Genomic DNA, 72,089 nt, shown 5'->3' with positions numbered 1-72,089 from the left:
TACACCGTAGCAATCCCAACCTTTGTTGACAGCCTAATGAGACCTTTATTCGAATTTCTTTATAGTTAAAAAAAAAAAATCGCCTTCTTCTGCGTATGACAAATATTATGAAATTATAAGTTGAAAAAGTCAGATTCTTTCAATATTAATCGAAGCCTCCCTAACTCAGCAAGTTATGCTCTCTCAAAACCATGTTGAAAGAATGACGCTAAGATTTCAATCGCGTTTGGATTTGGATGTAGGTTTTGAGTAGAATAGCCTAAATTTTCAGCGATAATTAACATGGAAATAACAGATGTCATTTTTTTGTACCATGAAACACCGGTAAATCTTCCCACGATTTCCTATACTTTTTTTCGTATTTGCCAAACTTCCCCATCGTATATCGTATGTGGAAAAACACCTCAGGAATCATGAACTAAGGCACGGTCCTCTCAGGATATATTTTATCCCGAATTAATATTTTTTTTAGATGTGCACTGTAGCTCGTAGCGGGTAACGAACTTCAAAAAGGAAAACGGAAGAACGGAAAGGATTGATGATGAATTTACGATTGACGAGAGCACGTGATAGCTGCGTTAGTGCATGCAAGAACACAACATAACCTAACTTTGTATTCCGTCACTTGCGTCTAAAAGAGCGCCAAAATGTACGGCAATAACCGGTACGAGTACCACTACAACGACAAGAAACTACAACCTAATCCAGCATTCCGGTGCACGGTGCACGTTTGACACCATAATAAATTTCGCAATTGGAAAAATTGACTATAGGGTGTGCTCAGCTCTATCATTTTTTTGTTTCGTTTTATTCATGAGGACCGCGCAGGAGATGGCGCTGGGAGCCCAAAATCGTCAAACTCAAATTTTAGGTAGCCCATTTGGGCGACAGGCGACTTCTCATATATTTGTATCGCCGTTTCGTCCGTGAAATAGCCCAAACGGTGATAAATCGCCCAATCTGGCAACCCTGCTCCCAAGCCGCCGCATAAGTAAACGACGTGAATTGAAAGTACGCTTAGATATCTTTTTGCACGATATTGCAACGTTTAAAGCAAGAATACGCGACATATCAGAACTCCGCGCTTTAACAGTGGCCATAAAAAAACTCGATCTGAACAATGGATTTCACGCTCGTCAATCAAACAGGCCTTTTGGAGTCCATCCGCCCCGTCAAAAAACTGACCGAGCTTGAACCCGGCAAAGATTACCGCATCACGTGTATTCGAACCGTCGAAACGAAATGGGGCAAGCGAATTGCCATGGACGTGGACAGCACATTTACATGCTTCCTACCGACAAGATTCGTCAAAGCTTTCGAAAATGCGAGCAGTTTATTCCAACAGATGTGCGAGGCAGCCTCAAACAAAAAATTAATCATGCTATACCACGGCACGAAATTCAACAGACTGCAGTTCAAACCTGCTGAAGAATAATCATAATCAGGTATGGGGCAAAAACTCATTTATCAACCATCTGAACACTCCCAAATGTACACGAACCTCTCTCACATTATGGTATCTCTATCGACCCAGTTACAGCATCGTCTGACCATCTAAGCAACACACCTCGTAAACCACCGCTCCATGGTCATCGACGCCGTCGTGAAAACGAACGAAAAAACCAAAAATATCCACCAAAAAATATCCACAAAAAATACCCCCCTACTACTATATGTATTGTGAATTATGTACCATATTATAACCAAAATTGTAAAATTAATAAGAGCTGAAATATATATACGGAGAAAAAAAAAAAAAGGTGGCACACTATGGTGACACGCTCATCCCCCGCCGGACACCCGCAAACCTCTCGCCCACAACGCCGGCCGCTCGGCCTAGTGGGGGAAAGGAGTGGGGGTAGGAGTGGGGATAGGAGTGGGGGTCGCCATAGTGTGCCACCTACTACTCATTGAATCTAGAGTTTTTCAGTTTGAGGCGTGTCACCAAATTAAAACAAAAGCGACAATTAGACTTTAATTTAAGAAGATTTTCTTTAATCATTTTTTGTACAATTTAAATTCCGAAAATTGAGAAATTAAAAATTATCTCAGACAGAGAATTTGCAACGTTTTCGGGTCTTTCGAGTCTTTTTCTCGCCAGATCCGATTAAACAAAGCAAGACAGTTTAAAACAAAAAACACAAAATTGTTTTTGAAATCAGTGAGCCAAAGCGCGAAATTTCTTTTATTTTGTTAGAATTCGGTAAATTATCTGAATAAAATTGATGATTTTATATTTTTACTAAAAAACACGGTGTCCGCGTTTCCTTCATACCTGCTCCTTATTATTAAGGTTGCTCGAACCGACGCGTTCAGGCCAGGTCGGCAAGAGCGTTTCGTTACAATATGTATTCATAGGGAAATGAATGAATACTTACCGATATTTGGAAAATAGCAGAGCGCAGAGTACCTGTTTATTATGTTCAATATTGAATTATTATTTTTAACAAACGGAACTTGGTTGGTTTTTGGAACAGTACGATCTCTTGACAAATATACGAGACACTCACTAGATATCAAATACTGAGAAAAAGGAGTTAACGGAAATTCATTTCATCATGGGATCAACTTTTAGCAAACGACCAATCACTGACAAACTATGCATATATCCTGTTTCTAATTGGTATGTTATCGTCATCGGCATACAAGTACACCGCGAGTCAAATCCGCTCTCGAAATTAAAAAAAAAAAATGTTCAATCAGAAATTATGAATACGGAATTTATGAGGAATACAAAAGAACGTATCGATCCAGTGAAAAAAATCGATTCTCAAAAAAATCGAACCGTGTAGAATTGATACAAAAAATCGATAATACGATGATCAATACAGTATCGCACATCACTATAATATGCTGGTGTATTACAAATGACACCCCTTGAATCGGCGATGACAGCAAAACGGAAACAGTTTTTATCTCGGCGACTTGATTGAAATTACATTTCACAGGGAAAACGTAAGGTTTTCAACATAACGTAACCATTTTTTGATAACTTTTTTTTCTTTTATAAACAATTTTGTACTGAGAAATCCACAAAAATTGTCATCTTTTTCTTCAAACGGTGGCAATTTTTTTTCTAAACAATATTTCGAAAGTCTTCTACGTCTTGCGATAGCTAATAACATATATTTTATACGAATCATTTTGGTTCTTTATACTCAGATGTTCCATTTTTAAACATTGTTATCATTTGAAATTTGCTGTCAACGCCGATTCAAGGGGTGCCATTTTTAATACACCATTTTACAGAAAAATACCATGAAAAAAAATTTTCCAGTACTTCTGAGTGTGTAAAAAATGTGAACAAGGTTTCATGTAAATCCATCCAACCAATTTTTATTTATAAAATAAACAAAAAACACTCAAATTTTCAATGTTATCATTGTTCATAGCTCCTAAGTGAAGCAAAAACGTTTCCAAAAACCAAATTGAAGATGAGGCTTCTACCTTTGAGTATTCGCTCGCGGAACTGAGGACAAAAAATTGAATCTAAAAATACCGGTCCAATTGAAACGGGAATCAAACGAATGAAAATATCAACGTTTTTCAAAAGAACGTAGTAACCGCAAAAAGGTCACAGTAACTTTTCGAATAATCCAAAGTAAAGCCGAATGTCTTCCCTTCAAAATAGGCCTTGTTGCATCCGAGATCTAAACCAGCGGCCCAGTAGAATACAAGAGAGCGTGGGAACTTTTTCGGACTTTTATCCACAAACTTTTTTGTGGTAATGTCACTGTAATATCACTGTAAAAACATAAAAAAAAAAGTAAAAAAGAGAGCGACAAACATTAAGGAAGTTGAGGCATTAGAATGAAAATGATGTCACCGCTTTTAAACCGATTGCATCTTATAAAGTGAAGTGTAAAAAAAAAATTAGTTAAATTTTCAAACAGTTTAGGAGCGTCGTTGCTGAGAAAAATCAATAACAATTTGGGCCAAATAACATGTAATCTTATGGTAGTCAAGACACATGCATCAGTGATATCTCCGTTAAAAATGATGCTAAACATATGAAATTTTTTGGGCAACATGAACAAGGCTTGCTGAATAATGTCAATTTTTTCAGATTTATTAGGAGATTTTCTGAGATTATATTAATAATAATCCGTTTCCCGTGCAGTTTTTTGAGGCTAGGATCGTCACTGTTCGTGTTTTCGACTGAGCTTTCACCAGTTTTTCGTCTTTTTTCCCCCAACTTTTCTTTAAAGTGTATGCAACATTGTTAAACTATAAACTGGCCTAACTTTTGAAAGGTACAGGTCATCACTTTTGGGTAAAAAAAAATGACTGTACAGCCTCAACTTTCTTAAAAGACCGCGACCTTAGTTATGAATGATTTTTACTATATTTTCAGTCAATTAAAAATTTCCACCTCCACTATTTATTGCTACGATGACACAATAGGATGATCATGACAGGAAAAAAATATGAGACTATTCTAGCATAGCCAAGAATAGTGAATGAATTTCTGCAGAGTATCGTGTTACGCCTCCAACGGTACTAGCTAGGAGAATTTTGTCATCCCAAGCGTTCTCAGCATGATTTTGCGATTAAAAGATTTTTATTCTGATTTTATACACAAATTCACTGTCAACATTACACAGAAGCTTCTCAAGTTTTCAAATAAAACACGGGTTGATGCAAAAAAAGTGTCTAGCAATATGAATAATAACGAAGATTGTCAATATTTGTTTTGCAGAAATTTGTATTCTTCATCCACATAATCATGAATTCAGTGTCAAAGTTGTGCGGAGATGGCATACGATTCTTGTGTAGGTCTGACCATACATGATGGTCCGCAAAAATAGGGGAGCTTGGAGCAAAGTGGACTTTTCTGAAATGAAAAATTTTGGGGCATAGTAGACTTCCTCTTGGAAAAAATGCTTTACCAACGATTCTAACTGATTGTCTCGAATATATGGTGAAATTGAATGAAATTTGATTTTTTTTTTTCGTAAAATTCAGATTTTATTCAATTTCACCTTCACAGAGTTTACTCAACCATTACAGAATTTGTTCCCATTCACAATGTTTATTCAACAAAAAAAAATTCAAGATTCAAGAAAAAACACGATGTTTTGTAAAAAACGGTTTTTGTTCATTTTTGGACAGCTATAAAAATTGAAAAAATAAAACAAAAAAATTTCCCAACTTTTTCGGGTATCCTGTTTTGCCCCGGTCTCTTGTGTGTATAATAAACCGTCACACGTATTTCGCTGTACATCAGTATAATTATTACACAATCAAGAGACGCGGTAGCGGCTCGACGCCAAGTATTAAAAAGAAAAACTGCAGTGCAAAAGAAAAGCCAGCGCGAGCCCTGCCGCTACTCTTATATACGCGAATATGCTGGTTTTATGACGTCACAGAATTTTCAAACGGCTCTCACAAACAAATCATTTCATGAAAGAACCTGAAAATTGCTGACGATTTTTTTTTTCGATTTTTCCCTTTCTATTGATCTTTGTTGCAAGTAAATTCGTCCAGTCGATCCTAAGATATGCAACGTTAGTGATTTAAAATCCATCGTTTCGGGAACTTTAATTTCTTAGAGACAGACGGACGTAAGTTCAGAGTGTTTACAATTGGACTTACACGTCCTTAGCGGGACTGGTATACATTTCTCGGCTCTCTTGTCACGCACTACCAGGGAGACTAAAGGGAAGGAGTGTACACACAGTACTCGGGAAGTTAACCCAAAATTCGGTAGAAAGTGTGAGGCGCTACGATCGCAAAATACGATTTTGTAATATATTTATATGCCATATCAACACCTCTTATAACTTCAATTCTAACGTGCTGTATAACCTCAATTTCCCAATTGATGATCATATCATAACCTCAATATTTTCAAATTAGGCTGCATAAATGAAACGAATCTTGCGCAACATTTGTATGGCTGGCTTAATCATGAAATAAAAAAAAAAAACAAAAAATATTAATAAATCGATATGTGAATATAAGCTATGTTATAGAATATAAATATCAATATTAAGGTCAATCTAATTTAGCTAAATGGTGAAGATCCCTCGATGTCAGTCATGGAGTGCAAAGATCAAAACCCCCAAGAAAATTTGTTTTTTTCCATAATTTTTTTCAGTATTAATAACTTTTTTTGGGGAGAAGATTAATAAAAAGATACAAAATGTATTGGAAATTTTTTTATTTTTGATCAGCTTTTACATTTATTCGATTGATGGTTTCGCATGTTCAGATTCATCGATGAATGTTTTTTTTTCATTAATTAATTAGAAATTCGTGTAAATAAATTGTCTCGATAAATGGCCAAACATATAATCTGCAAAACGAATTTTAACAACAAATTAGGATAACTAACATCGCGCAAACATAACTTCTCGCTATCATAAATCTTGAGAAAATTGGTGATTCATTCGTTGTAGAGTCAAAATGTTGGCCGCTCGGAAAGTAATCACGATCAGTCAATTCACGAGACGTTTCCTCATTCCCACTAGAAGAACGACCCCCGCATAATCTACAATTCAAATTTCGTTTCCTGTAAATAAAATTGAAAACATATTTTAGTTTTACGTTTCTTCCCATGCAAATATGGGAATGACATTATGTTTTTTGATAAAATTTTTAAATTTCTTTATAATCGGAAAATTTTTGCATAAATTCACACAAAGAATTCTTACCCTGAAGATGTATACTGCACGGAGCTTACGGCTTTGCATTCTTTTTGATTTTATCCTATTTTCGTTCTGATTTTGATTAAAAGATTTCATCAAGAAGTTAGCACGCATTATCACGTAGAAACACGGTCTTACATACAGGTCTAGAAACTTGAAGGGTGGGGAGTGACTCAGATATTGGGGCACAAGCGTAGTTCTTGTTCTCGGCACATGCAGCTCTGCCACCCCGGGGTGAGCCAATCCTAAATCAGATCCGAACAGCTGTGTTTTGATGCTAATTTTTCAGAATCAACATTTCTAAATATTACTTTCAATCAAAGCGATGTAAATTGAAAGGATACAATTAATGACTGCTGAGCCTATCGGGATAGTGATGATTATTTTTATTATGTTAAAAAACAATTCTTAAACTTTTTTACGAACAACACCTATAAATATCAAGCAACGCCATACAACTTTTGATATATTAAAATGCGAATATTTCATATTCCAACGCATAGCGTAATGGTAGAGGTTCTGCCTGTAACGAGAGTAACGCGCGTTCAAACCCTAGGTAAATTTTTTTTATTTTTACAATCATTCATGCTTTTTTATTTTCGATTCATTCATTTAGACTATACTTTTTCTTTTTTTCAGAAATTATAACTTTTTCGTTGATCTTTTTCTCTTTTTTTCATCAGTTTTTCGTTTAGCTCTTTCTTTTTTTTGTCAGGTTTTTGTTGATTTTTTTCTTTTTTCTTGTCAATTTTACGTTGTGAATTACACTACTTTGCTTATCTGTTAGTTCTTTGACTTTTTTTTATGCCTGCAGCACATTTGACCCTTTTTTTTATAATTTAATGTCGACCTGGAAAAAAAACAATGCAGGAAGATGAAAACGAAAATCAACGTACCGTGAATGTTTCAGAAACAAAGTGTTTTTTAATCTTTTTTTAAGGTAGTTTTAAGTATATATTTGCAGGGAAGTTGTAAAAACGTGTACTGGGTTATTGCATGATTTTTTGCTTCCTCATAGAGGAAGCTTTGTATCGATAAAAATTTTTTTTTTCCAGTTTGCAATGTCAATGTGCTCAAAATGTTCCAAAACATCGAAAAATCATATCTAGAAAAAATACCCGGATGTGTGTGTGTGTGTGTGTGTGTGTGTGTGTGTGTGTGTGTGTGTGTGTGTGTGTGTGTGTGCACACGCGTGCGTGCGTGCGTGCGTCCGTGCGTGTGGTATAGCACTGCAAAATTCAAACGTTTATAACTCGGAAACGGTTTGAGATACAGAGCTACCGTTTTGCACAGATGTTAATCTATACAAGCTTTTCATTCTCTGATAATTTTATCAGAATTAAAAAAAAAAAATACGAATATGATGGCGTTTTGAAATCTTCATAAGAATGGTGTGGACGCTCTAACTTTCGAAAATTTAGAGATTTATTAATAATTTTTTTTTTTTTATAAATAGACTATCATAATAAGAAGGTTGGTATTGAATTTGGGGAATATCGGTTTAGCGGTTTAAATTTTATGACATTTTGAATTTTACGAAAATATGAGTTTTTGAATAAATCGTCTAACCATTTCAATTTTTGGAAATTTTGTAAGATATTGTGTATAAGTCTGTACTTCCTCTATACTTTCCAGCAAAGTTGACGGAATTATTCAATTTCAATGTAAATTAAAAAACCATGAAAATTGAAAGTTGCAAACTGTTTTCTAATGGCTCGTCTTCAGTTTTTTTTATGGATTTAAACAAAGAGATAAATTAAAGTTCGTAAAAGAAGGTAGAGAAAATACATTATTTCCTTGTATACAAAACAAATGCTGCAAATTAAAATTTGCAAATTGCTTTCTTAAGATGGTCAAGATGCACGATGCTTACTCTATGAAGAAGCCAAAATGAAAAATATAGCACCTCATAGAGCAAGCTTTGAGCATCGTGCATCTTGACCATCTTGAGGAAGCAATTTGCAAATTTTAATTTGCAGCTTTTTTTTAAATTTTTTCAAGGCAGTTTCATGTTTGTATTGCCAGGGACGTTGTAAAAACGTGTACTGGGGTTGCATGTTTTTTTATTTTTTCAGGGATAGTTTTAGTCTAATATTCCCAGGAACGTTGTGACGTATACTCTTCTCTTCTGCAGCTCATTCATTCTTTTTTTATAATTGACTAGGGTCACCGCGCTCGCAAGCGCGCGCTTGTCTTTAATTGTTTTAACCACGCACTCTTACTAAATTACTCCATCACTTCACTCTTATGTCGCTAAATAAATTTATCTGACACGATAGCGATCGAATGTGTTGCAATTGTTTCTTCCTGTTTTCTACGATCTGAAATACGCACATGAACGAACTCCGAGCACAACATCAACAACCAATCAAAGTACGTCTATAGCAGCTTCAAAAATAACTCGCACTTCGAGATTTCGTGACAACTTTTTTTTTATGAAAGGATTGATGACCTGGAAAAAAAATAGAATACAGAAGGTTAAAAAAAAGAATAAATGCACCGTTCAAGTGGATTTGTTTTTATTGGTTCGTCAATTTGGCAAGTTTGTTTTTGACAACGAATCGTTTTTGCAATTTCTGGTTTTGTTGATACGTGAATTGACGCATTAAAGCATGCTGTATGCAAGGAAAGGTAAATGTATAAATAGCCAAAACCTCTTCCACGGTCAAGTCAAAAACATATTTTTCATGAGCGTGCTTGGCAAAACAGGACTCAACATGAGAAATTAATTTAAAAAAATGGGTATTGGCGTGGATCAAACGCCCGCGGGACTTCTCATCAACGAGCTTTGATGCCGGACACGAGTACTCGCTTCTTCTTCGCACAGCATTTTGGCACTCTTCACACTCACCATACCGTCGAAGAATTTGCTTGCACAAGTAGCCTGCAAGCGTGGTTAAAAATTGTTACAGAAAAACCATGCAAACACAACATGCGCCAACCCTGAGATGTAGCGGAAATGGGACACAAAGATGAAAATAGTAATGAAAATAAAGCATTATTTCTGTATCAATACCCCCTGTTGAACTGAGATTAAAGTTAGGCAGAAGTTAGAATAAACAACCCTAAACAAGTGGTCAAACATATGGAGAGTATGAGGAGAGTATGAAATCCGTCAAACCAGAATACGTGAGATTCTTGGCAGAAACTGAGACTGATTTTCGCAAATTAATTTCGTCACAAACCAGCATTCCATGGCGCTGCTTCGATTGGAATTTTAATTTCAGCAATTCAAAAAATTTATCGTCGAAGCCACATTTTGAATTGATGAATGAGAAATAATTCCGAACAGTCCTCGAACATGGCAGCGGAAGGATCTGATTTTTCCTCAAAAACTCGTAACAATTTGTTGATCTGATGTTCATCAACATGCACAACATAATCCAATCTTTGGTGTAACGTCTACCCCGGAGATCTTTCAGTTTTGCTGCTGCAAGAATTTCTTGTAGAAGAGTACTGTGAACGTACGGTACCTGAAATTTTGCGCACCGTTCTTCAAGTGCATGCTCCTGTATTGCTACTAATTCATCCTGCTTCTGTTTCAAAACCCCTCTGAATAATTTGATACGTTTTGTTCGACGATTTTTTGCTCGGTTCTCCCAATTAATTTTCAACCACAAACCCTTTAACTTTTTTTTGTCAATAAGATTCGAAAGTATAGAAAAACGTTTCATTCCAGTGCATTTTTTGTAACAAAAATCTTTTTGCCGTAATGTTTTTCTGAGGCGTGCACAAAAGTTACACGTCTTTTTACCTCCGATTAACGTACACATCGCTGACCGATACATCTCCATGGTGTCTTTGAAGATTGTACCAGCCTCAGCAATATTGACATTTAAATCTCCCAATCCATCACAAATTCGAAGAACATAAAAATCTTTAACAATTTTCGGCAGCAATTGAAGGTTAATTAGTTTCTGGGGAAGTTCTGCGTGATAATTTTCCCATTTTCATCGATGACTATTGACGATCCACACTACCGATGGCGGCGCTCGTGTCCCTCGGAAAAATGGCGCTTTTGGAGTGCAATTTTGACAGTTGTGTATGATTTAGCATTAGAAACATGGACCAGTCGTATTTAAAACTCCGACAAATTTATGAATACATACATTTTTGCTGATAACTGCTCCAAAAACCACTTAACGACATTAATATTACGTGACAGGTCGTCTGCTTTGCACTCCAACAGCAGTTCAAGAAAAATCTGCGAGGCATCGCATGCTTAGTGTGGGTCGCCAATACCTCTGTGAATTGCAGCGACATTTTTATTGAAGGCAATCTCAGACACCGACAGAAGGTTTTGTTCTGATGATGGTCCACTAATGCTCCATAAATTTGGCAAAGACACTGTACAGCCTCCGTTGATGGTTTTGATTTGTACTTGAGAATCATGCGATACAGAAAATTTGAAACGCAGACCTTCGCTTATGACATCCGCTTCATTTTGTGTGCTTGTCTCACACGCAGTACAATTGACCTCATCTGTTTCGTTCGTTGTCTGGGACTTGTTATGAAATTCGGGCTCTTCTTATGCATGGAGTAGCAGCAGGTCCATATCTTTTTTGGTGGATGACTGATTGGAGAATTTGTATGCAGCGTCTTGCAAGTTTTCGATTGATGTCAAAGGTGCTGTTTTTGACACCTCGCGGAATCCTTCACCAACAGCTACAGCAGCTTCGGTTACGTTGATAAATTTATCTGCAATGTCATAGCACTGAATATTAATGATAAACGTTTAATATCAGTTATTAGGATAGTTCTGTTTTCGCTCTACTTACTTTCTATGTTAGTGTCCTCATGATGCGTTGAAATGTCATCACCAAAGATTGATGGGACGGCATACTTATCGAGGCAAGGATACTTGTATGGAATCTGAAAGAAAACCAATAAGTAATATGTTAGAATAGGATAATATATACAATATTTGCTTTTGAAGAGGGTAGTTTTAGTCTACATATATTCCCAGGGACGTTGTGGCAACGTGTACTGGGATTCCATGTTTTTTTTCTTTTTTCAGGGTAGTTTTAGTCTAATATTCCCAGGGACGTTGTGATAACGTGTACTGGGATTGCATGTTTTTTTATTTTTTCAGGGTAGTCCCCTTATAAAAAGTTCTAAGTAACAATATATCTCGAAAGTTATTGTTGTCGTTTTATTCGTGCTGTGATTGGTCGGTTCGGTTATACGCCGTGTTTCAAGTCCCGCTGTTGGTTTGTTTGATAGTTGCAGTCTCGCTGTAATTTTGACAGTTGCGTGAATACATGCGCGGTTATATGTTCCTATCAGAACAACGCTTTTTTCATGTGCATGAGAGTATGTACTATTTTTTAGCTCGTAATGAGAAATGATTTTCCGTTTGAATACATTTCAGCTTGAAATGGAATATCATGCTTCTGATTCCATTCCCATAGAAATGAGAGTTTATTTTTATTACGTATTAGTTTCGGATAATAATAGATTTATTTATTTATCGTAGGACAATTCTGTACATACACAAATTTTACAAGGAATTGAATTGTGAATCGTTAGTATGGAGCATAAGAAAAACTATTATAATATAAAGTGCAAGACGAGATCCCAGGGTCCGAAATTTCGTGGTCCGGGTTGGTTTTTATCAAATTTCAGTGATTACATCGACAATTCTTAGTTGTCGAGATCCAGGTAAACTTTGTGATAATTTTTAATGTCCACATCGACGACTGCAAGGGTTTCGTTATCGGAACAAACTCTTCATCGTTTTCGATATCCAGGACAAGGTTCCCATAGTTTTTCTGGCTAATAAGTCGAAGGCTCCATAGTTTTCGGTGTCTAGGCATATTCCCCCATGGTTTCCGATGTCCAGGGATATTTCTCCATAGTTTTCGATGGCTAGGTATGTTTCTTCGTAGTTTTCACTACCCAGGTTGACGGCTCCATAACTTTCGATGTCTAGGTATATTTCTCTACGGTTTTCGATGTCTCGGTCAACGGCTTCATAGTTTTCGATGTCTCGGTATAATCCTCCATGGTTTCCGATGTCCAAGTATATTTCTCCATAGTTTTCGATGTCTAGGTATATTCCTCCATGGTTTCCGATATCCAAGTATAATTCTCCATAGCTTTCGATGTCTAGGTATGTTTCTACATAGTTTTTGATGTCTAGGTATGTTTCTTCGTAGTTTTCACTACCTTTACCTTATTTTAATTCATGAATAAACTTTTGGAGTAATGTGTTTTTCAAATTAGACTCGAAACGTACTGAAATATTGAACCACAATAATTCAAATAAACATTGGGATGTATAGATTTGTATATATGCGTACTTACGCGTTGCAAAATTAAAACTTCAAACATGGGAATAATAATCAAGTTTAAACACAAGTAAAACAAAATGCCCTATGATTAATTAATTTTTTATGCATGCTTACTTGATTTGGACTTGAAGCTGTTCCATTCGGTGATATCACTTATCCTACCGACTCAAATCACTTTCAGCCCCTTAAATATTCGCAATTTAATATTTATCTATTTATTTATTTTTAATTCCGTGGTCTTATACTATAACGAATAAGTGACGTTTACTGATTTGAAGTTTGAAGATTGTAGATTATTTGTATTTCGTTTCATTTGTTACTAACTAATACAGCGGTATTTAGCAAAATCAATCGATAATTGATTAGCCTGATTAGGTGTTGAATTACATGTTTAAATTTTCTTTTATGGCTGGACTCCAAAAAAAGTAAGGTGTATATAACACCGTGGAATTGAATACTTCTTCGCACTTTGAGACGTCTGCGACGATTTGGTGTCAATGACTCATTTCTGCATAATTATTAATGAAAATTGTACAGATTATTCTTTAAATGTCCTTTATTATATACTCCTGGCATGAATACATCAATTATTATCTTTATCGTCAAAAAAAAAATTATAGTAAGTATGTGTTTTATAGCGAAAATAAAAACGAATTTCAATATTGTCATTATTTAAGAAAAATTATTTATAAATACTTTTTGGGGAGTCGCAGTAATATTAATCATTTGTTCTGGCTGCATTGCCATTCCCGCCGATACTATAATTGCAGCCCCATTCGCGACTTACAGGTATGTATAGTTGTCACTTTTTAATATTCCGGTCATCTCAACTGCCTGCCCTTTCTTAAAATCTGAATTCATTTCAGTCCAGGCGGTGATGCGCACCTCCAGTTTTTCTTTTCCGTCAGTCACCGCTCCTATTCCGAATGTGGCTTGGCCACTTTTATGACGTGTTTATTCGAAAGTCGATTTAATCCAACCCTGAATTTCTGAAAAAAATTTCAAAAGTACATTAGTCACAAAAACAATATACTTTTATGTTATTCAATCAATAATAATCATTCTAATTATTTCAATGTTAATTAGCTTACTTATCTTTTTGCCCTCCATTTCCGCAATATTTTTCCATTCTGTTTCCACCGCTACCGCTTCGTCTTGTCCACCCTCATTGGTTTTGTACCACCCTTTCTCTATAATTTCCGTAGATTGTCTGATCGAGAGTTCGAAGTCAACATTCCCAAGATTGTACTTTGGTTCAATCTTTTTTGCCGCAACTCTGTCCAGGTGGATAATCTGAAAAATATATATTTGGAAATATGTAAACTTAATTTACATCACAATACTGTCATTCCATTGTCTTGTTTTAATTTTTACACCAACCTTATTTATGCCGATGACATCTACGACTTTTTTGACGTTGTCCTCCCATGCCAAGCATTGGATCCGTCTCCCGGCTCCATTGTTGATTACAAACTTCATGATTTTGTATTTTTTTGTTGATCCGACCGTTTTCGGACTCTCACACGCATCAATAAATCCAATAACTTCTCTGTAAATAAAAAATGCTAGAAAGAATTTGAAGTAGAATATATGTAGGAAAGCACGAGCAATTGTTGCGAACGCAATACCGTTAACAGAAAAATATAAAAATATCTATCATCAAATAAATAAAATTCTACAATCATTTTCTTTTATTTAAATAAGGAAAAGATTATGCAAATAAGTTGTCAACAAAAACTCACACGGTCGAATCAAACACATTTATTGCATCTATGGCTTCGTTCGACGAAAACAGAGGTTTTTTTTCACCTGCTTTAATCTCGCGATCCGTCCTTTCATCATTCTTATGCTCGTCGATCATATCTAAGAAGCATTTGCTTGATTTGATAATTCGTCAAAAATTCTTCGGGGAAACACAAGTATTTGTATACACAATTGAGTCGCAAAAGCGTGGTTTAATGCACATTCATCTGTTGATGACATTGAAACACAAATTCCTGACGCCAGAAATGGTTGATAAATGTATTTCTGCTGAGATTCCTGATCCGGAATTGAATCCAGATTTACAATGGAATAATTATGGGTAATATCCCTGCTCTTCAAGAAAAACCGCAACAACAAAATTCCGCTCTTCAATTTCAAGCCGCTGCTCTGCAACAACAAGAACAACAACAATTTCAGCCCATTTAAAAAAAAAATCACGACAATCAAAACAACAACACTTCGCTATAAACTATCAACTTCAATTTCAACAACAACAACAAGAACTACAACAACAACATGAACTACAACAACAACAGCGGAATGCTCTACAACAACTACAGCAACAACAGGAAGAAGAAAAAAAGAGTCACCCGCAGAATCTCCATATGCAACAGCAGTCAATTAAATCAGCCGGAAGATTACATTCAGCACCAACTTCAATTGAGTCACCCGGATGTCTCATATGCAGCTGCCACAGCGGCGGGCATTCCTGCAGTTATGAGCATTCCCGTAATAGGTGGAACTTTAACGGAGGAGCCTCAAAATTTATGCAACCAACAATTTTTTGAGCTGCACGCTCAAATAGCTGAATTGCAGCATGCATTGCAGCAAAAAGATTGGGAGCTAAAGCTTGTAAAAAAGGAAAATGAGGTTCTCAAAATTCAGGCCAACAAAAGACATTGGACGGGATATCAAAGACGAATTGCTCAGAAATTGCATAACTTAGAAAACCAAGAAAATCGTTTATACGGGAATGAAAGATCGATTAACAATATGAATAAAACAAACAGTAACGCAAACAGAAAGAACGATAACAATATAAATAACAACAATTGAAAACAATCTTTCTTCTATCTATATCCAGTACTACTCATAAACTTTGAAAAATCAACAATAACGAAAATAAAAAAACAACAAAAATCGGAAACAAGGATAACAAAAAAAATAACAACAATTAAAAACAATTTTTCTTCGATCAGTACTCAATACTACTATTAAACTTTGAATAATCTACAATAACAAAAATAAAATAACAACGAAAATCGGAAAAGACGATAAGAACAAAAATAACAACAATCACAAACATATTTTCTTCTATCTGTACCCAATACTACTCATAAAAACTGAATAAACAACAGTAAAAAAAATAAAAAAACAATAACAATCGGGAACAACGATAACAGTAAAAATAACAACAATTAACAATTTTTTTTTTTCATATGTACTGAAAACTCATCCCATTCATATGTACGCATTTCAATTGAATAAATACAAATTCTTGTTTATTTGTGTCTAATTCGGTCTCTATCGCTTGCCGTCACGGTTGTGTGTGTCCAGAATCATTCCAATTTATTTGGAAATTTGTGAAAAATAATTAATTGTCAATTAGTTTTGCAAGATTCCGAAAACAATTACTCGCATTCTTTGTATGATTACGAACGCTTTTTGTCCTATGAAATTTTATCGTAGAGTGAATAATTTTTGAAAAAAAAAGTTATGAAGCTATTAAAAACGCATAATTTTATTTATCGAAAAGTATTAACTCTACGATAAAATTTCATAGGACAAAAAGCGTTCATAATCATACACAGAATACGAGCAATTTTTTTCGGAATGATTCAAAACTAATCAACAATTTCTAATTTTTCACAAATATTAAAAAAATTTGAATGATTATGAAAAAACTGACCTGTATTCTGTGGATGATCCTCGATACTTTTGGAATTTTTTAGATAATAATTTTTTAATCTTTTAATTTTGAATATTTTTTGATTAAACTTTAAAAAATTCAAAAATTCAAAAATAGCTTAAACAATTCCACAAAAAATCACTCATACTCTTTAGATTATTCTCGATACTTCTTGCCCTACAAAATTTTATCGCCAAGTCAATATTTTTCGAGAAAAAAAATAAAGCGGCTCTAATAGAGTTTCATAATTTTTATCCTCGAAAATCGGCAACTTCACGATAAAACTCCGTAGAGCAAAAAGTGTTGATAATCATCTAAAGAATATGAGTGAATTTGTCTGGATTTTTTAAAGCTATTTTTGAAATTTTTCATTCTTCATATTTTCTGAAAAAATGTTGAAAATTGAAAAATTTAAAAATAGCTTGAAAAAATCCGAAAAAATTCACTCTTATTCTTTAGATGATTCTCGACACCTTTTGTTCTATGGAGTTTTATCGTAAAGTTGAAGATTTTCGAGAAAAAAGAATAAGCGGCTCTCATTGAGCTTCATAATTTTTTCTCTCGAAAATCGTCAACTTCACGATAAAACTCCATAGGACAAAAAATGTTGAGAATCGTCTAAATAATATGTGTGATTTTTTTCGCAATTTTTAGAGATACTTTTGAATTTTTTAATTTTCTCAAAAAATATGAAAAATTAAAAAACTCGAAAGTATCTTTAAAAATTCCGAAAAAAATCACTCATATTATTTAGACGATTCTCAACACTTTTCGTCCTACAAAATTTTATCGTCAAGTCAATGTTTTTCGAGAAAAAAAATAAGCGGCTCTCATTGAGCTTCATAATTTTTTCTCTCGAAAATCATCAACTTCACGATAAAACTCCATAGGACAAAAAATGTTGAGAATCGTCTAAATAATATGAGTGATTTTAAAAAATTCAAAAGTATCTTTAAAAATTCCGAAAAAAATCACTCATATTATTTCTCAACACTTTTCGTCCTACAAAATTTTATCGTCAAGTCATGTTTTTCGAGAAAAAAAATAAGCGGTTTTTATAGAGGTTCATAATTTTTTCCCTCGAAAATCATCAACTTCACGATAAAACTCCGTAGAGCAAAAAGTGTTTAGAATCATCTAAAGAATATGAGCCAATTTCTCCGGATTTTTTAAAGCTATTTTAGAAATTGTTCATTTTTTATATTTTCTTGAAAAATGTTAAAATCGAAAAATTTCAAAATAGCTTGAAAAATTCCGAAAAAATTCACTCTTTTTCTTTAGATGATTCTCAACACTTTTTGCCTTACAAAATTTTACCATAAAGTCAATATTTCTCGAGAAAAAAAGTTATGCGACCCTCGTAGAGGTTAGTAATTCTTTTTTCCTCGAAAATAATCAACTTTACGATAAAACTTTATAGGGCAAAAAGTGTTTAGAATAATCTAAGAAATAAAAGAGGTTTTTTTTTAGTTTTTAAATATTTTTGAAATATTTTTAAATATTTCAAAGTTTTTAAGTACCTTAAATAATTTCAAAATAATCAACTCGTATTCTGTGGATGATCCTCAACACTTTTTGTTGTATGACGTTTTCTCGTTAAGTCAATGATTTTCGAGAAAAGAAATTATGAACCTCTATGAGAATCGCTTTTTTTTCTCGAAAAGTATTGACTTGACGATAAAATTTTGTAGAGCAAAAAGTGTTAAGAATCATTCGGAAAAGCCGTGTGCGTTTTTTCGGAATATTCTTAGCTATTTTTAAACTTTCGAATTTTCTAAATTTTTTGGAAAAATTTCCAAAAAAATACTCATTCGTTTTTTGGATGTTCTGAAAACTTTCCGTTTTACAAAACTTCATGGTAATATTGATATTGTTGAGGGAAAAAATTATGAACCTATTTAGAGTCGCATAATTTTTTTTCTCGAAAAATATCGATTTTACGATGAAACTTTGCAGAACAAAAAATGTTTAGGATCATCCAATGAATTTTGTAAATTTTTCAAAAAAAATTGTAAGAATACATAAATATAAAAATAGCTAAAGAAATTTTGAAAAAAATCACCCTTATTTTCTGAATGATTCTAAACACTTTTTATTCCACATAATTTTATTGTACAATTCATACGGAGAGTTCAAAATGTATTGAACCCTCTTGCAGAGAAGACTGCCCGGTCCTCGCTTGAAAAAGCGGTACAAGTGAATTAACAATTCATATTGTTTATATGAAAGAACGATTGTCGTTCCAGTAATCTCCAACGATATTCATCACTGGGTAGTTCAACGTGAATTGAACTCCTCCAGTAGTGAAACCTGCTGGGTTCTTGCTTGAAAAAGCGGTACAAGTGAATAAACAATTCACATTGTTTATATGAAAGAACGATTGTCGTTCCAGTAATCTCCAACGATTTTCATCGCTGGGTAGTTCAACGTGAATGTAACTCTCCAGCAGTGAAACTGCTGGGTTCTCGCTTGAAAAAGCAGTACAAGTGAGTAAACAGTATATTTGTTTATACGAATGATTGATTGTCGTTCCATAAATCTCCAACGATTTTCATCGCCGGGTAGTTCAACGTGAATAACTCTCCAGCAGTGAAGACTGCTGAAAAAAGCGGTAAAAATAAACAATTTATATTGTTTATATCAAAGAACGAATTCTCGTTTTGTATATTTTTACTTAATTTAATTACTGGTTGGTTTGAGTATGAATTATACTCTCCAGCAGTAAACACTGCTGGGTTCTCGCCAGAAAAAGCAGCAAATCTAAAAAAACAATGAATATTGTTTATTAAGAAGAACCATAGTTCCTCCGTTTGTTTCCAATGATTTCTAGTGGTCGGGGTTACCTCAATGTAGATTGAACTTTTCAGCAGTGGAAACTGCGGGGTACTCGCTTGACAAAGCGGTGAATGTTAATAAACAATAAAACCTGAGTTTGAGTACTTTCCTACTGTCAACCAGGGAGACTGCCTGAAAACATACTGTCAGAAAATAAGGAGCTAGCTTATAAGAATCACGGCATTTTTTGAATGCCAAGGAAACGCCCACCCGCACTTACCCACTTATACCTAAGTATAAGTACGTTCCCTCTGCTGTTAGTTTGATCGGACAACGGAAAAAAATGAGTTCGACCTCAAATCCTGAAAGTACTCGAGTACCTCGGTAGTAAGCAGCAAACAACATACTTTTATTAGTTAAAGCATTTTGTGGATGCCAAGGAAACGCCCACCCGCACTTACCCACTTATACTCGAGTATAAGTATGTTCCTTCTGCTGCCAGTTTGATCGGACAACGGAAATGTGTTCGACCTCAAATCTTTTAAGTATTCGAGTACCGCGGTAGTGTACGCTAGAGTGGTTAGCACGACACATACTGCTACAGAAACAAGCAGCAAACTACATACTTTTATTAGTTGAGGCATTTTTTGGATGCCAAGGAAACGTCCACCCGCACTTACCCACTTATACTCGAGTATAAGTACGTTCCTTCTGCTGTCAGTTTGATCGGACAACGGAAATGTGTTCGACCTCAAATCTTTAAAGTATTCGAGTACCTCGGTAGTGTACGCTAGAGTGGTTAGCACGACACATACTGCTACAGAAACAAGCAGCAAACAACATACTTTTATTAGTTGAGGCATTTTTTGGATGCCAAGGAAACGCCCACCCGCACTTACCCACTTATACTCGAGTATAAGTACGTTCCTTCTGCTGTCAGTTTGATCGGACAACGGAAATGTGTTCGACCTCAAATCTTTAAAGTATTCGAGTACCTCGGTAGTGTACGCTAGAGTGGTTAGCACGACACATACTGCTACAGAAACAAGCAGCAAACAACATACTTTTATTAGGTGAGGCATTTGTCGGATGCCAAGGAAACGCCCACCCGCACTTACCCACTTATACTCAAGTATAAGTACGTTCCCTCTGCTGTCAGTTTGATCGGACAACGGAAATATGTGTTCGACCTCAAATCTTTAAAGTACTTGAGTACGTTGGTAGAGTTCGCCAGAATGGCTAGCACAACATATACTGCTACAGAAACAAGCAGCAAACAAGGAGCGGCATTTTTAAATGCCAAACAAACCCTCACCTTTTTCAGTATAAGTACATTAACTATTACTGCTATTGTAATTTATTCCAAAGGGAACGATGTTAGTTCACGAGATCTCAATATTTGCGCCAAACGTGTTCTCATTTGTATCGCATCTCGGGAATAATTCCTACCCATAGGTTCTTCTTCTAGTGCAATACTGGTAGAAAAAGCAGCTGCATATACGCCACAAGAAAAAGAATCTGGCTGCCGCGTATAACGGGCTGCATGATTACATTGTCATCATGCACATGAGGATAGCGCTTAGAAATATAACGCTTAACTTCTTGGTTCAAGAGCACATATTCCGAACAATTCAGACTGTCATACACAAAAATATCTAAACCGTCATAGTAAAGACAGATCCAATGTATGCTTTGGTTACCACCGACTATATGAATATCCTGTTGTCCCGGAGGACAAGGCTTTATATAGTTGTGATACGCCGTGTATGAAGCGGGATTACATTGGAATGAACTGTTTTCCTGCAACACGTTTTGGAACAAGTCTATGCTTATGTCATCGAGCAAACTGGTTGGCGATAGAACCAATGTCACGACATCGTCGGTAGAAATATTTTTCCGAAGAGTATCGAGCAATTTTACATGGTCGTCTGAAACTTGCAATTCTTCATCACTCGAAATTGAAACCCAATCTACACTTGCAACCTGGTCATAACTTTGAGACAAGGTGATTCAAAATTTTCGACCTGGTCCAGTGCGCGATCTACGATTTCAACACATGTTGTACTAGTCGTTTTCATTGATAAAACGTGAGTAGCGCGTTTTGCACCTTTTTTGAGCAGTGCTTTCCGGCGAGCATCTATAATGTACTGCGGATCCCGAATTGGCATTGATCTACGTCGTCTACTGTCAACAATCTCCGGGAGCAAACAAAATGTATAGAACCGGCAAAGTAAAGGTTTCATTTTCGAAATCCAGAATTCATCGTCTCTTCGTACAGTGACGATTTTTAAATCTGCTGAAGTCCACAGCACAAATAGGCAGTAACTTCGTTTAGTTACATGCAATTGCCCTTGTACTTGATAATAGTACGCGTGAGACTTGCTCAATGAGTTAACTTCCTTCTTGTCGAAAATGTTTCTCAGGCTAGGCTTTTGTTGTATAGCCTGTGTCAAATCAGCGTCTTCGGCCGAAAATGGACATTTTATTTCAACAATGCCGTCATCGTCGATCAGACCATCTGGAGATGCTCCCAGATAAGGGATCTCTTGATCAATAAAAAGGCCGCAGGAAACGACTTTTTTTCCTATCTGACGTTCAATCTCTTTCCTGGCCTCATTTTCGTGGTCGCGGCCAAATTTGGTCGCTGCCGTATCCACCATCTTTGGATAAAGGATCCGCGAAACCATGTTTGCGCATGAAGTTTTCGGCAACATTCGACATATAGGACCGAATCTTGATGCCGTGATAATTTTTGTATGCAGTCGATGCCAAAGCTCCGAGGAATCCTGCAATACAGTTTCTCGTTCAATCTGCTGCCAATCATTTTGATAAGCTTTCAATTGTTTTAAATGTTCTTCGACGAGAACATCGAACACATCCTTTTCAAGATCGGGTTTTCGAGCCGATGGACCATAGTCTTTATCGGTACTTCTAAACTTTCGAAACTTGCGAAGACGTCTTGGTTGATTGCGAATGCGGCAGTTGCATTCGTTCTTTCGATGTCTTCATGCTTCCAATTTAGTTATGGTCGCGGGTACTTTGGAACCCTTTTGCGAACGCAGTTGCGACAACACCGATTGCGTGTTGTATTGTAACGTCGCAGCGATGCATCTCATTTGATATGAGTTACCAGGGCAATAATTAATTCTTTTGCCTGAATTGCATTTGTTGACAATCGAATTGCATGCTTCCGCCATGTTGTTGGTTACTTTTTTCAACAAACTTTTGACGTGGCAGCTTAGATATCTCACCGCTTCGTAAACGGCTGGATAAATACCAGTTATGTGGAGTTCAATCATAACATTCTTTTCATTCTCTTTGGGTTCGCAAGAGAATGAAAGAGTTCGACAATTTGTGTGTTCACCGTATACGTGACTAAATACATTGAAAATGTCTTTGCACAATCGTGTTGCTTTCTCCTCTTCAGAGACATCTTCCATCTTGCGGAGATCTCTTGCGTGCTCAACAAACTTACGTATTTGTAAGCCGCTAGAATGCACGAATCGTCGAAATTCTGTGACATTCAATTTTCCTTTCGTGGGAATCATTTCCAACTTCTTTGTGGAAGCGATGCGAATTTTTCCGCACAAGTTCCGAAACAAGTGATTATTGCATTCAACTTTTTCCACAATAACCCCATGCTCACCATATGGGTCAGCATCTCGAATAGCTTGAAATACGCTACTGTCACCATCGGAAATCAACGTCTTGTAAATAAGACCGTTCTGCTCGACACTCGTTTTGAAACCTTCCAAAATGATGTCGCTTTCCATTGCCGTTGAACTGTGATCTCGACGCCAGTTCTTATAGCATGTATGAGGACGGGGCTCAACATTTAGTCGCTCGGCTCTTTCGTGAATTGCACAATATTTATTGCGCACACCGACGAACAAGGCTAACTTGCTGTCGCGACCAAAAATCATGGCTGCACCGAATAGTGCATCGTGCTTCCCACTCGCGTAGGATCGCTTTGACCAACATCCATCTGCAATTACCTGAATGTACGGAAGCCATTAACAACGTGGCCTTTCTTAATCGCTATTGCCCTTTCTATAGCTGCTGCCTTTGTTCTTTCTTCTTCGGCAAGACTGTGAAATATATCGTATAGATTGTTCCGATACTTGATATAAGTATTCACTGCCATAGGTGGAATAGACATTCCGGCAAGAGTTTCTTGCAATGTACTATGGCCGATGCCCGCAGTCAGCGATACATCTACAGCACTGTTACATCCAACTCCTATTAGATTTAACTAATTAATAATAACTACTTAGTCTAGTCATAAATAATAATCATAATAACAAGAAAAATCAGAGTATTGATCGGAACCTCTCGAAGGGATTCCGAGGGCCATAAAACTCAAACCAGCTATGGGAACTGCCATGAAAATTAGCCCCAAATCTGTAACCAAGGGGGACAATAGGTGATTCTCTACTACCCCATATATCAGAAGAATCGGGCTACTGTGACTCACAAGGAACATCACTTTGGTGTCCCCCTCCGATTTTCTTGAAACTGCTGTATGTGAAAGAGCATTCGAAAGTAAGAGACACGTATTTTTTTTTATCGGCGGAAAAACGGTTTTAAGGGGTGAAACCACCCTTGAAAGTAAGGCATGTCAGGGGGTGATTTTGCAGTTTCACCAGCAAGCACTCAACAGATTTTGATAAAACCAAAACCAAAATGTTTCTTATCTGAAGTGATGAAAAGTTCACCCTGTGCACGAAAAAAAAAAAAAAAAACAGGGGGTTAACCACCCTTACATTCTTATATTTCTCACGCCACAATGAAAAGGAACGAATATGATGGAATGAAACGGGTTCTATTTCCATGAAAACATGAAAATAAAGTTCACATGTTTTTGCATTTTTGCAAAATAGCAGTCTTAAGGGGGTAAACTACCCCTTTTTTGAATTTTCGTACTGTATGTGGCTTATTTCTGTTTTACATGTTTTTGCTGATTCGAAATATTATAATAATTTCGAATCAAGATTTTCTGAGGTATCAAAGTCAATACAAGACTCTGAAAGTGTGAATCTCCCCCACTCGATTTTCCTCTTTATTCGCTATTTCAAAATTTCTCCCTGCATTTCGTTCAATTTGGTTGCTCTGCATCGAAATTACGAATTCAATAATTTTAGGAACGTATAATGATCGTATTGACCTCAATCTTGGCGGGCAAGGGAAGGAGGAGGGGAGCCATTTGATATTTACTACGATTCAACTTTGAAGTCTGAATAAGTCTATGCTGTTGATCTTGTTTACTAACGAACATTTTTTAAATGAAACTTCAATACACATTAACAATTCATTAACCGTCTCATAGTATAGAATCGGATTTTATTAGATAAGTACATATATCGAAATAAAATATAATAAAACCTATCATTTCCAGCAATTATGGCTCATACGTTGTACAATAATGATATTCATCAAAAAAATGTTTCAAACACAAAGATTTTTTGCACCATGCACATTTTATAATCGCTATATTATTGCAACCAGGTATTTCACAGTGTGTTTTTGATTGACCGAACCCAAAATCAACAGGATTTTCGAAATATTCCGGTTTTTCCGTAATATAATTACTTTTAAACCATGAATATTTGAAAAGATTGATATAGCGTGGAGATGACAATTGATTGTGGGCCAAAGATTGCAGTTTGATTATATTATTCCTCAAATGTAAATTTATATCAGCATCCACTAATAGAACACTATCTGAAAAATGTCGTACAAAATTTTTCCATATCCTGAATCCAAATACATCAAGCGGTTGAATTTTTCCAGTTGTACCTTTTGGGATAATCATTGTGATGATTTTTTTATCATGAGGGGTGGCTTCACGTACAACTTTGGGGCAGTGTCCACTCCAGGAATCAATCAGTAATACATTGTCACTTCCAACATTCGGAAAAAAAACTTTTTCCATCCAAATTTTAAAATGATCTGTAAACATATAACAAATTATATATTTATAACTATATTTTGGAAAAAGTTGATGCACCCTTAACGATAATACGCACCGGAAGTAAGTTTCCCAGATTTCGATGCTGTTACTATGACGTTATCTGGCTTAAACAATTCGTTCGTTACTCTCGGTCCAAATTCACCTTTTGCCTCCTTTAATACTATGAAAAGTGGAGAAAGTAGTTTCCCGTTGGCATTTATTGTTGGCTGAATCGTGTAGCTATGGGTCGTTGAAGACACTGATTGTACAACGCATTCAACTTTTTTCGATCCTTCCATCGCTAAAGTTCGTGCTGAATGGATTTCCAGTTGAAAACCGCTTTGGTCCGAATTATATACATTACTTGACCCATACTTTTCTATTAGTAATTTAACATCTTGAACAAATTTGTCCGCATTTGTTTGCAGAAGCGCTTCTTCCTCCACAGTTTTTCTCGTTATAAATTTATTAATTTTTCTGGAAACAATGCGATGCGATTTCTTAAATTTCCATAGCCAGTTATGAGAAGCTTTGAATCGTATATCTTCATGGCCTATTTCTTTCTGTGCCTGTAGAGCCCACTTTCGAAGGTCAATATCATGAACAATGACACCCGCGTCTACAGCAGTTTTCATATTCCGTAATGTGTATTCAGAAATTCGAGCAAGTTTTTCTTTATATGTACCACCCTTGTTCAGTTGTTGTGCCCAGCGTCGTAACTGCCGTATGGATTTTACAGATTTGTATTTTTGTTTGACGGTTTCAACACTGTAATTCTTTTTTTTACCAGATCTCCAATATTCAACAGCTTTTTTTTTATAATCATAGCTCAGCTCATCGTCACCAGAACAAGCGTCGGAATCGACATCATCATCCTTTTGCCATATCATATCTTCAACAGCAATTGCTTCGAACTCTTTAAATGGTTCTTGAAAATCAAGAGTTTCTTCCTGTATCATCTCAATCCCGTTGTAATCTTGCATAGAATCGATTAAAATTTTTTCGAAATTCTCCTTCATCTCTATTTCTGCATTATTAACAGGAGTTTGTGCAATGTTCATAGCTTCAAATGTAGCCAGTAACAATTTGATAACGTTGATTGGGTTGACTTTCATGCTGGTAAAAGTAGTAGGCACAATACACCAAAAGCACAGAAAAAGCACGCACGATTTGGAGCTCACTCAAAAATGCACTAGTACAATGCTAATGGTTACCGCCTTCGAAAATAAGTATCGAAAGAAAAAAATATTTATTAATCTCACGATGCCTGATAACGTTTTTATCTGATGCATGACTCAAGAATATTCGGAATGACTAATGTTATTCGGTGTGTGAGAATGCCAAAAATATCAGGTGATCATAACTACTTGATAACATTTTTATCTAGCACAAACACCGGGATCATATGTCTACGCCTCTATTTTTCCGCCAAAGTTATGAAAGTGTTTTATAGAGGCATTTTTATCTGTAGCATGGTACCTATTCATTTACGTGCAGTTTACAAGCTTTCTATGATCACCGAAAAAGTAGTTGTGAGAACTTCCCCCCCCCCCCCCCCGCCAAACCGACACCATCCAGGTCAATACGAGTTTTATATGTTCCTAAAATTATTAAATTTGTAATTTCGATGCAGAGCAACCAAATTGAACGAAATGCAGGGAGAAATTTTGAAATAGCGAATAAAGAGGAAAATCGAGTGGGGGAGATTCACCCATTCAGAGTCTTGTATTGACTTCGATACGTCAGAAAATCTTGATTCGAAACTATTATAATATTTCGAATCAGCAAAAACATGTAAAACAGAAATAAACCACCTACGGTACGAAAATTCAAAAAAGGGGTAGTTCACCCCCTTAAGACTGCTATTTTGCAAAAATGCAAAAACACGTGAACTTTATTTTCATGTTTTCATGGAAATAGAACCCGTTTCATTCCTTCATATTCGTTCCTTTTTATTGTGGCGTGAGATATATAAGAATGTAAGGGTGGTTAACCCCCTGTTTTTTTTTTTTTTTTTCGTGCACAGGGTGAACTTTTCATCACTTCAGATAAGAAACATTTTGGTTTTGGTTTTATCAAAATCAGTTGAGTGCTTGCTGGTGAAACTGCAAAATCACCCCCTGACATGCCTTACTTTCAAGGGTGGTTTCACCCCTTAAAACCGTTTTTCCGCCGATAAAAAAAAATACGTGTCTCTTACTTTCGAATGCTCTTTCACATACAGCAGTTTCAAGAAAATCGGAGGGGGACACCAAAGTGATGTTCCTTGTCAGTCATCACTCCAACGCAACACGATCATTAAAAGGCAGGCGACACACAGGCGTGACAGGACTAGAGCAAAGAGATGACGTGATCCGCTATTTCCCTTAAACATTATTTTCCTTAACAAACTATTTTCCTTAACACGCCATTAACTTTTTCCACTCCAATAACTACAAGTGAACAAATTCCTTGTTGGGGGATGAGAACTCTGGACGATGCGCACCGCTGAGAACGCAGCTTTATAACTAATTCACAAATCAGTGGACAAAGCCATCTCCCACTCCGAGGACGAAGGACCAACGTCAGAAATGAGCCAGATCGCGACTCGATTTAACGACTTATCAGCAAACCAAGAATCAAAAAACCCCTCCTTACACCAGAGAGAAAGGGATAGAAACAAAACTAGTCACAACAGGGCTTGATCCGCGCATCCGCGGACAGGAGCCTTCTCCTCCACCAAAGGAAAAATGGGCTGTACCAGAAATTAGTCATATCACGCAACTCAATCCGCAAATCTACGTTTAGGAATCTTTTCCCACCACCGAAGAACCAAAAAAGGAGTAGGAATCTTCAGAGGCACCCTTGGAAGGGATTTCAAGTATAAAACTGACCACCCTGGACCACCGGGGCGTCTTCTACTTCAAGTCAGCGTATCTGCCGGAGGCTCTGCTCCACCGGTACCCGGTTCACTATACTTCAAAATCTTCCAGTTCGGACTTTGTCATTTTCGCGAAACATCCCAGTTCGGACTTTGTCATTTTCAGAGGTCGGCGTGACTGGTTTTTTCAGGACTCATATCGGTAAATAGTATTGAATCCTAGAGGAATTAAGAATTGATCACAGAGGAGTCACGAATATCCGATTATTCGTGATTTGACAGGAGAAAAGTCTTAAGTACTGAAGGAATTGGGAATTCGTTGGCCAAAAGTCACGAATATTCGGTGATTCGTGATTTGATCGGATAAAAGTCTCAAGTACTGAAGGAATTGGGAATTCGTCGGCCAAAAGTCACGAATATTCGGTGATTCGTGATTTGATCGGATAAAAGTCTCCAGTACTGAACGATTCAGTAATTCATTGGTGAAAAGTCACGATTATTCGATTATTCGTGATTTTAATGCATATGAGTCTTCAGTACTAAACGATTTTGGAATTCGTTGGCGAAGAGTCACGAATTTTCGATGATTCATGATTTGATTCGATAAAAGTCTCCAGTACTGAGCGATTTGAGAATTCATCGGCGAAAAGTCACGAATATTCGATTATTCGTGATTTAATGATTTCATAAAATATGACCGAAAAATTTGTAACCTCTTAGGTGGCATTCACGCCACTTGGCGTCATAATTTTTCCTGGCCCAGAAAAAGTGTCTTTTGGGCCATATAGGTTTATTTCGAGATTGGCTCAATCGATTTCTATGAAAATTAGTGCTCCGGGAGTTGCGAGACGCTGATTACGAATCTGCACTCAAAATGCACAATTGCAAAATGGCGGATCCAAAATGGCGGAACAAAATGCAAAAATTGATTTGAATCGAATGAAACTTTGTACTCGAGGGTTTTCGAGGTCGCTGATTACGAATCTGCACTCAAAATGCACAATTTCAAAATGGCGGACTAAAATGCAAAAATTGATTGGAATCGAATGAAACTTTGTACTCGAGGGTTTTCGAGGTCGCTGATTACGAATCTGCACTCAAAATGCACGATTTCAAAATGGCGGACCAAAATGCAAAAATTCATTGGAATCGAATGAAACTTTGTACTCGAGGGTTTTTGAGATCGCTGATTACGAATCTGCACTCAAAATGCACAATTTCAAAATGGCGGACCAAAATGCAAAAATTGATTTGAATCGAATGAAACTTTGTACTCGAGGGTTTTCGAGGTCGCTGATTACGAATCTGCACTCAAAATGCACAATTTCAAAATGTCGGACCAAAATGCAAAAATTGATTGGAATCGAATGAAACTTTGAACTCGAGGGTTTTTGAGGTCGCTTTGATTGGACAAAAGTCTCCAGTACAGAGCGATTTGAGAATCCATCAGCGAAAAGTCATGAATACTCTATCGCTGAATTTTCAAACGTTGGACTTCAACGATTTTGAAATAAATAAAATTTTTGATTCTAATTTTTTTTTGTACGAATCGCTTTTCGTGCTCGAAAAAAGAAGACTTGCCAAGTTTGAGCGAAAAATTCTTCCCGGAACACCCCCGTCATAGGGGTTGAAATATCGAAAATTTCGTAAAATTTTTCGTATCAGCATTCTCATCTTGTTTATTTCACGAATCGATTCGTGAGGTCAAAAAAGAGAGACGTGCCATGTATGATCGAAAAATTCTTCCCGGAACACCCCTATCTCAAGGGTTGACATTTTCGGAAATTTCGGATAATTTTTCCGGACGCCATTCATATATTTTTTATTTCACGAATCACTTCGTGAGGTCAAATAAGGGAAACGTGCCAAGTTTCGTCGAAAAATTTATTCCGGAACACCCCCATCGACGTGGGTTGGAATTTTACGAAAACTTCGTATAATTTTTCCTATCAGTATTCATATATTTTTCATTTCACGAATCACTTGGTGAGGTCAAAAAAAAAGACGTGCCCAGTTTGGTCCAAAAGTTCGTTCCGGAACATCCCCATCTCAGGGGTTAAAATCTTGGGAAACTTTCGAAAATTTTTGAACCCTGGAATTTTTTCAAAGTCTACTGCCTGAGAAAAATAATTCTCTTTGGTCATTACAACTGTGTCTCATTCGACTCAGAATCACGTGAAACATGTTTCGAACCCATCGGTAGTGGTCAATTTTTCAATTAGTGGAATTTTGGAATATTAAAAAAATTTGGAACCCTGGAATTTTTCCGAAGTCTTGGAAAAGGTTTTTTTTCGGTTCTTACAACTTCGTCTCATTCGACTCAGAGTCGCGTAAAAAATGTTTCAAACTTATCATTGCAGGTCATTTTTACAATTTTCAGAATTTTCGAAATTTTTCCAAATTTTCGAAGTCTATTGCGTTGGAAAAATTTGTTTTTTTTTCGGTCATTACAACTTTGTCTCCTTGGACGCCGGATGACGCGAAACGTCTTTCAAACCCATCGTGGGAGGTCATATTTTCAATTTTTGAAATTTTCGAAATTTTGGAACCCTGGAATTTTTCGAAGTTTATTGCCTTGGAAAAATTCGATTTTTTTCGGTCATTGCATCTTCGTCTCATTCGACGTAGAATCGAATGGAACGTGTTTCAAACCTGACGTTGGAGGTCATATTTTCAAATTTTCGAAATTTTCGAAGTCTATTGCCTTGGAAAAATTTGTTTTTGTTCGGTCATCAAAACTTCGTCTCACTGGACTGAGAATCGCGTGGAATATAATTCAAACCCATCGTTGGAGATCATATTTTGAAACTTTGAGATTGTCGAAATTTTTCGAAATTTTCAAAGTCTATTGCCTTGGAAAAATTTGATTTTTTTTGGTCATTACAACTTCTCCTCATTCGACTCAGAATCGCGTAAAACATGTTTCAAACCCATCGTTGGAGGTCATTTTATCATTTTTTGAGATTTTTGGAATTTTTGAAATTTTCGAATTTTTTCGAAGCCTATAGCCCTCGAAAATTTTTTTTTTGGTCATTACAACTTCGTCTCAATCGACTTAGAATCGCGTGAAACATGTTTCAAACCCATCGTTGGAGGTCATTTTTTATTTTTGAAATTTTCCGAATTTTTCGAAGCTTATAGCCTTCGAAATTTTTTTTTTTTCGGTCATTACAACTTTGTCTCATTCGACTCAGAATCGCGTGAAACATGTTTCACGCGATTCTGGTTGGAGGTCATTTTCACGATGTTGGAGGTCATTTTATAATTTTTTCGAAGGCTATAAAAATTTTCGAAGGCTATATGCTTCGAAAAAATTTGTAAATTTCAAAAATTCCAAAAATCTCAAAGAATGATAAAATGACCTCCAACGATGGGTTCGAAATATGTTTCACGCGATTCTGAGTCGAATGAGGAGAAGTTGTAATGACCGAAAAAAATCAAATTTTTCCAAGGCAATAGACTTTGAAAATTTCGAAAAATTTCGACAATTTCAAAGTTTCAAAATATGATCTCCAACGATGGGTTTGAATTATATTCCACGCGATTCTCAGTCCAGTGAGACGAAGTTTTGATGACCGAACAAAAACAAATTTTTCCAAGGCAATAGACTTCGAAAATTTCGAAAATTTGAAAATATGACCTCCAACGTCAGGTTTGAAACACGTTCCATTCGATTCTACGTCGAATGAGACGAAGATGCAATGACCGAAAAAAATCGAATTTTTCCAAGGCAATAAACTTCGAAAAATTCCAGGGTTCCAAAATTTCGAAAATTTCAAAAATTGAAAATATGACCTCTCACGATGGGTTTGAAAGACGTTTCGCGTCATCCGGCGTCCAAGGAGACAAAGTTGTAATGACCGAAAAAAAAACAAATTTTTCCAACGCAATAGACTTCGAAAATTTGGAAAAATTTCGAAAATTCTGAAAATTGTAAAAATGACCTGCAATGATAAGTTTGAAACATTTTTTACGCGACTCTGAGTCGAATGAGACGAAGTTGTAAGAACCGAAAAAAAACCTTTTCCAAGACTTCGGAAAAATTCCAGGGTTCCAAATTTTTTTAATATTCCAAAATTCCACTAATTGAAAAATTGACCACTACCGATGGGTTCGAAACATGTTTCACGTGATTCTGAGTCGAATGAGACACAGTTGTAATGACCAAAGAGAATTATTTTTCTCAGGCAGTAGACTTTGAAAAAATTCCAGGGTTCAAAAATTTTCGAAAGTTTCCCAAGATTTTAATCCCTGAGATGGGGATGTTCCGGAACGAACTTTTGGACCAAACTAGGCACGTCTTTTTTTTTGACCTCACCAAGTGATTCGTGAAATGAAAAATATATGAATGGCGTCCGGAAAAATTATCCGAAATTTCCGAAAATGTCAACCCTCGAGATGGGGGTGTTCCGGGAAGAATTTTTCGATCATACATGGCAAGTTTCTCTTTTTTGACCTCACAAAACGATTCGTGAAATAAAAAAGATGAGAATGCTGAAACGAAAAGTTTTACGAAATTTTCGATATTTCAACCCCCATCACGGGGGTGTTCCGGGAAGAATTTTTCGATCAAACTTGGCACGTCTCTCTTTTTTGACCTCACGAATCGATTCGTGAAATAAAAAAGATGAGAATGCTGATACGAAAAATTTTACAAAATTTTCGATATTTCAACCCCTATGACGGGGGGGTTTCGGGAAGAATTTTTCGCTCAAACTTGGCAAGTCTCTTTTTTCGAGCACTAAAAGCGATCGTACAAAAAAAAATGAGAATCAAAAATTTTTTTTATTTCAAAATCGTTGAAGTCCAACGTTGGAAACTTCAGCGATATAGTATTCATGACTTTTCGCCGATGGATTCTCAAATCGCTCTGTACTAGAGACTTTTATCGAATCAAAGCGACCTCAAAAACCCTCGAGTACAAAGTTTCATTCGATTCCCATCAATTTTTGCATTTTGGTCCGCCATTTTGAAATTGTGCATTTTGAGTGCAGATTCGCAATCAGCGACCCCGAAAACCCTCGAGTACAAAGTTTCATTCGATTCCAATCAATTTTTGCATTTTGGTCCGCCATTTTTAAATTGTGCATTTTGAGTGCAGATTCGTAATCGGCGACCTCGAAAACCCTCGAGTACAAAGTTTCATTCGATTCCAATCAATTTTTGCATTTTGGTCCGCCATTTTGAAATTGTGCATTTTGAGTGCAGATTCGTAATCAGCGACCTCGAAACCCCTCGAGTACAAAGTTTCATTCGATTCCAATGAATTTTTGCATTTTGGTCCGCCATTTTTAAATTGTGCATTTTGAGTGCAGATTCGTAATCAGCGACCTCGAAAACCCTCGAGTACAAAGTTTCATTCGATTCAAATCAATTTTTGCATTTTGTTCCGCCATTTTGGATCCGCCATTTTGCAATTGTGCATTTTGAGTGCAGATTCGTAATCAGCGTCTCGCAACTCCCGGAGTACTAATTTTCATAGAAATCGATTGAGCCAATCTCGAAATAAACCTATATGGCCCAAACGACACTTTTTCTGGGCCAGGAAAAATTATGACGCCAAGTGGCGTGAATAATTTTTATTATTCACGCCACTTTTTTTTTCACGCAACAAAATTAGTCCACAAGTGGCCTGTGGACTAATTTTACACCGAATTAATCCGAGACATCAGAGTTAAAAAATTCTGTCATAAAGTTTAAATACCAAGGAACAATTTCTTTTAATTTCAAGTCTATGTTTTTTCTCGCCGCGAAAAAATCACGAAAAAACCCCAAAAAATGCGCTTGCCACACGGGGTGACCCTCTCAAGCCGAATCAGTTTTTTTGAAAATAAAAATCGTTTCATTACACATCCAAGTTGTTTCAGGTATTTAAATACACACACATACACACACGCGGACATATTTTATTTCGAACTCAAATTTTACTTTGTTGGAATTGAAATGAAAATTCTCCGTGATTATCAATTTTGTCTTTTTTATGAATAAAAAAAAAATTCCACCAAAAAACGAAAAAAATACGGATTTCCTCAGTTTCGATTTACCAATAAAAATTTTGTAATCAAGCATTTTCGAATAGTCTGTCATGCGTTTACAGGCAATGCGATTATACTTCTCTTTTGGGTTATTTTATTATATATTTTCCAATAACAAACATCGACAAGTTTGATAATACAATCAGAGAAAGAGAGAGAGAGAGAGAGAGCTGATGAGAAAGAGCGGAGGCATGGATGTTTTTTCTAATGTTTCAGAATCCGGTTTACATCTCAAGATATATATAGAAAAAGTCTGTAACCTTTCTAAATATTTTATACCATCAATCCGTACGTTGTTGACAATTTTCGGTTTATTTTCCATCACATAACACTCTTGGATTCCTCGGCTTTTATTTCTCTTTTATTCTTCTTCCTGTTTTTCTCATCACATTCACTAAAATATTGTCCTGTTTTTATCTATTTTCTACAGAACCGGAAAAAATTGGAAGTGTCGGTGAATTGTCACTTTCGCGATCTTTATAACCTCATCTAGTTAGCATTTAAACAACTCGCCATACGTCATATTATAACGAAAATATATAGGTATATTAGGGTGGTCCTTAAAAGGGGTGTTTTCGAATTTCTTTGCTCCCAGGGGCTCAAATGCTTCCAAATTAATTAAAAATAATTCCCTGAAAATTTGAGCTTTTAATATTAACTCTAAGATAGTCCGCATTCCAACCTAAGATTCTTATCTAAATAACATGAGAAAAATTCCTTTCGTTCTTTAGTATTTCATAACTCTGGGACAAATAAATTAAAAATTTCGAGACATACATATTTTCATAGAGAATTTGACGCTCTACAAAAAAGGTCTGTTATGATTTCTAGCTAAGTCTATTGGTTTAAGAGTTATTTGAGCTCATAGTTTAATTTTTTTTCTCATTATCAATATTATCAAGGATATTCATCAAACCCTTAGGGAAAAAACGGTTGGGACAAGTACATTGATGCTTCCGTGTTTCCTGATCATATCACGAAAAATGTAATAAAAATTCCTTAAAAAAATTATGTGGCCAACTGTAAATAATTTCAACAGAACAATTGGAAAAAAATTTCACAAATTTTGAAAAAACATTACATTAAAAAAAATACAAATCTGTAATTCGTTTGTAAAGTGAAAAAAATTCAAATAAAACATGAGAAATAAAAAACCGAAATATCGCGCTTGAAAACATTTCGAAAAACGATGCCCCATTTTTTTAATCTTATTCTAACAACTAAATCAATTAAAAAAAAAAATGGCATCAAGAGACGCGGTAGCGGCTCGACGCCAAGTATTAAAAGGAAAAACTGCAGCGCAAAAGAAAAGCCAGCGCGAGCCCTGCCGCTACTCTTATATACGCGAATATGCCGGTTTTATGACGTCACAGAATTTTCAAATGGTTCTCACAAATAAACCATTTCATAAAAGAACTTGAAAATTTGTGACGATTTTTTTTCGATTTTTCTCTTTCCATTGGTCTTTGTTGCAAGTAAATCCGTCCAGTAGATCCTGAGATATGTAACGTTAGTGATTTAAAATCCATCATTTCGGGATTTTCATTTTCTTAGAGACAGAGGGGCGTAAGTTACGCTTGTTTACATTTGGACTTACGTCCTTTGCACGATTTCTTACTTTTGTCACACTCTACGTCACGCACTGCGCTGAACGCGGCTAGCCCCTCTCCTTCTGCGTCGCCGAGCGAGAGAGACAGAGAATGGGCGCACAGCGGGGGCAATACCAGTTCCTGGTTTGCGCATAAAATATGTATATAATTAAATATATATTTTATTTATTAATATTAATTAATAATAAAATATTATTATATTAAATATTTTATTATAATTAATATGTAATATAATATATATATTATATTATACAATATATAATATAAAATGATAATAATATAATAAAATAAAAAAATTGAATAATACGAATAACATTAAATAATAAATAATATAAATAAAAAAATATAAAATTCTGGTCGACGCCGCTGGATTTTTCGAGGATGTCTAGGGCGATAGCTCATGGGTTTTGGAGGACTAGGTTTAGGTACATTCTATCGCGATTTTCGATTTCTAGGTGGACGACTCCATAGTTTTTTATGTCCAGATATATTCCTCCATGGCTTTCGTCGTCTAGGTATGTTTTTTCATGGTTACCGAGGTCTGGGTCGACGGCTCCTTAGTTTTCGATGTCCAGGTATGTTTCTTCATGGTTTTCATTGTTTCGGATAATTCCTCCATGGATTTCGATGTCTAGGTATATTCCTCCATGGTTTCTGATGTGCGAGTGTATTTCTCCATAGTTTTTCATGTCCACGTGTATTTCTCTATAGTTCTTGATGTCTAGGTATATTCCTCCATGGTTTTCGCGATCGAGGTTGACGGCTCCACAGGTTTCGATGTCCAGGTATGTTTCTCCATGGTTTTCGTGGTCTCGGATAATTCCTCTATGGGTTTCGATGTCTAGGTATATTCCTCTATGGTTTCTGATGTGCAGGTGTATTTCTCCATAGTTCTTGATGTCTAAGGTATATTCCTCCATGGTTTTCGTGGTCTAAGTATGTCTCTTGATGGTTTTCGCGGTCGAGGTCGACGGTTCCACAGTTTTCGATGTCTAGGTATGTTTCTCCATGATTTTCGTGGTCTAGGATAATTTCTCCATGGGTTTTGATGTCTAGGTATTTTCCTTCATGGTTTTCAATGTCTAGACGTTTTCCTTCATGGTTTTCGTGGTCCAGGTATATTCCTCCATGGTTTTCGTGGTCTAGGTACAATCCTCCATGGTTTTCGTGGTCTAGGTACGTTTGTTCATGGTTTCAATGTCTAGGCATGTTCCTTCATGGTTTTCGTCATCCAGGTATATTCCTCCATGGTTATCTCGGTATAGGTAGATTCCTCCATGGTTTTCGTGGTCTAGGTATGTTTCTTCATGGTGTTCGTAGTCGAGGTCGACGGCTCCACAGTTTTCGATGTCCAGGTATGTTTCTCTCGGGTTTTCGTGGTCGAGGATAATTCCTCCATGGGTTTCGATGTCTAGGTATATTCCTCCATGATTTTCAATGTCTAGGCATGTTTAATCATGGTTTTCGCGGTCGAGGTCGACGGCTCCTCAGTTTTCGATGTCCAAGTATGCTTCTCCATGGTTTTCGTGGTCTAGGATAATTCCTCCATGGGTTTTGATGTCTAGGTATATTCTTTCATGGTTTTGAATGTCTGGACATGTTCCTTCATGGTTTTCGTGGTCCAGGTATATTCCTCCATGGTTTTCGATGTATGGATATGTTTGTCCATGGTTTTCGTGGTCTAGGTACATTGCTCCATGGTTTTCGTGGTCTAGGTAGATTCCTCCATAGTTTTCGTGGTCTAGGTAGATTCCTCCATGGTTTTCGTGGTTCAGGTATATTCCTCCAGGGTTTTCGATGTCTGGATATGTTTTTCTATGGTTTTCGTGGTCCAGGTATATTCCTCCATGGTTTTCAATGTCTAGGCATGTTTCATCATGGTTTTCGTGGTTCAGGTATATTCCTCCATGGTTTTCGATGTCTGGGTATGTTTCTCCATGGTTTTCGTGGTCTAAGTTGATGGTTCCACAGTTTTCGATGGCTAGGTCTGAGTTTCCATAGTTATTGTTCTCTAGGTATATTTCTTCATCATTTCCGCGATCTAGGTCGATAACTCCATACTTTTCGATGTCTAGGTATGTGTCTACATATTTTTCAATGTCTAGGTATATTCCTCCATGGTTTTGGATGTCCAGGTATATTTCTTCATAGTTTTAAATGTCTACGTATGTTCCTTCATGGTTTTCGTGGTCCAGGTATATTCCATCATGGCTTTTGATGCTAGGTCAACATTTCCATAGTTTTCGACGTTTGGTTATGGTTCTCCATGGTTTTCATGGTCTAGGTCGACGGTTCCATTGTTTTCGATGTCTACGTCGACAGCTCCATGGTTTTCGATGGCTAGGTATATTTCTCCATGGCTTTCGTCGTGCTGGTATGTTTTTTCATGCTTTTCGAGGTCTAGATCAACGGCTCCGTAGTTTTCAATGTCCAGGTATGTTTTCCCATTGTTTTCGTGGACTAGGTTGACGACTTCATAGTTTTCACTATTCCGGTCCATAGCTCCATAGTTTCCGATGTTAAGGTGAATTTGTCCATGGTACCCGATATGAAAGTCAATGACTCCATAGTTTCCGATAGTGTGGTGAGTTTTTCTAAGGTTTTCGATATCTAGGTCGTCGGCTCTATAGTTTTCGAAGTCTAGTTTGGCGACTATAGAGTTTTCGATGTCTAGGTGGATGCCTTCGTATTTTTCAATATATATTCGACAATTTTATATTTCCCGATATTTAGGTAAACGGTGCAATGGTTTACGATATATTTCCTCATAGTTATCGATATCTAGATCTGCGATTTAATAGTTTACATTGACGAGGCAGGTTCAGACGTTACAGAAGACCATGAAAAAATATCACTGGACACCAATAACCATAAAGCTGTGGTCTTAGACATTGAATACCATGGAAACATCTCCTTGGACATTGCAAACCATTGACAGTATCCATGTCAACATGGAATCCATGAATGAGATGAAGATAGTTTCAAAAATCATTTTTCCAAGTAAACAAGTGGAGCTTTTCAAAAAAAGGAATAGAAAATGAAAATATCATCCCATTGCATAGGAATTTCCCAATCTTTCATTGGAAAATTCGATTTGCTGAATGGATAATCAAAATCGTCACCATTATTGCTTGTAAAAGGTTTCAACTCACATGAACATAACCGCACAGTTTTCGTCCGTCTACATAGAAAAATTGGCTGTGTCGATTGCTTTTGGTACATAGAGAAAAGCACTCAACTTGAAACAAATCGTTTTAAAAATTTTCGTCGAAGACGAGGAATGTATTTTTTCTCTTAAGTAAATATTGTCACGCCTCTAAAAAATCAGCTAAGTTAGAAAAAAAATAATTGACAAAGTAAAAAAAGAACGCCAATTATTAAAAGGTCGCGACCGTAGTTTCCAATAATTTTCTATATTTGCATTATCAATAAAAAACTTCAAAATATAAAAAAAAAATGAGATCGTTTTCTGAAGTTGACAAATATAGTGAATGAAATACGATTCCTATATAGTTGTCACGTCTCGCAAAAAGAAGTGAAATCAGTAAATATTAAAACTTCAAAAAGTAAAAAAGGCACGCCAAGTATTAAAAGGTCGTGACCGTCGTTTTAAATGATTTTCTATATTCGCATTGTCAATAAATAAATTTAAAAAAATGTTTAACTGTGAAAAAATATGAGATCTATTGTAACATATACAGTGAATGAATTACGTTTCCTGTAGGAATTCTGAATTTTGGAAATAAAAAAAAATGAGATCATTTTCTAACGTAGCCAAGTACAGTGAATGAATTAAGGTTCTTGTGGAATTCATTCGTGTACACTTTTAGCCCTAATCCCTCACTTATTCATAAAAATTTTCCAGCAAACGTCACAGAGCAACAAAGGTTTCTCGAATGATTCTGCAATTATTAAGAGATTATCATCTGTTTTTATGCTAGCACGGGTTATAAACTTAAAACAGTTTACGCGTACAAGTGCATGCATTGTATCTATACGATGAACTGCACAAATTCATTTTCAACATTACACACAAGCTTGGCGTGCATGGTTTTCAATCGGAAGCTCGGCGAAGGAATGCCTCATCCGTCCATATATTTGAAGAAAACTTGATGATCCTCTCATGTAATTGTTTTTTAATTTGCCATCCCTTTTCCATCCAACTATTTTATTGAGTAGTTCGACGTAAGATCTCGCGCTGTGTACACAAAGAAAAATATCTATTCTTGACCAGTTTGACTGATAAATTCATTACTCCAAAAGTTTCGTATTCAACGCGTTTTCTTTTCTCAAATCAATGTTTACACAGCTTACTTCTTTGTTCATCCATTTCAATACTTGTGTAATTCATCCAATCATCTGCCCATTTGGTAAAAAAAAGAGTGTACGGACAAACGAGTGAAAGTGACGCGTCGATAAATTAAAATGCGTATGGGCATGAAAGAATGGCCGTATCTATCCGTACAAGATAAAGGCATATAAAGGGATTGATTGATTTCATTTCTTTATCCGTTCGTTTAATTGTTCAATTTTATCCACAAATTTCACCCATCTGTATTGTTTACCAAATCATTATATAACAGGGCCCCTCTTATTTTATTGGGGGATCGGTTTTTTTCACACTCGTTCATACAATTCTAATTAATTATTATTTTCATAGTAAATTTAAACAATTGTCTCTTCCCGAGCTTCCGATTGAAAACCATGCACGCCAAGCTTGTGTGTAATGTTGAAAATGAATTTGTGCAGTTCATCGTATAGATACAATGCATGCACTTGTACGCGTAAACTGTTTTAAGTTTATAACCCGTGCTAGCATAAAAACAGATGATAATCTCTTAATAATTGCAGAATCATTCGAGAAACCTTTGTTGCTCTGTGACGTTTGCTGGAAAATTTTTATGAATAAGTGAGGGATTAGGGCTAAAAGTGTACACGAATGAATTCCACAAGAACCTTAATTCATTCACTGTACTTGGCTACGTTAGAAAATGATCTCATTTTTTTTTATTTCCAAAATTCAGAATTCCTACAGGAAACGTAATTCATTCACTGTATATGTTACAATAGATCTCATATTTTTTCACAGTTAAACATTTTTTTAAATTTATTTATTGACAATGCGAATATAGAAAATCATTTAAAACGACGGTCACGACCTTTTAATACTTGGCGTGCCTTTTCTGAGTTACTTACAGCATTAAAATTAATAATATCAATTTGAGGCCAAGTGTTTTCTAATAAATTGAAAAAAGTTACCACTCGAGTTACGTGCAGCACTAAAATTTATGATATCCAATCGCAGGACAAGTAATTTAAGTAATCCAAAAAAATCACATGCAAGCTAGTCATTTCTTACTCTATGGTGGCAGAAACTTATAAGAAAATCGATTCAGACTTTCAGGATCTTCTGGTATTATTCATTATTCACAATATTCGACGTTGATTGGACCCATACAAATTATGTTTAAATATGAGTTAAAAGTAGTTGTCCGGCTATAAGAAATGACTAGCTTGCATGTGATTTTTTTGGATTTAAAAGCTTCTTAGAACAATTTCATAATGGTGATATTTGGAGTTACTCATAAATTACTTGTCCTTCGATTGATATCATAAATTTTAGTGCTGCACGTAACTCAAATGGTAACTTTTTTCAATTTATTATAAAATATTTGGCCTCGAATTGATATTATTAATTTTAATGCTGTAAGTAACTTAGATGGAATTTTTTTAAAATTGATTTAGTTGTTAGAATAAGATAAGAAAAATGGGGCATCGTTTTTCAAAATGTTTTCAAGCGTGATATTTCGGTTTTTTATTTCTCATGTTTTATTTGAATTTTTTTCACTTTACAAACGAATTACAGATTTGTATTTTTTTTAATGTAATGTTTTTTCAAAATTTGTGTAATTTTTTTCCAATTGTTCTGTTGAAATTATTTACAGTTGGTCACATAATTTTTTTAAGGAATTTTTATTACATTTTTCGTGATATGATCAGGAAACACGGAAGCATCAATGTACTTGTCCCAACCGTTTTTTCCCTAAGGGTTTGATGAATATCCTTGATAATATTGATAATGAGAAAAAAAAATTAAACTTTGAGCTCGAATAACTCTTAAACCAATAGACTTAGCTAGAAATCATAAAAGACCTTTTTTGTAGAGCGTCAAATTCTCTATGAAAATATGTGTGTCTCGAAATTTTTAATTTATTTGTCTCACAAGGAACATCACTTTGGTGTCCCCCTCCGATTTTCTTGAAACTGCTGTATGTGAAAGAGCATTCGAAAGTAAGAGACACGTATTTTTTTTTATCGGCGGAAAAACGGTTTTAAGGGGTGAAACCACCCTTAAAAGTAAGGCATGTCAGGGGGTGATTTTGCAGTTTCACCAGCAAGCACTCAACTGATTTTGATAAAACCAAAACCAAAATGTTTCTTATCTGAAGTGATGAAAAGTTCACCCTGTGCACGAAAAAAAAAAAAAAAAACAGGGGGTTAACCACCCTTACATTCTTATATATCTCACGCCACAATAAAAAGGAACGAATATGAAGGAATGAAACGGGTTCTATTTCCATGAAAACATGAAAATAAAGTTCACGTGTTTTTGCATTTTTGCAAAATAGCAGTCTTAAGGGGGTGAACTACCCCTTTTTTGAATTTTCGTACCGTAGGTGGTTTATTTCTGTTTTACATGTTTTTGCTGATTCGAAATATTATAATAGTTTCGAATCAAGATTTTCTGACGTATCGAAGTCAATACAAGACTCTGAATGGGTGAATCTCCCCCACTCGATTTTCCTCTTTATTCGCTATTTCAAAATTTCTCCCTGCATTTCGTTCAATTTGGTTGCTCTGCATCGAAATTACAAATTTAATAATTTTAGGAACATATAAAACTCGTATTGACCTGGATGGTGTCGGTTTGGCGGGGGGGGGGGGGGGGGGGGGGGGGGGAAGTTCTCACAACTACTTTTTCGGTGATCATAGAAAGCTTGTAAACTGCACGTAAATGAATAGGTACCATGCTACAGATAAAAATGCCTCTATAAAACACTTTCATAACTTTGGCGGAAAAATAGAGGCGTAGACATATGATCCCGGTGTTTGTGCTAGATAAAAATGTTATCAAGTAGTTATGATCACCTGATATTTTTGGCATTCTCACACACCGAATAACATTAGTCATTCCGAATATTCTTGAGTCATGCATCAGATAAAAACGTTATCAGGCATCGTGAGATTAATAAATATTTTTTTCTTTCGATACTTATTTTCGAAGGCGGTAACCATTAGCATTGTACTAGTGCATTTTTGAGTGAGCTCCAAATCGTGCGTGCTTTTTCTGTGCTTTTGGTGTATTGTGCCTACTACTTTTACCAGCATGAAAGTCAACCCAATCAACGTTATCAAATTGTTACTGGCTACATTTGAAGCTATGAACATTGCACAAACTCCTGTTAATAATGCAGAAATAGAGATGAAGGAGAATTTCGAAAAAATTTTAATCGATTCTATGCAAGATTACAACGGGATTGAGATGATACAGGAAGAAACTCTTGATTTTCAAGAACCATTTAAAGAGTTCGAAGCAATTGCTGTTGAAGATATGATATGGCAAAAGGATGATGATGTCGATTCCGACGCTTGTTCTGGTGACGATGAGCTGAGCTATGATTATAAAAAAAAAGCTGTTGAATATTGGAGATCTGGTAAAAAAAAGAATTACAGTGTTGAAACCGTCAAACAAAAATACAAATCTGTAAAATCCATACGGCAGTTACGACGCTGGGCACAACAACTGAACAAGGGTGGTACATATAAAGAAAAACTTGCTCGAATTTCTGAATACACATTACGGAATATGAAAACTGCTGTAGACGCGGGTGTCATTGTTCATGATATTGACCTTCGAAAGTGGGCTCTACAGGCACAGAAAGAAATAGGCCATGAAGATATACGATTCAAAGCTTCTCATAACTGGCTATGGAAATTTAAGAAATCGCATCGCATTGTTTCCAGAAAAATTAATAAATTTATAACGAGAAAAACTGTGGAGGAAGAAGCGCTTCTGCAAACAAATGCGGACAAATTTGTTCAAGATGTTAAATTACTAATAGAAAAGTATGGGTCAAGTAATGTATATAATTCGGACCAAAGCGGTTTTCAACTGGAAATCCATTCAGCACGAACTTTAGCGATGGAAGGATCGAAAAAAGTTGAATGCGTTGTACAATCAGTGTCTTCAACGACCCATAGCTACACGATTCAGCCAACAATAAATGCCAACGGGAAACTACTTTCTCCACTTTTCATAGTATTAAAGGAGGCAAAAGGTGAATTTGGACCGAGAGTAACGAACGAATTGTTTAAGCCAGATAACGTCATAGTAACAGCATCGAAATCTGGGAAACTTACTTCCGGTGCGTATTATCGTTAAGGGTGCATCAACTTTTTCCAAAATATAGTTATAAATATATAATTTGTTATATGTTTACAGATCATTTTAAAATTTGGATGGAAAAAGTTTTTTTTCCGAATGTTGGAAGTGACAATGTATTACTGATTGATTCCTGGAGTGGACACTGCCCCAAAGTTGTACGTGAAGCCACCCCTCATGATAAAAAAATCATCACAATGATTATCCCAAAAGGTACAACTGGAAAAATTCAACCGCTTGATGTATTTGGATTCAGGATATGGAAAAATTTTGTACGACATTTTTCAGATAGTGTTCTATTAGTGGATGCTGATATAAATTTACATTTGAGGAATAATATAATCAAACTGCAATCTTTGGCCCACAATCAATTGTCATCTCCACGCTATATCAATCTTTTCAAATATTCATGGTTTAAAAGTAATTATATTACGGAAAAACCGGAATATTTCGAAAATCCTGTTGATTTTGGGTTCGGTCAATCAAAAACACACTGTGAAATACCTGGTTGCAATAATATAGCGATTATAAAATGTGCATGGTGCAAAAAATCTTTGTGTTTGAAACATTTTTTTGATGAATATCATTATTGTACAACGTATGAGCCATAATTGCTGGAAATGATAGGTTTTATTATATTTTATTTCGATATATGTACTTATCTAATAAAATCCGATTCTATACTATGAGACGGTTAATGAATTGTTAATGTGTATTGAAGTTTCATTTAAAAAATGTTCGTTAGTAAACAAGATCAACAGCATAGACTTATTCAGACTTCAAAGTTGAATCGTAGTAAATATCAAATGGCTCCCCTCCTCCTTCCCTTGCCCGCCAAGATTGAGGTCAATACGATCATTATACGTTCCTAAAATTATTGAATTCGTAATTTCGATGCAGAGCAACCAAATTGAACGAAATGCAGGGAGAAATTTTGAAATAGCGAATAAAGAGGAAAATCGAGTGGGGGAGATTCACACTTTCAGAGTCTTGTATTGACTTTGATACCTCAGAAAATCTTGATTCGAAATTATTATAATATTTCGAATCAGCAAAAACATGTAAAACAGAAATAAGCCACATACAGTACGAAAATTCAAAAAAGGGGTAGTTTACCCCCTTAAGACTGCTATTTTGCAAAAATGCAAAAACACGTGAACTTTATTTTCATGTTTTCATGGAAATAGAACCCGTTTCATTCCTTCATATTCGTTCCTTTTTATTGTGGCGTGAGATATATAAGAATGTAAGGGTGGTTAACCCCCTGTTTTTTTTTTTTTTTTTCGTGCACAGGGTGAACTTTTCATCACTTCAGATAAGAAACATTTTGGTTTTGGTTTTATCAAAATCTGTTGAGTGCTTGCTGGTGAAACTGCAAAATCACCCCCTGACATGCCTTACTTTCAAGGGTGGTTTCACCCCTTAAAACCGTTTTTCCGCCGATAAAAAAAAATACGTGTCTCTTACTTTCGAATGCTCTTTCACATACAGCAGTTTCAAGAAAATCGGAGGGGGACACCAAAGTGATGTTCCTTGTCAGAGTTATGAAATACTAAAGAACGGAAGGAATTTTTCTCATGTTATTCCCATAAGAATCTTAGGTTGGAATGCGGACTATCTTAGAGTTAATATTAAGAGCTCAAATTTCCAGGGAATTATTTTTAATTAATTTGGAAGCATCTAAGCCCCTGGGAGCAAAGAAATTCGAAAACACATCTTTTAAGGACCACCCTAAGGTATATACTTGTATTATGGCACCAGAAAAACAATATATAGGTATATAAAATGTATTATGACACCAAATTTTTCACTAAATAAAAAACAAATAAACATCAAAAATGTGTGCGAAAATCCGACCCATTTTTTGATGCTATTAACAAATAAATAATTAATATCTCTTCAATCCGTTGAGCTACAGAATTCGAAGAGTTCGTAAACGAAAGAAAAAAAAATAAAAAATACGTCAACTTATAGTATTCTCTGAAGTACTGTAATTAAGAAACAAATTTTGAAAATTTTCGAAAACAATTGGAAACGCTATCGCTCCTGTAAAAACTCTCTGGCAGCGACTCGTCATAACATAAATGTACTTGTCTCAGAGTCGCTGCCGCGACTCTAGATAACTGCCATGAAAAATCCTAAAATCTTAATACTTGGCCTCGAATTGATATAATAAATTTGAGTACTGTTCGTAACATCCATGATGACTTTTTTTTTATGAACTTATTTTTTCTCAAAAATAATTATTATGAATGATTAGTGGCTCCTATGAATAAAACGTCAATTTTTCAATTAAAGTTTCTGATTCTCTCCGTAAATGTTCCAAGTTATGAATAAAAACTTGGCCTCCAATTGATATCATACATTTTTATATTGCACGTAACTTGGATAGTAAATTTTTCAATTTGTTCAATATTTATGGATTAAAAAAAAAATTTCTTTTTCTTTATAGAATTTTTTTCCTGATTGATACTTTTATTTATACTCTAATAGAATTTTTTTCGATTGTTCTTTATTTTTGTTGAATTTTATTTTTAACTTTATGATTTTTTGTTTTTTATTTCTATAGAATTTTTTTCCTGATGTTGAATTATTTTTCTATGTCATCCAGAACAAGAGACTTAATGTACTTGTCCCAACCTTTTTTTTCCTACGGGAATTTCGGGGTTTGATATAACGTTTTTTTTTTCAACATCCTCGATTTCGTTTTGATAGCCTATAAGATTGAAATGTCAATTTTTATGTCTTTTTTTGTTAGTATGTTTTCTTAGAGGGTGGGGATCAAATGTTGGAATGACTAAAATTTCGAACAGCTAAAATCTCGAGTTTATACATTTCGAATGATAATATGGAGACAGATAGATTCGACTAGAGCTTTGAATGCCGAAAATAAATAAAGCAGAAACTGCAAGGTTCAAAGCATGTCTACATCGAAAATAGAATGTAACGAATCGCCCATAGGACGATGACTAAAATATCGATTTTTCAAAAATTCGACTATTACTCTTTCGATTCATAAATTACTATAGTTAGCGATACTGTGAAAATTCACAATTTTGAAAATATAATAACGAAAGACCAAATATTACTGAGGTTGAAATACTGAAACACCAAAAAGTCGAACAGTCAAAATAGCGAAACGTTAGAAAGTCGATCGATCAAAATAAAGAAATGCAGCGGAGCTCCGAATACACGCGTCTCACTCACTCACTTACTCAGACCGGTGATCTCCAATTTTAAACATCGCCATTTTGACTTTCGCCTTTTCGAGCTATCGCTATTCTGCATATCTAAGTTTTATAGGTTCGAAAAATGCACTTTCCATTTTTTGCTACTCTATATTCTGGTCTGTCTGTAAAACAATTACTCTTCATTTTGAATTCGAAAATATTGTAACGGTACGCTTTTATGACGTCACCCGCTACGCGTGTTTTCGAGCTACTAAAATTTAGGAGCAGGCATGAAATGAACGAGAGAGTGAAAATTTGTGGTCAAAATTATAATGATCGTGTTTATTCACAACGGGTTTAGTATACAAAAAGAAATTGTGATGCAAATCGTTGGTGTTTTTGTGATAGATTTGAATTCTTTCTCTAATTTGTCCAGTTTCGCAATTCTGTTCTTTTATTTCAATAACTTGTCCAATTTTACGGAATCGCTCTCTTGTTTCAATTAACTTGTCCAATTTGACAAAATAGCTCTTTTATTTCAATAAACTTGTCCAATTCGATAAATTCTACAATCTGATAGTTCTTCCTGTTATTCACTAACTCATTCAATTTGTTAATAATTTTGTCCAATCAATCCGATCTGTTAAGTGGCTCTATACAATTTTTAAACAAACTTGCGGTTTGGCTCGATACAATTAAACTGAGATTGATTAATTTTTGGACAAACAAAAATAAATTTTCTTTTTCTATCAAAGTTTTGTCTCTGTTAAATAATTGAAATAATTTGGAGAATGGAATCAGTTCTCGCCTCTAAGAGGATCATGAAGCTTTTATTTTCGAATTAAACTAATCTTTTGCTTCCAACAAAATAAAATCAAAAATGGGTTGAGGAAAAGGGGCCTATGCCAAGAATCTGCAGACCGTACGGAATCGCACCGTCCCCTCCCTCTTTAGCATAGGAAAGATGGATCAAGTTTGAGAATCTTCAGACCCCACGGAATCGCAAGGTCCCCTCCCTCTCAAACTGAATGGATAGGAAATCACCCTTGAATCTTTGGCCTGAACGGAATCGCTCAGTCCCCTCCATCTCGGCGTGATAGGAAAGGAATTTCACCCTCGAATCTTTGGCCTGCACGGAATCGCACAGTCCCCTCCCTCTCGGCGTGAAATTTGGACTTTTTTAAGGTTATTGGTTCGTTGGAGCTTATCCTCGAGAGTCACTGTTTTCCAGAGTCACTACCTCTGTACTAGAAGCGAGAGCTGATTCAGAAATGAGCTGCCGTGGTTGCTCCGCGCGGCCTTTTATACTCGTTTGAACAAAGGAATAATGATGATAATTCATTCTAAAAATAACTTGGACTTTGATTCGCTTAGAAAATAATCTCGAACCAGAGTTTCGATTGCTAAATTCTGGGGTTGGTTCTCCAATTCCCGCTCGAACTGTAATTGGACAAACTAGAGGCTGTTTTCCCTCGCTTTTGTAAAATAAATGTTTTTAACGAACAAAAATTGTATTCTGCTTTTTTAAGTTTCAATGGATCAAGTTTGTCTTTAGTAAACGTGGAATTAATAAATTGTCATCATTTCGGAGCAAGTTTTACCTGAACTCTCTTAATTGTCTTTTCAACTGGATTTTTAATCTGTTTTATTCAATTGAACCTTGCCTTTTCTGAAAATGAAATTAATAGTGTCTTTGAGACATAAAATGAAAGTAATTACGAGAAAAAAGAGTTTTTCTTATTAAAGCAATAGCCTTTACGCCGAGCCACGGAGAGTCGCGTCGAGCGGCTGAGTACAAGCTCGCGTGGCGCGTGATTCAAATATCATATTTCTTTAAAATAAAAGGGAGTGCCGTTTCAATATGAACTTTCAACATTCGGATGGTCTGTTAAAATTGCATTCGAAATGAAAACTATTGAAATATATATTTTCGGGTAAATACGAATTCAAAGAAGGAATTTTTGATTAAACACGCAATCTGGTGAATAGTCGATCGGGAATAAGAATTTCAAATTACTTATTTTTCTCCAAACTGAAATCACAACTTTTAAAATTTCGAAATATCGATCGTTCTACAATTCAGTTATTCGACATATTGAACCCCACCCTTCTTAGATTATTATTTCGTTAGTGCATTTTCGAATATTTTAAATATTCTCGATATAGATATGATACTGTGAACTCTTATCCGCACCACCGCTGGGGTAGAGTTCTAGGGGCGTTTTTTTTTTACGTCACGTTATGTCCACTAGAGATCCAAAAATATGGGAAAGTTCATGTTGGAAACCGAGAGATAATTTTCGGCTCTTTACGTCGGTTTCCGAGAAAAATAAACCAATTTTTCATCAAAATTGTACTGAAAGTATTTCGTGACCCGGTCTGTCCTTGGACTTTGGCGATTTTTCCCCTTTTACACTAATATGTTACGCTCAAGAGCACGGAGGAATGCGCGTTGGAGGCCGAGATATGATTTTTGGCTTGTAGCTTTGGTTTCCACGAAAAAATACCATTTTTCTGACAAAAATGTACTGGAAATATTTCGTCCCAGGTCTGTCCTTGGACTTTGGCGATTTTTATTCTTGTGCTCTAATATGTTATGCCAATTGGGAACCCAAGAGTACGGAGAAATCCGCGTTGGAGGCCGAGATATGATTTTTGGCTTGTAACATTGGTTTCCACGAGAAACGACCAATTTTTCGTCGAAATTGTACTGGAAATATTTCGTCACAGGTGTGTCCTTGGGCTTTGGCGATTTTTCCCCTCCTACTCTAATATATTACGCCTATTAGAAGCCTAAAAGCACGGAGAAATGCGCGTTGGAAGCCGAGATATGATTTTTGGCTTGTAACATTGGTTTCCACGAGAAACGACCAATTTTTCGTCGAAATTGTACTGGAAATATTTCGTCACAGGTGTGTCCTTGGGCTTTGGCGATTTTTCCCCTCCTACTCTAATATATTACGCCTATTAGAAGCCTAAAAGCACGGAGAAATGCGCGTTGGAAGCCGAGATATGATTTTGGACTTGTAATATTGGTTTCCACGAAAAAGACCACTTTTTTGTCGAAATTGTACTGGAAATATTTCGTCACAGGTCTGTCCTTGGACTTTGGCGATTTTTATCCGTGTACTCTCATATGTTATGCCAATCGGGAACCCAAGAGCACGGAGAAATCCGCGTTGGAGGCTGAGATATGATTTTCGACTTGTAACATTGGTTTCCACGGAAAAAGACCAATTTTTCGTCGAAATTATACTGGAAATATTTCGTCACAGGTCTTTCCTTGGACTTTGGCGATTTTTATCCTTATACTCTAATATACCATGCCTATTAGGCGTTCAAAAGTACGGAGGAATGCTCGTTGGAGGCCGAGATGTAATTTTCGGTTTGTCACCTTGGTTTCCACGAAAAAAGATCTATTTTTCGTAAAATTTGATGTCATAAATTATCGGTACAGATCTATCTCTAGACTTAGGCGATTTTTCCCAAGTTTTCATACCAGGAAAGAAGCAATGTAGTGACTTCTTCAATAGAACCTATTTTTTCGATCCCTTTTCTCCAAAGTTCAAGTGAAAGATTGATAAAATTCAATGCACAACAAATCTAATAAAATTGACAATTTCAAGATATTATATATATTGCATTCTGAACCTAGAAAGTTTCACATTATTCGAAAATGGGCTTTCCAATAACTTGTTCAAGTTTTCTTCTTTATTCATATCACTATATCCAGAGATGCAAAGTTAATACACGTATGTTGATACACAAAATTTTCAAATTCTGCATGTACCGAGGTACACCGAGGTTCAATTGGAGCAAGAAAAAGTATAATGTGTCTGGACCAATAGAATTGCCTATTTTTTGATATATGAATTGCATTCTGAATCCGTCAAATGTTATGCAATTCGAGCTACCGATAACTTTTTGTAACATTTATGATTATTTGTTATCTTCCTTATTACTTATTATTTATATTTATCCATATTTTATATTTTTTCTGTAATTTTTATTCTTTATATATTTTCATATTCCATAATCAATATATATATGTATACAATGGGGCGTCCAAACTGCCCGGTGACGTACCTCTTACCGTCCCGAGACTCTACCGAATCTCTTGATACGTGTCAGAACCGAAAAAAGTATTCTCAAAAACACCTTCAGACTCTGAAAATATCGAGAGTCTCCGTATTCTAAACGTTTCATAAATTCCTTATTGAATGGTGGATAAGTGTCGGGAACGAAAAAAAAACCATTAAAAAAATCAATTTTCAATAATAATACTTGAATCATTCTCTCTAATTATTCAATAATTATTAGAGAAAATGAATTATTAGTATATTCTTAGTGTTTTCTAATTATATTAAAAAAAAAAAAAATTGCCGAGGGCTGGGATCGAACCCTCGACCATCGAGTCAGGGTACAGGGATCACCGAGGGAATTCCGGTGCATTGCAATGATGCACATAATAGCATAAATGAAGCAATATACGAGGAAAAGAAAAAGCATTTGATAGATTGACAGCGATAAAGACGGAGGGGTCATAAAAAAAAATAACGAAGAAGTTGCGACAGCGGCAGATTCGTAATTGAGGAGAAACAACGCTATCGACAAAAAAAAAGTCAGGTTATTAACTTACCGATAAAAGTACGGAGACTTTCTTGTCAATCTATTTGTTCGATTGTGTTTGTTGCCCATTTGCACACATGCTGTACTTTCCTCTGATTTTTTTTTCTTCCACAACACTACACTTTTTCCACAAAATTACTGTACAACTTTCCGTCAAACCCACGACGCTTACTAAACGTCACTGTTATGCTCTTTCGTTTGTCTTATGTTTTTTACCCGCGCCACGCATACTATTTGCAAACATGTGTACATGTATATGTGTATACACTTGTACGATCGACGTTTATATACAATAATATGACCAACGCGACCCCGCGAAAATACATATATACATATTGTAACGAAACGCTCTTGCCGACCTGGCCTGAACGCCGCCACGCGTCGGTTCGAGCTACCTTAATTTTAAAAGGAGCAGGTATGAAAGAAACGTGAGAACGCGGAATTTCGATTTTGACAATTTTAACAATTCGGATTTATTCAACTTTTATCGATTTTACAGGATCATTGATTTTTTTATTTATTATTTTGATTGCGTTCGACAATTGGGGAAAATTTCGATTGTGCTCGCCGTTTTCGAATTGATCAAATTTTTAATTTACACGTTTTTTCGCTCGCTTTTCAAAATAGTAGTTTCAATAATTCAAAAATGTTTCGATTTTATACATTAAAAGAAATTATTATAGGTTTGACGCGATATAACCTCAAATTCGTACCGCGGCCTTTTTAATTATTTAAAATTTACAAAATTTACAGAAATCTTGGTTTTGTTTGACTCGGACTCGATTAGTTTCAACTTTGAATTTAAAAAGAGAATTTACAAATTTACAAATCAATTTACAAGAAAAATCATTCCTGATTCTAGCAAGCAAAAAGAAATAAAAATTGGTTAAGTTGAGGAACAAACCCCAGGCTCTGGGATTGAAACGTCACCGAATCGCTCCGAGATCCTGAGCATCTGCAAGGTTAGGTTATTTACCGTCCACGGACTCTGGGATTGAAACGTCACCGAATCGCTCCGAGATCCCGTGCAACGGAAATTTGGAAAGTTTAGAGGTTAGGTGCGGACCCTGGACTCTGGGATTGAAACGTCGCCGAATCGCTCCGAGATTCCAGGCATCCAGGAAAAATTAGGATAGGTTAGATTGCTTGCCAAAATCAGGAAGAATGTTTGAGGTCAGCCTTTTTGTTCCGAGTCAGAATTTTGAGGAAGGACTGCCTCCCGAATGAGTCGCGCAGCGCTTCTTATACCCGTGTCCCCACCATAAAATTATCAAACGCCGAATTTTTGGTTTTTGGATCGGTTCTGCGCATCTTTTCGTAACGCCTTCTCTGATTGGCCCGTTGCCATGATTCGCGCTCGCCCGTTGGTTGCGCGGGCTAATATACGATGCGCGGACTACCGCCCTTTATGTTTTTCTGCTTATTCCGATTTTCAATAACAAAAACTTCGATTTGATCCGTTATTATTTAATTTTCTTCATTTTTTAACATTGTTACTTCGTTTAATATGATTCGAATAATTACAATCGCTAAAAGTCACGTACGCGTCCTATAGCCCATTAACGCTCTATCCGCTGTAACGACTTTTCCCGTGAGTCGCACAAACGCCTCAATCTCGAGAATCCCTGGGCGCCAGCTCGATAATTATTCGAACAAATTTTTAGATGAAATTCCTCGAGAAAGAGATTTTAAAGTTTTCCCGGTCGTAGCTGTAGGAACAACGAAGTGGTAGAGGGGCGAGGTCAAAACGTAGACAAAAGTAATTCACACATCAGATACAATATTCCGGAATCACAGGATGATTTATTAAATAAAAACAACTGATTAGAAAACACGGGAAAACAAATATTTGGTAGTTTTCAAGATAAGTAGTTTCCGGAAAATGTTCGATAAGTAGGTTCCGGAAATTGAAGTGATGGTTGCAATCCAATAATTGGTAACAGAAGGTCTTAATTAATGGAACAACTCCTGTCAGATCTCTTAACCTACGGACTTCGCGGAACAAGAAAGACGAATTCCTCTCGGCAATTCTCGAAATAAGTAACGCGAAAACGGTAGCTCTTATACCGCGCAAGACGATTACACAACTTTTCTCAAAAGCCAACGTTACCCCGAAACAATATCGCTCTCGAAATCGAAACATTCACAATATTTTTAGAGCTTTTTTCGATACAAAATTTCACAAAATAAATCACAAAAAGAAAGCGAAACGACAGCTCACCGCTACGGTTTTAGTCAAGAAATACTCCGGAAAAGACCACGGAGTTCTCCCCAATATTCCGGTGATGTCGAATTCTTGACGGGTTGGCGAAGGCTCGAAAGAATACGTCAGGTCACGTAGTGTTCCAGAAAACGAAGTCTTCCCTTAACGACAGGGCAGCGTTCTTATACTTTCGGGTCCTAGCCCCCCACCCTTCGCCTACTCGCGGGATCTAGATTATTCTCGAAGGTTTTGATTTTATTTCGATTCGCTTTCGGTTAAACGATCGACGACGGACGATGACCATTGACAGCCGAGATGTTCCGATGATTCCCGACACTTTTGACATTTCAAAATGGCGGATCCAATAAAGCGATCGTTAAATGCTAAAAATACATCTATTTCCAGGAAACTCAGTATCTAGAGGTTTTCGCGATCACGGATTACGTAACCGGCATTGGGTTTTCAAAATTCAAAATGGTGGATCCAATGTGTTGGACATAAAATTCTAAAAACTCAACAATTTTTCTTCAATCCTGTATGTAGGGAATTTTTCGTTCACTTATTACGAATCCGACATTAGATTTCTTCAATTCAAAATTGATCCAGCGATAGATTTTTCAAAAGCAGTAAAAAAAAATTACAAATGACCGGAACATCATTTTAAAAATAAAAACCTGGCAAGATCAAGGAATGGGTTAAAATCATAATTACATCAGAAACTTTTTTCTGCCAAAACACACAAAACGGTGTGAACATATTGATTTGCCATCGTGCCAATTTTTTCGTGGTTTGTAGACAACGAAAACAAATACTTCTCAAACTTCTAACTTTCTAAAAAGTGTCCTTCTCAATGAAAAAAAATACATTTTTTTAATTTTGTTGAAAATTGCGCAAAAATTAACGTGGACCGTTAAGAAAGTTGTTCTATTGGAAAGTATGTGCAAAAACCGAAACTTTATCTTTTGACAGTTTTTTTGTGTAGCCATTAGTTTTCAATACACAGAGAATTGAAAAAAAAAACGGAAAATCAAAAATTGTGAGTAAAATTGAGCAGTTAAAAATTTGAAATTATTTGTAGATATTTCTGACACTTCAAACGACACACCAAAAATTTATGAAGTCATTTAGAGATTGTAAAAATTTGGGGTGGCCCACTTGATATGGAATATCCCATATAAAAAATAAGTAAAAAGTGTTTAAATAAAATTACAACCGTGGAGAGTAGAATCGACAGTAGTCGCAAGGCGCGACGAATTATCTTGCTCGGAACAACAACCAAAAATTAAGAAATATAGCAAAAATGAGCCAAGAACAACAAGCAGCGTGGGTAGAACAACAAAAGATTCTGGAACAACGACGTAACGAATTAGAAGCATTCAAGGAGAAACTTCTAGAACAGCAAGGTTTATTACAGACTCAGCAAAAAAATCTTGCCGAACAATCGAATCATTTCGAACAACAGCAGCAGAGTTTCGAAGCGGAATGAAAACAATGGGAAACCGCAAGATCAGATTCGCCCGGAGAAACGATAACAACAACACCTCAGGTATCGAACGTTAATTTTTTTTTACCATCAGATCTCTCGCCGAATTTCGTATCGGGGAAGATTCGGACGTCTATGAAGAGCGTTTAAACCAGTACTTCATAGATAATAACGTATCGGGCAGTCATCGTATTGCTGTTTTGATAACTCTGGTGGGCCAAGAGGCTTACAAAATTTTGAGAGACCTATGTGATCCATTGTTGTCGTCGACTAAGACGTATACCGAGCTGTGTGAAATTTTGAAAGGACAGTTTGCGCCCAGAATAGCTCCGTACAACGAAAGGAGGGAGTTTTTCAATTTAACGCAGGGCGAAACAGAGTCGGTGAATGATTGGTATGCTCGGATAAAAAGCAACGCCATTAATTGTAAATTTGGGTCTCAGCTAAATGACAAAATCAAAGATGGATTTGTCACCGGTCTTCGTAGTGGTCCAGTTCTAGACATGCAAGGTGTTTGAACAGAATGCTACCACTACGCTACAAGAAATTCTGGAGGCAGCGAAAACCAAGGAGGCTTCAATCGCTGTGTCGTCGAGAACGAGTATGGCTGATCTATACAAAATTAACACGACAGCGTCGAAAAATCACTCGAGGAAAGACGCTTCGCATCACGGCAAAACAACGCAAAAATCGTCGACGCATCGCTCCGCGGACGAGGTGTCATCGAATCAAGTCAAGGAGGCTCGGTCGGAAGCAGTATGCAATCATTGCGGCGGCGTGCGACACAAGTTTAAAAACTGCAAGTATAAAGAATACTATTTGTAAAAATTGTAAAAAAAAGGGCATTTGGCCCCGGTGTGTCGAAATGAAAAAACAACTCATCAGTCAACACAGAATTATGTTGGTATTGAATTAAACGAGTCAATAGAATTCTCGGATATGTTAAATCTCTCTAACGAAGCAGGGGCTGTAGAAAAACCAGATTCGGTAGAACTAAACGTAGAGGGAAAAACAGTTTGTTTTAAAATCGATTCTGGAGCGGGCAAGTCAGTAATTCCAGAGAAATTGTATAAGAAATACTGGTCACACTGTGCTCTTGAAAACACGCCTGTTGGATTGAAGATGTATGATAATAGCGTATTGGTCCCTGTTGGTCAAATTAAAGTCAATATTAAATTCAGAGAATTGGATGAAAGAGGTACACTAATAGTAGTCAAGGGAGGCGAAAAACCCTTGTTAAGTAAAGACCTCATGAAAGTTTTGGGATTTTATATCGCATCGTGTAAATTCATGGAGAAGGACAGCGATATCGAAAACTTGATCAAACAATTTGCGGATCTATTTGAAGAAAAATTGGGAAAACACAAATTTGGAAAAATTGATATTAGAATTAAACAGGAAGCAATGCCGAAATTTTGTAAACTAAAACCAGTACCCATGGCTCTTAAGAAAAAATTAAACGAACAACTCGACATTTTAGTCGAAAATGGAGTAATTTCGTTACAAAACGCGAATGCGTGGGGTACTCCACTGGTCCCAATTTTAAAATCGGACGGTACCTTGAGAGTTTGTGCGGATTATAAGACCCCCGTAAATCATTTCGTCAAAGATGTGAAATATCCATTTCCCAGAATTGAGGACATTTTCGCGGCGTTGTGTGGGGGAGAAAGGTTCTCGAAATTAGATTTATCCGCGGTGTACAACCAGTTGGAAGTAACAGAAAAGTCCAAAAAAATATTAGCTTGGAGTACACATCGTGGTGTTTATGTCGTTAACAGATTACTCTTTGGGATTAAATCGGCATGTTCAATTTTTCAGCGAACAATGGAAAAAGTTCTGCAAGGAGCAGACGGGGTGGTATGTTTTTTAGACGACATTATTGTAACCGGAACAGACCGTAAAGAACATTTACAGAATTTACAAGAAGTTTGTAAAAGACTGTCAGAAGTAGGATTCAAATTGAACGCAAAAAAGTACGCATTTTTTCAATCAGAAGTCCGTTATCTTGGGCACATAATTAGCCAGGAAGGGTTAAAGAAAGATCCCGAAAAAATCGCAGCAATTGTTAAGGTTCCCAGACATTGGCATGGTAAACTATTATGCGAAATTTGTACCCAAATTCGCTGATATATTATCGCCTCTATATCAAATTTTAAAGTGTGAAGAATCATTTCAAAACATTAAAAAGAAGATGTTTGCAGAAAGCTTTTTGACACATTTCGATGCCAAATTGCCAGTAAAATTGTCGTGTGACGCGTCGAATACAGGAATCGGAGCCGTGCTTTTGCACATATTTCCAGACGGTTCAGAAAAACCGATCGCTTTCGCTTCGAGAATACTCCGCAATTCAGAAAAGAATTATTCTGTGATACATCGAGAAGCATTAGCTATATATTGGGCAGTTAACAAATTTTTCCAATATTTAGTCGGAAATGAGTTTATTTTGTGCTCTGATCATAAACCGTTACAAGCATTGTTCGGGGGAAACAAAGGTTTACCTCAACTAGCGGCAGGTAGATTGCAACGCTGGGCTCTGTTTCTTAGTGGGCTGAAATATAAATCTCATTATGTACCAGAGAAAGATAACGGAGGCGCGGATGGTTTGTCAAGGCTTTCGTTACAGATAAAAAAAAAAGTGGAAAAAGAGGATCACGACTATTTTCATTTTTTAGTGGAAGATCGAATCCCCGTTTCCGCGGAACAAATCGGCAAAGAAACGAGTAAGGATAGTGTCGTTAATAAAATTTTTTGTATATAAGAAACGGATGGCCGAAGGCACTAGAGGAAAAATTAAAACCATACGCTAGTCGAATAAACGAAATGGTATCGTCCACCGCACATCGGCACTGTATCACCCATCGACCAATGGATTAGCCGAAAATGCAGTAGGTTCGTTTAAGCGAGCAATAACTACAGTTTTAAGTGACCCTCGAGACAAATCGAAAATGACGACGCGAATAAGCAGATATTTGTTAGCATACAGAAACGTTCCTCATTGTACAACGGGAGAAACCCCGGCAGAAATGTTATTAAAACATAAAGTGAAAACAAGATAACATTTTTTAAAGCGACAGCAGTGGAAAAAGCAAGAGAAAAATAAACATAGTACTTTCTTGGAAGCCGTGAAGTCAGTTTCGAAGTAAATGAAATTGTATATGCTCGTTCGTATAAAAACCTAAGTAAGCCATCGTGGCAACGAGCGATAATCCAAAATAAACTTGGTAAGAGGAATTACATTTGCAAACCTTTTGATGAAAATACTGTGTGGAAAAGACACATGGACCAGTTGATCAAACGCGGGAAGTTTTATGATAACGAGCGCATAGAGCTAAAACCCAAACAAACCCAAAAAGTCTATTTGAAAATCTATTCGCTAATGAACTGACTGATTCCAAATTCAGATACATCTGAGAATCGTGCATTACTTTCGTTACTCAAGTAGTTTGGGTACTTGAGTACTCGAGTTTTGGGTACTTTCGCTCATAACTGACTGTTTTCATTTATAAACAGATTACTTGAAGTGACTACAACTCAGTTGAGCCTTTTATACAAAATAATGGGAAAATTGTTTTATACAAGCCTCTTCCGAGGTTATATTCGCTTGTGTCAGCACTTGATGGTTCAATATTTCAAATGCATCTTTTATTGATTTTTTTTCTATTCGTAAATAAGATTCCAACTGATTCTGTTTGTTTTGCCACACCAGGTGGAATAAAACTCTACAAGAGACCGTAACACAGAGAAGTGTTGTTTCGAACTCGCAATATCATGTCAATTTCTCGGTTTTGTTTCTCGGTCACCCAATAAAGGAAACGCCAAGAGATTGCGACAATGATTTTGTCACATGACCGAGCCATTTATTTATAATTTACTTATTAGATAGTTTAAAGTATATTAACTAATTGTCATGAATGCATGTATTTTATTACTAACATAAATCGTATAGTCTCGAAACGTTCAATATGAATCGCTTCCTCTTGCGAAACCGAATTCTTTTTACTATACGAAATTAACCTCTTTTAGTCAACTGCAAAACTTATTTCACAGATTCTAAGAATTTCGAATTCCTTCACTCTAAAAAACATAAACGAAATGCACAATTCATTGCGAGAGCCCGGAATGACACGCGCTCACTCAGATCTACTTTTATAAATATTTTTGCATACGCATTTGCTCAACAGTCTAAATTCTTACGCTGCAATTTGCCAATATCGGAAGCATCGATAGAGAATTGATAATCAAAATTCATCAGTCTTTCGCTAATCTTCGGTCTAAGCGGAGCTCCTCAGGTATTATACCTTGAGTCCGAGTCTTGTTCCAGGTTCTTACAACATAGTTAATATGAAGTCACGTGTCTTCGAATCTTCGCGATCAAGCGTCACTGCTCAAGGCATTGTGAGGCATTGAGGTGCAGCGTTTCTTTACTTCTCGAAGACAAATAAGAACTCATTAATCGATTATTTACATATCCAAACCTTCAAAGTACTAGGAATAAAAACCCAGAAATCGAACATTATTTCGATATATTATATGCTCAAATTTATCGAGTGTACTACGCGATTTGTGTACGTGAGTGGGCCGACTACACTGTCTTCGAGGAGACCCGCAACGCACAGCGTCCGCACGTCTCAGATTACGCGTAGAACATCGACCCGTAAGTCCAAAACTGTATCACCACTTTTTTACGTAAAAAGTGTACTTACGTAAAGCCATACAAAAAAATCATAAATGGTGGCGGGACAAAATTTTTGTTTCAAAGAATCCCATTCGCAAATCTAATTTTAGTTTGACTATTTTTTCTAATGCTTTACTCTCTGGATGGGAAACTTCTTGCAATGGTCGAGTGACTTATGGACACTGGTCTTCGGAAGAGAAATTAGTACATATAAATCACCTCGAGTTAATATAATTTTTAACAGATTAAAATCATTTACAAATGAGGAACTTCACTTTCATTTCTGTGGGGTGATCATATTGAAAAAAATCCTTTAATGTCACTAATAATGAGAGGAATTGCAAAATCTAGACCGAGCAAACCGAAATATGAAAGAATTATAACCTAGACCCTGTTATCAGAACTAGAGCAAATGTCTCCGGTGGAAAATTTGACTCTTCAACAGCTTACAATTAAAACAGCGATGTTACTAGCACTCGTTACAGTGCATCGTAAGCAAACGTTAATCGCTGTCAAAAGGAACAAAATCAGAAAAATTGAGAACGGTTACGAAATCGAAATCCCATTAAGGATTAAAACAAGCAGACCTGGAGCATACCAGTCTCTTCTGTTATTACCAAGATTCACGGACAAAACGAATCTGCGCATAAGTTCAAATTCGAAAAAAACCATTTCGAAACGCTTCAAAAGATACTCTAAGTCGCTGGATTAGAACATTTTTGTTGGAGTGCGGTATAAGTTCAGAATTCGCACCGCATAGTGTCAGACATGCAGCCACATCGCGAGTTCGTACTAAAGGGGTAGACATCAATATAATCAAAAGTTTGACAGGGTGGTCATATATTTCAAAAGTTTTTTATAATAGGTCGCAAAAGCCGTTAACTGTATCACGTACTCATTAAGCCAGAGAAACTGGATAAATGTAATAATATATTTTTATAAACGATAATAATGGTAAAATTTATTCACGATGAATTGTGATAGCTCTAAACATCCTACAGAGTGATTTCTTCAAATGAAGCATGAGGCATAATCGAACGGTCGAAGAAATCACTTCCCACCCTGAGAAAAAGAGTTTAAAAAATGAATTTAAATCCCTTTCCGTGATCTCTTCACGGAACTTTAAAATACATGAAGAACAACTACGGCAACGCAGGAATAACAACCGTATTTTGTTTATCAGTTCATTGGCTAAAATATATGGTGAAGTGAGCGTATACTAGCGGTACTATAGAGTGATTTCGAGAACGAAGCATGAGGCATAATCATAGTCGACATTCACCCGCCTTCGGCGGGCTCACTCGACCGTTTGATTTGGCGAACATAAATTTTCGGTCGAAACGACTACAAAAACTACCGAAATCCTGGTCGTACAACCCTTCGACATAACCGTGGAAATCTCTAATTGACGCCGAGTGGGAGGGTATAAGACATTCTATCTACAACAGACATAATGACCAAAAATAATAACGGAGCTAATTAACCCTAATCATTCACTTGGGGTCTAAACGACCCCACTTGTTTTGTGTAGTTCTGACGTTTTCCAGCAAGCGACACTGTTAGAATATTGTGCAACACAGTGTCGTATGGTGCCCGTGCTATTTCCCTGTTGGAACGCATTGTGTAACACAGTGTTGCTCCGTGATGCTTCCTGAAAAATGTTCCTAAAGAAGTGTGAGTAATTAGGGTTAATATCCTTCATTATAAAAAATTTCAATGTTAAGTGATAAAAAGTTATACACTAGGGTGGGTCAAAATAATCGACTTAATTTTTTTTTTAGATCTGACACAGAAAAACTAGTTTTTAAACACCTCTATAAAGTTCTCACAAAAAATGAGCTTTTAATATTGAGGAATGGTCTTTATCACTGTTTTTTATTTTTATTTCAGTCTCACATAAAAATGACCATATTTTATCTTTAAAGTAGTTCGGCCGTTTGATAAAGTACGGTGAAGGTCCACTTTTTTTACGGTAAATTAAAGTTTAAGATTCCCTAATAACGATAAGCAGTTTCGGAGCCTCTTACGGGGCAAAATTTGGAATTATTTCATTTATAATTTTAAGTTTTTAAAACAGTATCCTATGAGTAACTCACAATAATATCAAATGTAAAGAGATCGTACGATGTTTGATCTTCGGAAAAGTTTATATCGTGAAGAAAATTTATCACAGATTCCGATCCTTTAAAAAAACATTACCTTACAGGATTCTTAAGAAAGAAAACATGAAAAAACTTTAGTTTTTGACGTGTCGAAAGCCGATTTCAGTCATTACGTCGGACTGCTGATAACAGCTGATTGAACTTCGGGCAAATTCGGGAATCGCGGGAATTTCATCAAATTTAGTTTTGAGACTGACTCACGTGCGTTCATTCGTCTAGTAGCTTCGCTTTTTTTTCAATGAATTGACCATTCTTTTTTCTTGGTGTCATTACACCGATATAAACTTTCTTTCGCACAATAAAAATGTTTCCTAGGTTATGTGTATTTCAAGTGTTATCGATATCAACTCAATCATCAACTCGGTCAAGTTGAAGTATAAATTTGATCTGTTATGATATTTTTAAAGCATTTTATCACATTTTTATGATAAAAATATTCAGAATGTAAGTGTTTATTAATTTTATTAATAATTTAGACTTAATATTAATCAACATAAAGTAGTTGCAAACATGACTAGTCATAGAACGGCCGAACTACTTTAATCGATTGTTAAGCCAATCCCCCTCCCCTTCCATATTTTTGTAGCAAATTGAGCACTACAAAAAAGGTTTTTTACACTTTTTTCATTAACCTAACCGTTTACAGGATATTCGAGGTTAAAGGTTGAAGAATTTGTTGAATTTTTTAATTTTTATTTTTAGCTTGGTCGTTTACGGAAAAACAATTATTGCCAAACGAGTACGGCATATTTCCGTAAGAAATTAAACACTACAAAAAAGGTCTCTTGCGTTCAATTGATTACCCTAACCGTTTGTATTCGAATCACTATGCGTGCCGATTTCAACAGTTTTTTAATAACTCTTTTTAATTTCGTTGGAGTAAGCAATTAAACGCAAACGACTTTTTTTTGTAGAGCTTTTAATTTCCTAAAAAAATATGTGGGGGAGGGGGGGGGCTTAACAATCTATTAAACATGAAGTATGGTAATTTTTATACGAAACTGAAATAAAAATAAATATCGTGATGAGGAAGATCTCCCCTTCAAGATTAAGAGCTCATTTTTTGTGTGCCCAGGAACTAGTTTTTCTGTATCGGATTAAAAAAAAAAATAAAGTCGATTTTTTTTACCCACCCTATTATACACACATATCCATGTTCGGGTATTTGTAATTTTAGAGACTACATCGATATGATGCTAGAATGAACAACAGATTGAAATAAAAAGAACTTGTCATACTTCAACCAACTTTTATCTCGCAGATCATTGGTATTAATTAATTAAACGATAAAAAAAACTTTCATTGACAAACATGAAACTACACTATAAGAAAAAGATAAACTTGTAAACATTTTCAGGGAAAAAAATGAAATCTCAACAAGAACAATTTATTGGTTTATTGACCCTTTCTTTCTCTGTACTTTTCTTTTCATTGGTGTAGTGAAAAATTCGAGTAAGAATCACGAGAACAAAAGTCCGAGCTTTGGAATTTTAAATCAGGAATTTCTCATCGTACATTGGTGAAAAAAAAAGTTAGAAAACAAAAAAGGTAAAACAAAGTACGTGAATCTACAAAATAATTTTGAACTTAAGTCTCGCGAAATTCGAATTGCGAATGCTAAAAATATTGTATCCGTGTATTTTTTTTTTCGAACTGTTGGGAAAACGTTTTCATAGAAAAAAAACTGCGACAAATGCTTTCTTTCCTGCACATGATTTTCATACGCATTCATTTTTCTTCTTTGCATTATATTTTTCCACTGTTTTTAAGTTTTAGTCATTTTTTTGTCTATTGTTGAAGATTGAGAAGGACATTTTGGCTTGAAGGCAAATAAGCGACATTTCTTGAACGTGATAATTGATAGGCGATGTCCTCGGCAGCTTCGATTCTTCTCAATTCAACGAGACCGTCACCCGCGTCTCCAAGCGATTTTGCCAATAAACTGGCCGCTTGGGCGTCACCTTCGGCGCTGATAATCGATGCTTTCTTTTGCTGTTCCGCTCTTTCTACCAGGAAACGAGCTTTTTCTGCGTCTTGCTGTGCCACTTGCTTCAATTCAATCGCCTGACTGAATTCTTTGCCGAATGTCAAGTGTGTCTGTAGAGAAAATATCATTGATAACATTGGGATTTTTATATAAACAAAAAATAATATGAATTTTAGTCGTTCCCATGAAAAATTAGCAATGTTCCTTCCAAAAAACTTTGACTTTGTTCTATAATTAGCAGAAGAATGAACTACTCGTAGAAGTATTTTTTTATCACTCTAAAACTGTAACGATATTAATTCTGATTGATAAAACAAACAATGTTAAGATATGTATTTTCGTAAAATTAAAAAATTATTCAAGAACATTTGTTCCATCATAATTCTTTGCATTCTTGAATGCATTGAAATTTTAATATTTTTTCTCGAAGGTTTTTTGAATTTGGTTTCTATCTATACTTGGTGACTATGAATTTCTGAAATACACCTAAAGTTTCAATATGTCAAGAAGTAGATGATAAAATGTTTCGTTCCTTTGATTAAACCGATGCAGCAGTGAAAACAAGAATCGTTATCTATTACAATGATGCAGACAAACACCTTAATTTCCTATGTGTTTTCGTTTAGTTTGTCAAATGTCCATGAACTTCTTGGAGTTCGTGTATTTTTTCGATTAATATTGCGTAATATGGGACTAGTGTAGGACTTCTGTTTTATGTTATAAAGAAATCAATGACACATTTAGAGGCATTTCTCGAATAGAGAAATTTAGAGAATATTCAGCAATCGAATTTTACTTCTACTTTTTCAAGTATTTGTCGATATCATTTCCAAAATTGCAGTAGTATCTTTTTTTAGTATTTTCTGAAACTTGCATCATTCGGAAGTTTTAATATTCATTTTTATTTCCTTTTTCCAATTTCCTAGGAAGAATAATTTTTTGATCGTCTCGGTCCAGAGATCTATTCGATTTAATGTATTGAACATTAAAAAATTTTTTCACTGCATTCAAAAATTCTGACCACGCTAAAAGCGTTAAAGGTGATCAGAAAAATAATATAATAATAGTTCCAGAATAATGAATATCCCATTACAAAATCAAAGTGTACGTCTCTAAAAATAAGTAAATTTATTTTTTTGGATTAACTTACGATTGAAATGTCATCAAGGATAACACCAAATTGGGCTGCTCTTTCGGTAAGATCTTCGCTAACTTTTTGGGATACCATTTCTCTCTGGGTGATCAATTCACCAGCATCAAATTGTGCGACAACAGCTTTGAGAACTTCAGTAGTGATGGATGGAAGAACTCTTTCATCGTAGTCAACACCAAGAATCGTATAAATTCTGGGCAAAGAGTCTGGTGTTGGTCTGAATAATATACGGAGTGTGATGTTCACATTTTGTAAGTCTTTGCTGCCTGTTACAACAGGAACGTTTCTTGGTCTTGAGCGAATGTCAAATATTATGGGTTTTTGTATCCATGGTATGAAAAAATGGGTCCCTTCGCCTACAACTGCATTCTTTACTCCTGCAAATCTGTCGAAGATTACAGCCCGATGACCACCATCAACTGGGGAAAAACATATCGATGAAAAATCATTAGAATTGTAGAATACTTTCCCATGCTCTTATCTCTTCATAATGGGTAACATTAATTTTGTGAGTGCAAATTATAAATGGTTTTTTGTTATTATTTTGCTTTGAACTGCTTCAACTCTGCTCCAAGTTTCAAGATTCTAGGCCACTTATTTTAAAAAGTACCATGTTAAAGTAATTTATAACTAGTAAATGTTTAAATTCATAGATTCTTGGACGTAAGATTTCTGTTGAATATTATGTTTAAAATTATCTGTTATTTCACAGGGGAAACTTAATTAGGATATTTTCTTGAATCCAAGAACCATATAAATAAAACAACTTCGGATAATTGAAAATATTTAGGAATTTTATTAACAGGAAATAAATATTTTGATGTATATGCAAAACAAAGGTTTAAAGTTCTTCCAAGTTGAAAAATAAATGTCTTTTACTTTTTAGCACAAAAATTGACGTTATAGGTCCTATTAACGAATCAATAACACCCTAAGCGATATTAAAGTTTTACTACAAAAATATTTATAAAGACTTCAATGTGCTTACTGTTAGATATAATTATCTATTTGAATATCTATAGAGTTTTTGTCTTTGGAGTTAAGCAAAATTGATATTGTAATTTCATAGTTGGCTTGGTTAATACTTTTAACAGTTAATGAGTTTTTATTGGTAGAATTAGTTGAAATTTTATTATATTCTCATACTGTGATCTCTGACATCAGTAATTACCTCAATCACACTCAAACTCATTTTGTTTACCATCTACGAGTACAAAAATGGGCTATAACTTTTTCAAGGATCCAAAAATTAAATGAGTAAAACTTTGAATATTTAAAAAAATGATCAAAATAGAATGTATTATTCATCTCTTTGACATTTCAATTGTTTTATAATCCAAAGCTGTGAAATTGTTCACAAGACGACGTGGGGTTTTCAAAGTTGCAGTATTATAAGTTTGAACCAATATTTTAACTGGTTCTAAAAGATACGAACTCCTCTGAAGCTAAAATGTTGAAAATTCGACGTTTCTTACCAGGTAATTAAGATTCTATTGATAATTATTGATAATTAAGAATTTTTTTCAATCTTACCATTGTAAAGAGCAGAATTGACGACGCTGCCTGTGAGAGCAACGCCAAGACCCAACTGACCGATCCTATTGAAAAAGTTTGATGCCATTTTTTTTCCTGAAAAGATCCACAGTGAGAAAAATTATTAACAAACAGCAAACAAGTAACAAACGCCAAACATTCTCGGGTAATTCTAACCTAAAGTTGGCTCCGCCGAAGCCGGCATCTGTTACGTAAAAAACCCGTATTAACTATTGGAAAATTCAGACTAACCTAAAAATGAAGAACTCGCAAAAACCTGAGAGATGATGCAAGAAGATGTAAAAGAATGAAATTCACTGAAAAGCAATCTAAGAAAAGATCTAAGTGCGAAAACACCGGTTTGCGATTCTTTTTTTTTCTTCTACTAATTCATGTCGCAAAAATCAGCCTCCGTTTCAAAGATTCAACGATGGTCCTCACAATTAATTTACAAAAAGTTATTTATTTCCTATTGTTATGTTGAAATCAAAACTTGGTTTAAATTACTTACAAAAGTTTGTCTCGTTGTTCAGAAGTCTTACTTTATTTTGTTATAAAGTGAAAATGCAATTTCTTCAGTCTCAATCCCTTAGTGCCCTCGTGCGAAGCATACATACACACACATACATACGCCTATAAAAGAGACTGAGAGAGACACAAAACGAGGACAGTGCCGACAGTGGTGCTTCTCCCGGGTTGCTCCTCGACCTTCGGTCGGCCTATCCATCAGCCGTGATCCGGCCTATCAGGCCTATCCGCAAAGAGGCGGCGATCGATGCGCCGCTCTCTTACTGGCGGTTGTTATGTAAAATGTCACGTGATCGATGTGGCGCGGTTAACGAAATGGTTCGAATAATTTTTGCTTTCAACTGTCATCCAAATGGTTATGTAGATGTAGAATTTTATTTTATTTCGTTATTAATTATCGTTTACTTTTTTCGAAGCCCTCGGAATTGTCAAATTCATTTGTTTTCCGTACAATCAAATTCTATGAATTGCAAATTTCGGGGATTGAGAAAATTTGATAATTTATATTTGTTCAACTAATAAGTACAAATTCTTGTATCAATATGGCTCTTCATTCTCTTTTTTAACACCCGACTGACCGCAGGGCCAAAAAGACAGGAGTTATGCATTTTACTTGCGATCACGAGTGGGAGGATATTCCTTTGTCACCAGTCTTCTCGAAAACGGTGATAGTTGTCTTGACCAATTTTTGACATAACTTTTTATACAGGGTGAATCATTTAACGTGACCACCTCGAATAATTCCCAAAATAAGCGTTGTATGAAAATAATATTCAGACAAAAGTTGCATGGTTTCGAGAGGCACATTATATGGTACATATGTTGTTTTGATAGGTGAAGACGTTTCGAAGATTTGAAGGTCAACTTCATTTTTTTAAATGGAATGCTATATTTTTTATATGAAAATATGGAAATCGTGATGGTATTGACAATAGGATTATCTGAATAATAATGTAATCCATGTTTTTTTGCAGAAAATTTATTTTAACAAATGTTTGAAATAATGGCCATTAACCTCGACACATTTCCGAAGACGTAGAACTAATGATTCTCTTGATCTTCGAATAGTTTCTGGTGTGATAGCGGCGCTATCATGATATAGTGGGGTTACAATTAGAATATTTACAATCATCAGAAACATCCCAACTCGACAGTGGTGGCCAAGTGGCCAAGTGTGTAAACTCTACACTATATACAGTGTAACGCTTTTACCAGTTGAGCGACAAATTATCCCAATTCTTTTGTTGTTGGGCGCCAGCCGAGGCTTTCTCCTCGACAAATTTTTATTGAATTTAAACAAAAGAAATAGGCTCGAGAATTGACCAGACTAGCTTTCGATATTCTCGGTAGAGGAGCATGAGCCTTCTGGAGGAAAATAATTACGGGAATGCAGAGCTGGGATTACAAATACGATTTATTAGAAAACAAAATAAGAAACAAAGATAATATTAAAAATTTTCCAAATATTTCAGTTGGCAATTCCGTCAGTATAATATTTGATTAACAAATGTCACCTCTGTTGAATATATGTTCTCGGATATAATTCAAACGATACTATCTCACAATTTACAATACGAAAGTAAGGCGTGGCCTACGAAATTACGATACACAGGTTCTCGGTGACAGAACACGAAATGACGATAATTCTTAACCTAGGACTTTGATCCGGATGTAAATCTTTAATTTAACGAATTCCTCTCGGCAATTCTATTAATTCCACAACGATAAGAAATTTATTATTGATGAACAAACAAATCAAAAGGGACATTAGAATTCAATTCCCTCGTGCGACATTCGATATCGTTCAACTCTTCGATATTTCACCGATTTTAATTTGCGCACAAAATAATACGAAACGAGACACAATTATGAACGAGACAACGGCTCACCGTAATAGTTTCAGAAATTGTAACTCCAGCAATTATCTTCGGGATTACGATTCGATTTCGGGGCGTTGGCTTCTCGAAGGCAAAAGATGAGGCTCAAGAGAATGCGTCCTTCCTCGCTGTGGTCCGGATTTCGAGTAACGAGATCGATTCGAAATTTCTATAACGCGGTAGTATGGGACCTAACCCCCCACCCTTAGCCTCCTCGTTTGATCGAGATGTTAATGGGTTCTTCGAGAATCTTCGCGAATAATTCGCCCTCCGGATTTCAAATTGTCAACGTTCGAGAATATTCATTGTTGACAATATCGACGTTAGATCTCGGTGCTTGTAGACGCACCGCGAGTTCGACGGTTCGGGGTGAGGCTTTGAGTTAGCGTCCCACCGCTCGATGTTTTGAATCTCGTACTCGATGACAACGAGATCTACGATGAAATGACGGATGACCTTCTATCTTTGAACTGCCCAATTTCTCTGCTCTCGCTTCTTCCTTGATTTTTCGAAGCTCGTTGCTCGCTCATAAAATGTTTAAATGTGAAACAAAAAATTATAAAAATAAAATTCATAATATTGGTTTCTTTATCGCTTGAGACTTTTGAGAGAAGTATTCGTTCGAGAGGTATTCAGACAACGTCGAAAAACGCCTTCTCCTGAGCCATGTTTGAGGAATTATATACTTTTAAGTAACGAGCAGAATTGCCACGTCACAACAGATATATCCATGGATGTATCATTCGCGATCGTACAACGGTGGAGAATATCTATATATAATATAAAGTTTACACACTTTATCTTCAAATTCGTTTGCTTAAGAAAATAGAAGTAAACTTTAAAGAAAATGTTTTAAAAAATCATTGAAAAACAAAATTTAAACGAAATGTTTAAAAGAAAAGTTAAAAAGAATGTTTTAAGAATACATTAAAAAAACTCCCGACTGAAAAATGGTACAGCGTAGAAAATAAAATGAAGTCGAGAAAAAACGAATGTTAGAAAAAAACAACATTGTAAAAAAGATATGCGTTTCCAGAAAATGATTCGTCTTCAAACTCCCTTTAAGAAAATAGCAGTAAACTTTAAAAAGACTGAAATAAAATAGATGAAATATATATAAGATAGATCTAGTTCTTACTCAATGATTTGATTAGAGACTTTTCCCGACAAATATAAAGGTGGTTCTTCTATGAGACAGTTAAATTAGGAAATTATTTAAATTTGGCATACATATTGTTTAACATATGAACAACACCTCTATAAAATTTCAACAAGTTTCACCATCCCGAACCCGAGATATATGTAATTGAAGTTGACTCAATTAACACGTAACATATATCCAGTATCGAGAATTTTTCATCATCATTTGTAAATATCGTAACGAAGTGCGCACACGACGATTGAGGAACCGCCGATGCGACGACGAAGATCCACAACTCGGTTGCTCCCTCAGTCACGTAACATATAATATATAATTATATATAATATATATAAAATAACCATGCATAGGCAAACAGCACATTATTAATTCTACCGTTAGTACTAAAATTAGGAAGTTTATAAAAAACGAGGAAGAGCTAGAGCGGGATACCACAGATATTATGAAAAAAAATCAAGGTGATTGACCATCTATAGTTTGACAGATATAGTCTCGAGAAGTACGAAGGTTTAGGCTGCATACGATATATTTTGCAAGCGAACAAGTGAATGTCGTCGTATAAAAATTTACTCACGATGTCAGATCAAAAATACTTTTAGAATAAATTTTACGAAACCAAATGATATTTGTACTACATCTGCTGGTACCGAGTACGTAAATAGGGTCTTTACAAAGTTATTGATTACGATCCGAACGAATTATCAACTTTTTTATTATGCAGACGGTACATAACTTTTGGTTGGGGCTGTCGCAGAGGATCAACCTTAAATTCCATTATGTTTATAACATATTTTAGTTTTTTGTGAGATTACATTTTTTTTATTATCACCTTCATTCTTTGTATAATCATTCAACTTCGACAAATATAATAAAATTTCTATTTTTGTATATAAATGACTTACCTACCATCAATCAATATTAACCATAGGAATCGAATCTCGAGGGAGTAGTACTTAACTATGAAATGGTTTCTTATCTATCTTAACCCTAGAACGCATGACTGGGGTGTGAGCACACCCCACGCGAACTTCAAACTACGCTCCTGTCCCAACAAGCGACATTATCGAATGATTATCGACGGATTTTTTTATATATAAATTCAATTGAAATTAGTTTTATCGTACAACATTCTTTTCGTTATAAAAAAACGAAGAAAATGGTGTAGGATAAAGTCAGTTTAGCATCGTAGGACCGGATTTATAAGCAGAAAAAGAGTGGGGTGCGTTCAAACCCCGGTCATG

General features: G+C 35.7%; 3 protein-coding genes across 4 annotated transcripts; 1 reads left to right on the top strand and 2 right to left on the bottom strand.

Annotated features, from left to right (window-relative positions):
• Positions 1 to 13,502: 13,502 nt before the first annotated feature.
• LOC122418022 (uncharacterized) lies at positions 13,503 to 52,260 on the bottom strand. Its single transcript, XM_043432003.1, has 5 exons — positions 52,099 to 52,260; positions 14,686 to 15,094; positions 14,324 to 14,492; positions 14,035 to 14,236; positions 13,503 to 13,932 (listed from the first exon to the last, which is right to left on the bottom strand). The coding sequence occupies exons 2-5, from the start codon at positions 14,802 to 14,804 to the stop codon at positions 13,898 to 13,900; spliced, it is 525 nt and encodes a 174-aa protein (XP_043287938.1). The 5' UTR covers positions 14,805 to 15,094; positions 52,099 to 52,260; the 3' UTR covers positions 13,503 to 13,897.
• Positions 52,261 to 55,591: 3,331 nt separating this feature from the next.
• LOC122417755 (uncharacterized) lies at positions 55,592 to 63,369 on the top strand. The gene is made up of 8 exons (XM_043431551.1): positions 55,592 to 55,755; positions 55,869 to 56,157; positions 56,297 to 56,530; positions 56,660 to 57,056; positions 57,207 to 57,487; positions 57,593 to 57,863; positions 57,976 to 58,374; positions 63,314 to 63,369. The coding sequence occupies exons 1-8, from the start codon at positions 55,592 to 55,594 to the stop codon at positions 63,367 to 63,369; spliced, it is 2,091 nt and encodes a 696-aa protein (XP_043287486.1).
• A 623-nt stretch (positions 63,370 to 63,992) lies between these two features.
• Positions 63,993 to 68,008, bottom strand: l(2)37Cc (prohibitin l(2)37Cc). 2 transcript variants are annotated; one of them, XM_043432001.1, is made up of 4 exons: positions 67,796 to 68,008; positions 67,285 to 67,380; positions 65,749 to 66,170; positions 63,993 to 64,708 (listed from the first exon to the last, which is right to left on the bottom strand). In XM_043432001.1, the coding sequence occupies exons 2-4, from the start codon at positions 67,370 to 67,372 to the stop codon at positions 64,400 to 64,402; spliced, it is 819 nt and encodes a 272-aa protein (XP_043287936.1). In that variant the 5' UTR covers positions 67,373 to 67,380; positions 67,796 to 68,008; the 3' UTR covers positions 63,993 to 64,399. The 2 variants fall into 2 exon arrangements, with proteins under 2 accessions (XP_043287936.1, XP_043287937.1); XM_043432002.1 differs by lacking the exon at positions 67,796 to 68,008 and adding an exon at positions 67,537 to 67,656.
• Between the last annotated feature and the right edge of the window lie 4,081 nt (positions 68,009 to 72,089).

This window comes from Venturia canescens, chromosome 11, assembly GCF_019457755.1.
Source record: "Venturia canescens isolate UGA chromosome 11, ASM1945775v1, whole genome shotgun sequence".
Lineage (NCBI taxonomy): Eukaryota > Metazoa > Arthropoda > Insecta > Hymenoptera > Ichneumonidae > Venturia > Venturia canescens.
Note: the sequence above shows the minus strand (reverse complement) of the source record. Positions and strands in the feature narration are given on the sequence as shown.

Bases quoted from the DNA above. Each gene is read 5' to 3' on its own strand.
- LOC122418022 (XM_043432003.1), bottom strand. From the start codon at position 14,804: ATGATCGACGAGCATAAGAATGATGAAAGGACGGATCGCGAGATTAAA. The intron at 14,493-14,685 runs GTGAGTTTTTGT...TTTTATTTACAG, and splicing joins AATGTGTTTGATTCGACCGT to AGAAGTTATTGGATTTATTG. The intron at 14,237-14,323 runs GTTGGTGTAAAA...TATATTTTTCAG, and splicing joins ATGTCATCGGCATAAATAAG to ATTATCCACCTGGACAGAGT.
- LOC122417755 (XM_043431551.1), top strand. From the start codon at position 55,592: ATGAGCCAAGAACAACAAGCAGCGTGGGTAGAACAACAAAAGATTCTG. The intron at 57,488-57,592 runs GTAACAGAAAAG...TCAATTTTTCAG, and splicing joins CGGTGTACAACCAGTTGGAA to CGAACAATGGAAAAAGTTCT. The intron at 58,375-63,313 runs GTTTGTCAAGGC...TTTTATTTTTAG, and splicing joins AGATAACGGAGGCGCGGATG to CTTGGTCGTTTACGGAAAAA.